Below are 57,406 nucleotides of genomic sequence, written 5' to 3'. Positions count from 1 at the left end.
ACGTTAAAAGATTTATACCCATAAAGTTGCACTTTTAAGTATAAATATATTCACTTGTAGACGTAAAGTCTTTTATATCACTTTATCGTTTGATAACAACATGATACCTTGTTTAGTGCAACTCACATTTTTAGTGAATTTAATCATTTTTATCGTAACTAGCATAATGTCCCTGTGTTGCAAGGATAAATAAAATTCACATTTACAAAGTTGAAATAGACAATACTCACATTTTTGTTGTCGACATCATCATTATCGTTTTCATCGCCTTCATCATTTTTTTCGTCGACAATATCTATGGTTTGAACATGAGGGGCTTCAATGGTTGGGACAATCTAGTGGTCGTCTTACTTCTCTCATTCAACGTTGTTTTTGTTATTTATCAAAAAAAGATAAACATGATAAAAATTTGATAAGGAGACATTTATTTAACTTTTTTCCCATTAGTTCATTGATTTTATCCTCATTTTTCGGTCAACCAAAAGTATCATTTCTTACATAATAGACATGTCATATTACTAATCTCGTAACCTCATTTTCTACACCAAACTATCTCAACATTACCAACATCTTTTAATTTCTCTTTTGACAAACCAACAATCTCATCATATCATTAACATCTTTACCTTAACTTCTTCGGTAGACCAACAATCTCATTCATATATTTAACCACCAATATTTTTGTTGTTTTCCAGTTAGTCTCTCATATTACTAATATCTCGTCTTATCATTGAAAAAACAACAACAAATCTTTTATCATTGACAAACCAATGTTAACGGCATTTTATCCTTTAGTAAACCAACCCCAAATTTTAATCACACTTTCATACCTCTTATCCGTCGGCAAATCAACCACCAACTCAATCAAACTTTCACACGCCTCTTATCCCTTGATAAACCACATCTCAATTACACAATTTCACAAGTCTATTATTCTTGGCAAACCAATATTATTGGTATGTTATCCCTCTTAGCAAACCAACCACAAAATCTCAATCTATCTCTTATCCATCAGCAATCCAACCACCAATCTCAATCGACCTTTAATCTCATGATTTCATGATCCCTTGTTACAGACCTCTTGTCCCTTGGAAAACCAATCACAAATCTCAAACACACTTTCACAAATCTCTTATCCCTCGGTAAATCAACCATCACCTCACGATAGGTTATTATTCAATTTATTAGTTGCACTTGCCTTGATAGATCAGTGCTAAAGCGTCAGTCTCGTAAATTGTAGGTATGTAATTCAATCTTTCATTAAGGCAATTTATTATGTTTCACATTATAATTGAATTGGAGTTAGTTTCTTCTTAACATTTTATGACTTGTCAAGTCGTGCTAGTTTCATAAATTCTAAAAAACATACATAGAAAGAGATGTTTCTTATTATTATTATTATTTTTTTAGGAGTGATAGGGAATTTGGGGATGGAATGGGAGAGAGAATGATGTGGCATCACTTCATTGGTTGCAAAAAAAAATAAAAAGTGTGAGGAAATATAGAAGAGAGATAAATTATTTTATTTTTTCAGCCATTCAGATTACTCAACACCGTTTCCTTTCCCATTCCTCTCCCAAATCCTCTCTCCACTCATTTCTCATTTTTTTCCCATTATTTTATACAAAAATATTTTTTTCAAAATAAATTGTGGGTTTAAAATAAAAATAGGACACATCTTTACAAGTACGTAAACAATTATTAATTACACCTGCCCGTAAACTGATGTCATCTAAGTAGATATATGGAATCTCCTACACAATTAAATTTTTGGGAGCTAATTAAGAGAACTAAGAAAATTTATGTGTATAAAAATATAAACAAAATAAATTATAATAATATGTATTCAATGTTTAAATTTTTTAATAAATCACGAATAATATATTAAAATAAAAAATAAAACGTTCTTATTCCATATTTTATTCACTTAGTTAAACAACTTATTTTCTCACATGTTTCATCACATATTTTTTTCGAATGAATCTCTCATCTCGTGACTTTACACTTTCACTTTGTCAATCAAATATTTAATTCATATTTTTTAATATTTAGCATTGTGACCTCACACTGTAGTCAATTAAATATTTAATTCATATTTGTTTAACCACTTTAAATTGATATCGGCCTATTATCCTTCGGCAAACCACATTTCAATCACACTTGGTTAAAGGGTTGTACTTGTTTTGTTAGGTTGCAAGTTTGAAACATACAAATAACATTTTTAAATTTATTTTTAACCGTTTTAAGTTTATGGGCGAGTCAACACACAATTCGACTCAAATATTCATTTACTCTCACATATATATCCAAATTAACCACAACTTTCGACCGGCAATCTGGACACTTTAACCCGGCAATCCGGTCACTTTAAAAATTAAACATCATTATATATATAGATTAGTTAGTTAAATTTTTGAATTTTTATTGTTAAAATATTTCGCGTTCATCAAATTTGGTGTTGAATTTAAAATATAAAGTTGTTAGCTTAGTTGGTTAAAGGGTTGTACATGTTTTGTTATGTTGCAGGTTCGAAACATACCAATAACATTTTTAATTTTATTTTTAACTGTTTTAAGTTTATGGGCGGGTCAACCCACAATCCGACTTCAAATATCCATTTACTCTCACATATATATCCAAATTAATCACATCTCTCGACCGATAATTCAGACACTTTAAAAATTAAGCATCATTATATATATATATATTCTCAAAATTAGTCTGTTTTTAAATTTGGTTATTCTCTATAACAATGACAAATTGAATGAATTAGTTGGATACATAGATATCGACTATACTAATCGAAATAGTACATCGGGTATCTTTCTTTTTCTTTTCTTTTTTTTTTTTTTTTGTTGTTGTTGTAAGGAGGAGGAGTTAAACAGCATATATATATATATATATATATATATATATATATATATATATATATATATATATATATATATATATATATATATATATTATCACATAATAACACATCCCATTTATTTTGGGAATGGTGAAAAACCTTTAGAATTCTTTTCATTCATAAAGTTTGACATGTTCCAGCATTAATTGGAAGCCACTAACTCTTCTTCAATGGTAGAAAGAGTAACTATATATATATATATATATATATATATATATTATTCGATAGTCTAAAAATGTTGGTATGCATGGGAGAAGCAAGAATATAGATGTTCAATATAATTTCATAGATATATGTCTATTGATAAATTAATATATTTATACATTGTATGATTGATGATCAGGTATCTGACATTATGACAAACCACTAAAGATTGAAAGTTTTAAAAAGTTAACAAACACTATGGAAATTGTAGAAGATGAACTAGATGAAAATACAGTCTAGTTCAAGGGAAAGTTTTTGTAGGATTTAATTATGTTTTAAATAAATTTAGACTAAGTCTTAGTCTTTGCTTAGTGTGCACTTGTTTTGTACGTGTTTTTCTCTTTAATTTAGTAATATCAGTTTGTTATTTGATTAATTCTTAGTTAGTGATATTAGTTTATTAGTGAGTAATTATATTTTTATATTTTTAAGTTAAGAAAACTATTTAAATTTACCTTTTGCTAATAAGATTTAGTTATTTATAATAACAAGTTAATGACTTTCTAGTAATTGGGCAAGATCCCCATCTGAATTTGTGTATATTTCTAATTTAATTTCATTGTTATATGAATAAAAAAAATAGCAAGAGAAATCGGCATTTTAAGCATTTCACAACCTGAAGTGTTGCTTCTAATGACATGATGGTTCATTTATAAACTGAGATGATTGTGTACATCATATCATATGCAATGTAAAACCTACTCTGTTATTTTTTAAACTCACTAGAATTGAAAGCGTTGTAATCAGATAATTCATTTACGTTTTTAGCTTTTTAGCTTTTACTCAGAATGTTACGAATTCAAAATCATTCTAGACCTGTCTAGAATGATCTCTTAAACTCGTGGTTTTTTCCCATTTTTGGGAATTTTTAATGAAATGACGTTAAGTCGTTTTTCCCCAAAAAAAAAAACCTACTCGGTTAGGCTTAAATTTTTGAAAATTTTCAATGTAGTTTAATGCCCCTAATCATAAGGGTTCTAGCATGTTTAGAACATATTTTTCCAACATCATCGATTAGATCCAAAATATATTTGATTTGATTTACATAAATGTCACTAGTCCCTTCAACGGGTTGATGATCGGGTCGGATTTCAAAACTATGGTTTGGAATTATAGTAAAACATATAATTGTATTAGTTATTAATTTAAATTCAAACATAATAAAATACTTATCTCAATATGGTAGGTAGTGATGGTAATGTGTACTCGTATACCCGATACTCGTGGGTACCCGATGATCAGATTTGGATATTTTAAATCGGGTTCAGAGTCAGGGTTGGGGTGGGGAGTAAAAAATGTTACCCGATCGGAGTCGGGGACGAGGAGTGTTGAAAACTTCCGATAGCCGATACCTTAATATATTAATATATATATATATATTTTTTGTTAAAATATAAATGTCTTATAAAATTCCACATTTATTAATTATTTTATCATTACTCACACATTATGTTAACATCATTTCATAAGTGTTTCTCCCTCATAAATAAATACTCTTAATCTTCGTTTTCATATGTCATTCTTCATTCAACCTTACATTCAACTTCTATCTTCATATTTACCTTTCAACTTCTATCTTCATATTCTCTCTAAGTTTTTGTTAAACTTCAAGTCTTCGATAACAAAACAAATTGCAAGTAATGTTTTTAATTCTATTTTAAAATTAGATATTATTTGTTTTAATATTATTTAATAAAATTATGATTGTTCTTCAATTTTTACAATATTTTTACAATATTATACTTATTTATTAACTTAATCTTCAATCTTTATTTTGTAGCTTCTTCTTCCGTTTTAACAACAAAATATTTATTTTGTAGTTTCTTCTTCCGTTTTAACATATGTGTAAGTAATACTTATATTATATATATTTTTTATTTCAATATTGCTGTTCTTAAAGTTATTTATTATTTAATAAGTTTATATTATTTCCATTTGAGATAAACTAATTCTTAAAGAGGTAATGGATTTAAGGCAAAAATAAAGGGTTCAGTTTTTTAAAACAAAAATAAAGGGTCAATTTTTTAAAGCAAAAATAAAAGGTTAGTTTTTTAAAGAAAAATTAAAAGGTTAGTTTTTTAAAGAAAAATTAAAAGGTCAGTTTTTTCGAGGCACCTAATTCATTTGAAGAGTTTTTTAAATTATAAGTCATTATTAATTCTAAATCAGCTTCATAAATCAATAAACTTATTAGAAATATATATTAAATATTTAATATTTTATTATTTTTAATTATGTTTAGAAAATAAAAGTCCAGACGAAGAATTTACTTTTTATGTAATGAAATGTTTGTTGATTAATTATTTTAATCTTAATTCTATTTTTTTATTTGTTAATGTCAATTTTTTTAATTAATTTTGTAGGTTGTAATTTAGATGTGTTGTAGTCTTGAAGAAGTGTATTTAAAAAGGATTTTTTTTTTTTTGTGAAAAAAATAATTTAATGATTTTTTATGTTTGTGTTAGTTAAGAATGATGTACTATCAGTTTTAATATTTCTATATTTGTAATAGGAATGAATTTATTTTAGGTAGAATGGATGAATTTATATTATATAGTGTGGATGATTAATCGTTAATGTTTATTAATAGTTTTAGGTCAATAATATATTATATTTAGTTTATATAACTTTATATAATTTTAGTTTAAATGGGTTAATTAAAATATAATATTTTTTAATATTTAGTATCGGATAATGAGATACCCGTTGGGGATCGGGTACCCGACGAATCGGAGATGAGGATATAAATAGAGATACCCGTCAGGTTCGGGATCGAGTAGTAAATTGAAAATTGGGTTCGAGGATGGGTACTTCACTAGATGAGTATGGTACTCGTTGTCAAGTGGGGTTTGAACCCACGCCCACGTTAGTGGACCAGAACTTGAGTCTGACGCCTTAGGCCATTCGACCATCTTGACATTTGAAATTCTTCCCGAGTTTAATTCATCTCGATGAGAAATATACTAATTTTTTTTATTAAAATTCACATATTTTAACTTATTTAGTTTAATCATTTTAATAAATATTATACCAACTCAATTTATATAACTATAAAAGTGTAAAATAGCCTAGTATCAAACAAATTTCAAGAGCTAATGTGAGTTTTTCTTTTTAATTATCAAAAACTCAACCATTTAATTCTATATCTTTTCAATCATTAAATTACTTATTATTAACCAAAATACTCTTATTTTATTTATATAAAATTTAAACATTGAATTAAACAAAACTTTATAAAAATTCAACCATAACCTACTTTTTCATAAAAACTAGATTTTTGATAAAAACTTTCAAATATTAACCAACATCATACGAGAAAGGGATGGTTCAGCAGGTGAATGAAAAGTATTGAATAATCTCTAATTTTTAAAAAATCTCCAAACATCATATAAAATATGATGAACTAATTGTTTGTTTTGGAACCAATGTTTATTTGAAAAGCTCAACAGAGAGTCCATCACTTCTTCAAAGCTATAGTACAACAACAATAACAAGTCACTAAGGAAACTTGCTAAACCATTGTTCTATGTCAGTCTGTCAGTTATAAGCACTATTTATTAATCAATGCTGCATTGGGTTTATTAAGATTTAAGAGCATTCATCTCCTCTTCAATTTATTTTCAAATTTCTCAAGAATTTGCAACATTTATTCAGCATCTGCTTTGACTGTGTACGTTTCTAAAAGAGGAAGTAGTTGCGAGAAAGTGGAAGTGTTGATGCTGGGGGACAGGTGAGGGGGACACCATCTGCTTTGACTGTGTATGTTTCTGGATCAACAGTGATATTTGGAAGTGCATCATTTAGTTTCATGTCAAGCTTGTTCACCTTCCTAACATTCCCTACTGCTTCCACCCTCTTCTCCAGTTGGTATACCTTTTTTACACCACTTTCTTTAGCCACCTGTTTCTTAGTTTTCAGTAACAAAAGTTACAGGCAAGTTTGGAAGTTGTTACAAAATAAAGACCAAGATTGAGTGACATGCCTTACTGACGAAAGCAATTGAATTGGCACTTCCAGCCTTACCAAATGCTCCAAACATAGGCCTCATCATCACCTGAAATAATTAATTGCCATCAACAATCATATCATCATTTGATGTTTACTCAATATGAGTAAGAGTAGGTGCAATTTAACAAATAAATATTTCACTTTGTTAATGGCCATCAACAATCATATAATAATAATTTTTATGATTACATATATTATTTTTGTTTTATTTTTGAAAAAGGTTAATTTTATTTAAAAAAAAGAGCAAAAATACGTTCAAACGTTAGAAAAGAAGAAAAAAACAATAAATAAGAAAATAACGTAAAAATTTTAAATGTCATCAATAAGATCGAAAAATTCTCATCCCGTACAAGCCTTTTTTTCAGATTGAAGCGAACACATATAATATGAATCCTCTAAGACGCGTATCCATAATTTTTCCCTTCGAAAATTTTTCTATTTCTTTCTTTCCAGATCGTCCACCACATGATGAGGGAAATTGGTTTTTAGTCATCCGCGATGTTGTTGCTAGAACTTCATTCAATCCATTTGAACCAGAAGTTGGCGAGTTTTGTTGGTGTATCCCATTAAAAATAAAAAAAGTTCTGCAGAAGAGCCCACATGCTCTTGGCAATGTCAAGATGCAGAAAAATATGATAAATGGATTTTTCACTCCGTTATCAACACCATTTATAGAGGAGCAAAGTGTTAAAAAGGACAAGTCCTTGATTCTGAGTCCGTTGTCAACAACGTCAAGCTTCGTTGTGACATATCTCGCAAAATGAGTGATTTTAAAAGAGTTAGAGTTGCCCCAAAGGAAATTTCTAATGATTGTGTACATTCTGCACCAATATAGGGATAGGGAAGAGTAACATAGTGAATGTTGAGATTGTAGCAAGGGAAAACCTTAAAGAGGACCAACCTACCGCCTTTAGAGAGAAATTTGCTCTTTTAAAGAGTCAACCTTATTCCCATTTTCTCGATGATAGGATTCCAATTTTCTTGCAACTGAATTTGGCGCCGAGATATTTGATGAGAGAGAACCGATTCTAAACCCCAGAGTGTCGGCCGATGACTAGGTGTTAATCTGTTAGAAACATTACCAATGAAAAAAGTTCAAACTTTTCTCTATTAATCTTCAATCCTAAGCATTCCTCAAAAATAATAAGAATCTTCTGAAGAGAATGAATATTTATGTTGTAGACTTAGTAAAAGACAAAGTGTGTCATCAGCAAAAAAAAAAAATAAGTGAGATATGTAGTTGAGTCTTATGGTCATTCCATATTAATTCCCGTGAAAAGACTAACATTGATGGCTCTCTCGAATAGTTTTGACATATCTTCCATAACCACCATGAAAAGAAGGGTGGTAAATGATTCCATTGTCTAAGCTCCTCGAGCTTTTGAAAAACTCAGACATCGTGTCGTTGATAAGAATTGAAAATTTAGGTTCAGTAACACAAGTTTTGATTCACCTCTTCTATTTCACTCCAAACACATCTTCTCTAGAAGAGAAAAGAGAAAATCTCAACTAACGTGATCAAAATCTTTTTCAATATCAAGTTTACAAAGACATTTTGTCACTTTCTTTTATTAATAGAGTCAATGCACTCATTTGCAATGAGAGAAGCATAAGTGATCTGTCTATCTTGTACGAACCTCATCTAGTTAGGAGAAATGAGTTATGGAAAAAGAACTTTGAACCTAATAGCTAAAATTTTCGTCAAGATTTTATAAAAACTCGTCATAAGGCTAATAGGTCTGAAGTATTTGAGTTCCTTAGCCCCATGAATCTTCCTAACAAGGACAATAAAACTATAATCCAACATTTCTCAAAAGAGTCGTAGCATGAAAATGTTTAAACGAGCTCAAATATTCCTTTTTAATAAATTCTCAAGATTCCTTAATGAAATCGATTTTGTATCTATCCAGATCAGGTGCTTTGTTTCCATCACAGCTTGTGATACATCTTGTAATAGCTTCCTAAATTTCTACAATTGTGAATTCACAATTCCTACTCAATAGATGACTTTGGTTGCTCGCTAATTTTGTTAAAATCGTTTTCTCCCAAAATCGAACTCTAGCAAACAGACTCTGTGAGAAGACTCACATAGAAAGAGAGAATAGAATCCCGAATGGAGTTCGACTCGATGATCTCAATCTCGTTCACCTTAAGGATAAATATTTGATTATATTTTCTTCGAAAGTTTGCAAAGTTGTGGGAAAATCTGGTATTGGAATCGTCTTCCTCCTTAAGCTATTTACACCGTGATTTTTGTCTTGTGTTATCTTCTTTTCATTTATAAAGAAAATCGATTTTTTCCATGAGGATGGATCTACTAGAGATTTTAGCTTCAGTCAGATCTTCATCTTCTTTCAATCTGTCAATGATATCAATATCTTTAAAAATGTTAGTAATGTTAAAACGAAGGAAGCTAAAGTTGACTCGCCTCTATTCTTTAATGAAATTTTTGTAATTTTTAAGTTTAAAGGAAATGATAGACGATGGTCTCCTCACAACTGGTGAGTGATCCATCCACCACTTCCCCACATTCGACACAAAATTATGATCCGAGAGAAGAACATTTTTTAATCTAAAAGATGGTTTAGGTTGGGAGGTTTGGCCACAGTTTTGAAAAAGGGGTTTGAAGTCGAAAAGACGTCTCGTTCTAACATATTGGCTTGTTTGGTGGTAAAGGTTCTCCCATACGAAGTTGTAAAGAAATCTATCGATGCGAGACATACTTCCATTGCTGCTATCGTTTTTCCTTGTAAACTTGGCACCCTTGAGAATATGTTCAATCAGAAACGAGTCTTAGTGAACGTGTTGAACAAGTCCATCTCGATTGTGAAACTACTTGAGTTTTTTCTTTTTTTCTTTTGCTTGGCGCTTTAACCAGGTTGAAATCGCCACAAAAACACCAAGGTATAAGAGATTGATTTTGTAAATCATATAGATCCTGTATAAAAGTAGGCTTCTTGTTATAGTCGATTGGGTCATAAACAACACTGAATGCTCAAATGTTTCCTTTGGTGAAGCACTTACTTAATGAATAAAATAGTTTTTTCCTTGCTTGAAAGAGATCTGTGTTCCAAACAACAAGGATTCCGCCCAAATGTCCATTAGCGTTTATATTCACTCATTTAAAAAATGTGTTCTAGTTAAACCGGCAAGGAGACTTTCCTCGAGATTAAAGACCATTGTTTATTGGAGGGAAATAATGTCGCAATTACAAGAGTTAATGGAAGAGAAAACAAAATTTCTTTTCCAAGGGTGGTTCAAACCCCTAAAATTCCATGGGGAAATTTGACAAAATGACCCTACAAATGAACTAAAATGAGCGGGTGACCAACGCATAATTTTTAATGCGCTGGTGACCACTTCATATTTTTTGACAAAATTGTCCCCGTTGCGAGACACAACCGCCGGTTGCGAGACGCAACCGGATGCCCCGTGAAAAGTTCACAATCGCGAGACGCAACTCTAGTTGCGAGAAGCAACCAGCAGGCGCGAGACGCAACCGGCAATCGCGAGATGCAAATTTTTTTTCCAGTTGCGTCTCACGAATGCCAATTGATTCTTACAACCGGGGTTGCGTCTCGCGATTGTGGACTTTTCACATTGCATCCGGTTGCATCTCGCAACCGGCGGTTGCGTCTTGCGACAGGGACAATTTCGTCAAAAAAATATGAAGTGGTCACCAGGGTATTTAAAATTATGCGCTGGTAACCAACTCATTTACCCCTATTATGAGGGTCATTTCGTCAAATTTCCCAATTCCATGAGATTATCTTGTTTAACATAAGGAACCTTGGGTTGATTGAGATTCTAATATCTCCATTTCAGGTGATGATTGTGCGGTAACGATCGTGTCAGTTGCCTCTATAAGGATCGCAGTTTTCCTATCGTAATCGGAGTTACAAATCCATTCCTTAGACATTTATTTTAGGGTATTTGATGTCTTTTATCCTCTATCTACGACTTCAATGTTAACGGTATTTGCAAAATTCATCATATCTTCAAATTTCCCTTCGAATTCGTCGACGGTGCTTTTCTGAGAATTGTTAACATCGAGTGTTGTCACCTTCACTAGACTAGTTACTTTTGGGGGATTCGATACTAGAAATAAATAATCAACCTTCCAACATTTACATTTTTGTCATTCTCAATAACCTATTTACCTTATCAACTCGCTAGTAAGTAGTATTATCAGTGTTCTAAATGGCGCTCAAGGCGGCCGGCCGCCTAGGCGATAGGTGGGTCCTACACCGCCCCGCCTATACATGAGGCGGTCTGTTAATTATTTAATTATTTATTATTTTTAATTAATTAATTTCTAATATTAATATATACATATAAATTTAATAAATAAAAAACTCTTACCTTCCCCTTATTCACTGTTTATTTAAAATGACTCTTTAACTATCATTTATTCACTATTTATTTAAAAATTATTTAGTATGTGGGAAAATATATCAATAAAATTGGACCTCAACACTATGTTCAAAACAAAAGCCCTAACAATATTTATATAGGCACATCATAGAACTTTGACAATTATGAGGAAATATATTAAGAGAAGAGATATTGTGAGGCTGGGGTGACTAGATTATATTTAAATTTAAATTTATTTATACTTGTATAGTGAAAATATTTCAACCGCCTAGGCACCCGAGGCTATAGGCAGTCATTTACCACCTCGTCACCGCCTACCGCCATTTAGAACATTGAGTATTATGTCTTTCATACCTCCTTTTTGCCTCATATAATATTATTTCATGTCGACACTACCCCACTCCATCCAAACTAATGCTACTACTAACTAAAGATGTTTTATGACTTTTCACCAAACAATTTAAATCAATACTACAATTTCTCACCGGTTCAGGAGTTGGGATGCTCGCATTTGGATCGCCTATATTGGCCCATGCTATATCCCCACCTTTAATCACCATTTCAGGTTTCGCACCAAAGAAGGATGGTTTCCACATTACAAGGTCAGCCAACTTGCCCACCTATAATAAAAAAATATAAATAAAAAACCTAAAACACACAATGTAGTTTCTCCTCCCTTGCATTCTTTAATTATACATGGAGTTGTGTGATCTAAGTGCTTTTGACATGATATATAAAATTCAATTTGAAAAACAAGTGTATCACTTGAGTGACCAAAAAATTATTAGCTCACTTTCTTTGTATGCTCCTTCTCAGTCAATAGATAATCTACTACATACCCCGCAACATAAACAATATCTACACTTTTAGACTTATTAAATATCATCATTATCTCTGAAATTGGTTACCTCAACAGAGCCAACAAATTCAGAAAATCCATTAGCTATAGCAGGGTTTATTGTGTACTTAGCAATATATCGTCTGATCCTGAGGTTATCATTCTCTGATCCTCCTCCTGGGGATAGTGACCCCCTAATTAACTTCATCTTGTGAGCAGTTTGCCATGTTCTGGTTATAACCTGGAAAGCACGATACTCACTAGTATAATAAATATAGCAGTAACTAAGGAGTGATAGAAGTGTAAAGGAAGAAAGGAAATAAAGAGGAACCTCTCCGATGCGTCCCATGGCTTGGGAATCAGAAGATATAATACTAATTGCTCCCATGTCATGCAAAATGTCTTCGGCAGCAATTGTTTCAGCCCGGATACGTGATTCAGCAAAAGCTACATCCTCTGGAATGTCCTTATCTAGATGATGGCATACCATCTGCAACAACATTCAGAATAAATTTCAGGAAGACGCTCAATTTGAAGGCATGCCATCATTTGCATTTTCAAGGTATTTTTTCCATACTAGCATATCGAGGTGCTCATCAATGGTATTGGAAGTGAAGGGCCGCGTTGGGTTTGTCGATGAAGGAAGAACATTTTTTAACCCACAAACTCTGATTATATCCGGTGCATGACCACCGCCTGCCCCCTCACTTCCACAAAAATAAAAGATAAGAAGAGTTATCAACTAACTTAATGTCAATATGCTTTCTCGATCATATTAACTTGTATAGAAGGACCCACAGTCCCACAGGTTTGCAAAACTAAAATTTCCATCAATGCAGTTCTCATACCTGTGATATGTATGGATTGTTCTATTTTTAAATGATGCAATTGTATGCTCCACAAATCCAGATTCATTCAATGTGTCCGTGTGGATATTAACCTGGCCCAATGAAGCAGGAGTTAGATTTCAGGAAATATATCTACACAACCCTTTAACCTCATCATATCATCTCTACAATGTAGAGAAGAAACAAAATCACCTGAACATCATATAATTCTGCAACACTTAAACAGTTGTCTATGGCAGCAGGAGTTGTTCCCCAATCTTCATGAAGTTTAAGTCCCATTGCTCCGGCATGGATAATTTCATGAATCCCATCTGGTTTTGCACTATTACCCTACAAGAGTAAGTGCTACACAATTAATGATCACAAAGAAAAGACACGTGCAAGCTGCTAGGTTTGCTAAAGAAAAATACCTTGCCCGTGAATCCAAAATTTAGTGGCAAATCATCAGTTGATTGCAGCATTAACTTCATATGGTGGGGTGCTGGTGTGCATGTAGTAGCACGTGTTCCATCAGCAGGTCCTGTTCCCCCTCCCACTAGTGTTGTGATGCCTGCTTAGGATAACAATCAAGAAATCTTCTATTATAAGTGTCCCCTTCTCCCCGTTAACTTTTTTCTTGTTTCTCTTGATCGCAACAAAACCTATTTCCTGTTAATTAGGGTTGCTTATATCACTCATATTTCTCCATTGTGCTAGGTCATGGAGAAATACATGCAGGAATCAAAAAGTTCATTGGATTCACATTACACCATCACATAAAATTATTTCCATTTTACAACCTGTTATAATTCTGTCATTTATGTGATTATTTTTGTCCATGTGAGCAACTTTCTAGTGCTTGTTAATAATGGTGAGAAACCATCCAAAAATATCATATATGCCTTCTATCTTAGGTTGGATTTTGGAGCTTACCGCCTGATATCGCTTCATGAGCTAACTGAGGGCATATGAAGTGCACATGACAGTCTATAGCCCCTGCTGTCACGATCATACCTTCTCCAGCAATAACCTCCGTGCTAACCTGAGTGGGGAATAGGTTATCAATAATATTAGTATTACCTGCTGTCACGGTCATTTTGTAAGTAATTGAGCATTTACCCCAATAATCATATTCGGTGTAACACCATCCATGATATCTGGGTTTCCCGCTTTGCCAAGAGACACAATGATCCCCCTTTTAATACCAATATCTGCCTTGAAAATTCCTGTATAGTCAATTATCACTGCATTTGTCACAACAGTATCCAAACACTCAGTTGGTGGATATCCAGAAGCCTGTCCCATCCCATCTCTAATAACTTTTCCACCTCCAAATATACATTCATCGCCGTAGATAGCAAAATCATTCTCAATTTCTGCAAACAACTCAGTGTCACCAAGGCGAATCTTATCACCAACTGTTGGACCATACATATTAGCATAGGCTTCACGAGATATTCGATAGGAGAATGCAGAGTTCTCTGCAATAATGCCTTCACTGCAGAAGAAATTTGTCATCATTTGTTTATTACTACTATGGCAACTAGAGATATATGCAATCAGTAAAGAAGTGCTCCTCAACCTGGCATTTGGTTCAACTTTGTTCCGGAATTCTTTTGTAAGTGCAGCTTCAGTCACTGCTGCTACAGACGCATCATCAATAGGGCCATCAACTAGATTGTTTCCACCTCTAATTACTTTCAGTCCCCCAATACTTACCAGAACAACACTCTTAGTATCTCCTGGCTGCAGATTTCATATCAACATGTTAAAGTCACTCCTAATAAGATGGAACTGAAAAAGAATATAAATATACTTACAATACCAATTCAACATGGCTTGATTATTGAGTTGTTAACAACGTTTATGTCATGTGTTCAAGACTAGGTGTAGACATTGTTTGTATTATTAGAAGTCGCATTCCCTACTACTTTATTAATACAAACTTACATTTACAAATATATATACATATGTATATATATTAAGTTTACTTACTTCCATGAAAAATCTCTCAAAAACTGTTGGACAGTAAGGATTTGCAAAAATATTGAGGTTTGACCATGCATATCCATAAGGAATAACAAGATAGGAGTTTTTCTCAGTTTCCAAACTGACTGTCTTTCAACATAATCTATTCAAGTTTTCTTATCCTCGTTATTGCAAAAATGAGTGACCTGTTCAGTTGAGATAAGGACACAATTTTATTATAAATGTGGAATAATCTTTTTTTTCAGTAATGCAGTTCTGAGGAATATGAAGGCTTCTCAATTTGGATGGAGCCACAAATAAAGTGTTTCACTGAATTGGAAATAACTTATGCATTTGAAACTAAGGCTGATATTTCCGAATAAACTATTTATCAAGAAATTTGTTTCCTCTTATTAATCTTTTTAACATTAAAAGTAAAATATTTTGGAATATGTTCATGTTTTGCTATGCAAGTTTACAAGTTATCAACTATCATATTTAGGCATTTAGCTTGTATGCAAATTTCTCAAAAAAGGTAATGAGCATGAAATGTCGTCAAAACCAGAAAACTGGAAGTCAATTTCACGTTTATCTTCCACATACCATGATCAATTTGAAGAAATAAAACATGACGAACCAAAGTATCAATTGAAAAGAAAGGGAAAAGGAAACCCGAAGGTGCAGGCAGGTTAACTATCATGGGATAGTCCTACCTCGAATCTTGTTGCTGTTCCTGCTGGGATATTCAATCTCATACCATATGATTTCCTTCGGTCAAACACTAGACAAGGGTTCACCTCAATAAAATGATAATGGCTACCTACCTGAATAATTACAAAAGAATTATCATCCAACCACCACTTATCTGCGTGATACAAACATAAATTCACTGTTATATAACAATTCACTTACCCTTTCAAAAATAGATAACAATTCACTGGCCTAAACATGACAAGTGAACAGTATATATTCATTACCTTTAGGAGGCAAAATATGACACTTATCTAACTACAGCAAAGAGAAGAAAAGGGAACACCTATGGGATGGGAAGGTGCGGATAAAGGTATTTAACTGCAAGAACTAATATTTTAAATGTTAGAACATTTAAATTTAGTCTGTCATTATTACCTTGCAAAAACTAAAGAGAGAAACATATGGCAAATTTTCAAACAAATGTTGATAGAAGCCTATTTATTTACAAACAATAAAAACATAAATTACATTAATCCCCTTTAACCTAACACACTCACAAAATAAGTGAACTTGTTTTTAAAAATTGTCCAATTTCTAATTACTTCAAGGGTTAACTTTATTTTACCACACACAAGAGTCATTATTATGTTAGTACTCAACAGGCTACAACTTCGATCTGGAAGAAATCTATGAAAAAGATAGTTAATAAAATAAAAATAAAAAACGTCCAAAAAAAGGTTCCTCATAAGCAACACACTAGTACATAATTTGTCACCTGAATCGGCCTATCTCCAGCATTTGTAACAAGCAAGATCACTGCTTTCCGACCAAGATTGAGCGTAATAGATCCACATCTGAAATTTAGTTCACCCGGAATTTTATCCTCTTCCACTGGCAGAAACTTGTCCAAGGAAGGAACTGCAGGTTGAAAATTTACATGATATAGAAGGATTTTTGCAATATACAATTATATTAGCGTTGAAATGATCAGTTATATTAATGACATTCAGCATGGTGACAGATCTTAAACGAGAAGGGTAAAGTACCTGGAAGAAAAGAACCATGCAAAGCTAGTGCCAAATTTCCATTTTCACTTGCTATAGCGTCATGGATGGTGACTAACTTTGTTCCATCAGGAAATGTTCCCTCAACCTAAAAAAAACAACAATCAAAATAATTGAGTACATATACAAGCAAAAGAATAACATAAGATCTAAAATGTTATATGATGTGAATATATGATAAGAATCCACACAAGAGTTGCATGAAGTTCTCAGAGATGAAAAAGAAGAAATAGAGGACAAAGATCACAATCACATAGACCAAAATATGATGCCAAAAATTGTCTTAACAGTTGTATCACGCAGATAAAGACCACCTGTAATCAACAAATAAGTAGAGAACAAACAAGTAAATCAAACAATAACCAGGATTTCTATTTCCAAGTTTATTTTGCTACAAGGGTAAGGACAACAGTACTAAAAAAAAAACAGTACCTGCACCATATGCAAAAGGTGAGGAACCACTGGAAGAACTTGCCTCCTGTTAACAAGATAGCATTTTGAGTGCTGTAATGATCAGCAGCAATGATACATAGTGCTTGTTTCTTGTAAAAGATGTTAACAACTCTCTTTTCCCAAACCAGCGGAAAGCATTTCCAATTGCAATATCATTGCGGGAATTTAATAGATGACTGCTATAATAATGTAGAAAGTTATTTTACTAGTTTAATAAACTCAACATGGTAAAAAAGTCCAGTGCACTCAAGGTGACAAAAAGATAAATTATCCCTTGTCCCTTCCTATCTCTTGCAGAACTATTTGCATTATCATCTGGGACTTGCAAAGAATTGCTTGTAGTTATGAAATAGGATTAAAAAATTAGTGTGAGATCATAGAATTAGTTGAATTTCAAGCAAAGCTTCCTATGGTAAAATTATCTTTTTGTGGAAGGAATCGACCTCCTCACCGTTGCATTGGGACCAATTAAAAATAAGTATATATATAGCATTCAAAGAAGTAATCACATTTACCTTCCTAGCAACTGTCTTCCGAGGTCCATCAATTCTGCCACACTCTTATTACCATCACGGATGAACTCCAAAATCTACAAGAGTACCAAAAACACGTAATCATAAGAACAGCAAAATAATAATATCTATAATCATAAGTAACATGAATATTCAAAATAATCACCAATATTTGCTACACTAGCATAGAACATTCAAAATAATTATAAGAACTACATATAGATATCAATTTTTTTCAAGGGAACAAAACAAAGTACCTGACTTGCTATAAGTGCTACAGCTTCAGTATAGTTTAGCCTCTGGCCACGAGCAAGACGCTTCTGAGCTAGGTACCCAGCATTATGCAGCATAAGCTTCTCAATCTCTCTTGGAACCAACTTCATTTCTTCTCCCTTTGTTTGAGGTCAGTCCACCTACTCGTTTAACATATGCAATTAGGATTCTAGAAGAATCAAACTAGCACCTAAACTTAACAATGATTTCAAAAATTTCGATAATGAGACGTCAGAGAATAAAAACTTATCTCAATTACTTACTTAGATCCCTCTTCTAGTCTAGCGGCAACAACCCTTCCGCGGCAAGTTCAAGTTCTGCGTATGTATAACCAGTTATCCATTTTTGGAGTTAAAAGTCTGGACTCTGGACTGAGGTAGGAGAAGATCACGGTTGGAATGAAACGACCGATTTAATAGCGGGGAGGGATAGAGAGAGTTGACATGAAAATAGAAACAATGTAAACAAACCTTTATCATTTATTTAGCAAATATCGAATTTATAAAAAAAAAAAAATAATCAAAAATTCCTATTTTAGGATTGGAAAATTTGATGAAATGCTCTAATAATTGTTAAGTAGGGAAATGATCGCCGCAAAAAAAAAAATTGTGCAAATCACTGCTTCATATTTTTCGGACGGAAAATATTTTGCCAGATGTGACGGAACCCTAATTCGTCGAGTGTGTCGTCGCGTGACGAGCGTGTCTTCGCGAGACACGACTGTGATCGTGAGACTCCAACGAATTAGGATTCTGTATTCGTCGAGTGTCGTCGCGTGACAAGCGTGCCGACGCGAGACGCGACAGCCATCGTGAGACTCCAACGAATTAGAGTTCCGTCGCGTCACGCCACAGGGTATTTTCGTCACACAGGTGAAGTGGTCATTTTCGCAAGTTTTATTGGGCAATAGACATTTTTCTAAATAAAGACTTTATTATGGTCATTGATTAAATTTTCTTTAGGATTAGGTTTGGGTTGAATCCAATTGAATTCAAGTTAAAATTGATTAAGAATTATACCCAATCAAATGTAACTGCTTATAAAGTGTTCATTTTCTTTTGGTTTATTTACCTAAATAAACAATAATAAATTCTAAGTGTTCATCTTCTTTTGGTTTATTGACCTAAACAAACAATATTAAATTGAGTGACTCTCCGGATCTTATGTCACCAAAACTGTACGTGACTCTGTTCCAGCCAATCAAAATTTAAGTTGAGTGAATTTAAAATAAATAATAAAAATTCAACCCGGTTATTATTAATAAAATTGATTGAGACATAAAACTCTTAGAGCCTTGTTTGATCTTCAGGTTATTAGGATAAAACCCAAAACTCAACCATCACGTTTTAAATTAAATCAATTATTTTATTAATTAAAATCCAAAATTATCCTTTAATTAAATATTTTATTTTATATTATTAAAAAATAATATTAATATATATATTTATTTTATTACATTATAAAATTTATTTTCATATAATTTAAATTAAAAAAATTATTTCATTTTAAAAAATTATTTTAATTATATTAAATAAAAATAAATTCAAAATATAAATAAAATTCTAACAATTATATTATCTAATATACCATTTAAAATTTAAATTTATTTTAATAAATAATTATACTAAAAAATAAAATTAAATATATTTAAATAAAAAATATTAATTAATTTATAAATATATCTTATATAAATTAAATATTTATAAAAAAAAATTATTTTTTATAAACTAACTTTAAACTAACCTTCTAAATAAATACTATAATAGATTTGTTTGATTTTTGATTATTATATTAAAAAAAATATTTCATTTAAAATTTTATATTAATTATATTAAATAAAAATAAATACACAATATAAATAAAATTCTAATATATTATATTATCTTATATAATATTTAAATTTTAATTATAAAATTTATATTTATTTAAATTTTAATTAATGTATTAATAAAAGTTAATATTAATATATTTATAATTTTTAATATTTATTTTATAAAATTTTATTTAAAATTTTATTTGAATATAAATTAAATTAATATATTTTAAAAATGTATTGAGAGAGAAGAGGAGAAAGGGATATTATTGGTAATAAAAAATAAAAAAATTAATTTTTTTCTAATTTTATCAAAACAAGATTACTTGGGATGAAGTTTCACTCTAAATTTGTTTATTCTCAAACTTCACCTAAGAATTTTTTTCTATATAATAATAATTATAACAACTAGGAAGATAAAATATATGGTTACAAAATATAATGTGTTATTAGTCTAGTTGGTTAAATAGTTGTAATTATTTTATTAGGCTGTGAATTCGAAACATATCTATAGCATTTTAATTTTATTTTTAACCGTTTTAAGTTTATGGACGGATCAACACAGAATTCGATCCAAATATCCATTTACTCTCACATATATATCAAATTAACCACAGCTCTCGACCCGGCAATCCGGACACTTTCAAAATTAAGCATCATTATATATATATATATAGATTAGTTAGTTAAAAATGTCCCGCGTTTATCAAATTTGGTGTTGAATTTAAAATATAAAGTATTATTAGCCTAGTTTGTTAAAGAGTTGTATTTGTTTTGATAGGTTGCGAGTTCGAAACATACGTATAGAATTTTTAATTTTATTTTTAACCGTTTTAAGTTTATTGGCGGGTCAACCCAGAATCCGACACAAGTATCCATTTACTCTCACATATATATCCAAATTAACCACAACTCTGGCAATCCAGACACTTTCAAAATTAAGTATCATTATATATATATATATATATATATTTATATATATATATATATATATATATATATATTAGTTAGTTAAAAAAGTCTCACATTCATCAAATTTGGTGTTGAATTTAAAATATAAAAGGTTATTAGCCTAGTTGGTTAAAGAGTTATACGTGTTTTGTTAGGTTGCGAGTTCGAAACATACCTATAGCATTTTTAAATTTATTTTTAACCGTTTTAAGTTTATGGGCGGGTCAACCCAGAATCCGACCCAAGTATTCATTTACTCTTATATATATATTCAAATTAACCAAACTCTCGACCCGGCAATCCGAACACTTTCAAAATTAAGCATCATTATATATACAAATTAGTTAGTTAAAAATGTCTCGCGTTCATCAAATTTGGTGTTAAATTTAAAATATAAAGTGTTATTAGCCTAGTTGGTTAAAGAGTTGTACTTGTTTTGTTACGTTGCGAGTTTGAAACATTTCTATAGCATTTTTAATTATATTTTTAACCGTTTTAAATTTATGGGCGGGTCAACCCAGAATTCGACTCAAGTATCCATTTACTCTTACATATATATCCTAATTAACCACAGCTCTCGACCCGGAAATTCGAACACTTTCAAAATTAAGCATCATTATATATATAAATTAGTTAGTTAAAAATGTCTCGCGTTCATCAAATTTGGTGTTGAATTTAAAATATAAATTGTTATTAGTATAGTTGGTTAAAGAGTTGTATTTGTTTTGTTAGGTTGCGTGTTCGAAACATACCTATAATATTTTTAATTTTATTTTTAACCGTTTTAAGTTTATAGCGGGTCAACCCACAATTCGACCCAAGTATCCATTTGCTCTCACATATATATCTAAATTAACTACAACTTACAACTCGACAATTCAAACACTTTTCAAATTAAGCATTATTATTATTATTATTATTATTATTATTATTATATATATAATATATACAATTAGAAGAGTGTTTGTGTTAGACATAGGCCTTCCAATAATGTTCCAAGTCATGCAACTACTCATCCCTGTTTGGAAACTCTTTTAGTTAGGTATATATTAATAAATTTAATAATATTTGTTTGTTTAATTTCAAAAAACAAGTGAATATATGTCCTGATACTTTATCAAAAGAGTGAGATCAATAATATGAAATATATATTAAAAAAATAACTCAATTATACATATTCATAACTAACTTTATTTTAAAACGGATAGATTAATTCAAATATAAATTCGATTAGTTGATTAATTTGAATATTTATAATTAAAAAATAAATAAATAATAAGTTTAGTAACATTTCTCAAGTTCATACATCAAACCTTTTAATTTATTATAACTTTTTGTTTTTCAAGTATATAAAATAATTAAATTTAATATTATCAATTAATAACGAATAATTTATAAAAACTATTTGGTTAATAATTATAAAAACTATGTAAATGTGTTATTTTTTTATTATTTGAAATGGACAAAAATATGTTTAACATTTTTCACATTCAAATCTAGAAAATAAATTATTTAATATTTTTTATTCATCTCTCAATAATGGTCTAATCAAATTTTAAAAAATATAGACCATAGTTTAAATCATTATCCTTTTTTTTTGTTTAAATTGTAAAAGGTTAGCTCAATTCTTCCAGAATTACATTATTACATTATACCTTAACTTAAGTCATTATTAATATTAATATAAAATTAGACGCAATTTTTTTATATATTAAATAAAACAAAAAATTATACTTTAATACAAATTATAAAATGATAATGTTACGGATAATATAGTGAAATATTTTGACTAGTTTCTAAAAATATATATATTAAGTTGGAAATATTATATTTGGGGGCAATAGGTGTAATATTTTTTTATATATTTAACTAAGTTTTATATATTTCCTTATTATAATTTTATTTGAAATGGTTCTTTATACATGTATTTTTGTTTGAAATTATTCTTTTTACATTTAATTTTTGTTTGAAATTGCTTGTTGTCAGAACGGATTTAAGAATTCTTATTGGGATGGGCTTGAATTTAAATAATAAATTATATATTCTATATATATATATATAAGATGCTATATTATAATTTTTAAATAATTAAGTTGAGGTTTACGATTTTTTAAGACATAACTCATATAAAATAAAATATATATATATATAGTCTTAGCTAAGTCTCATTAAATATAGAGAGTCAAGTAGTCGTCCATAAAATCATCCTATATTTTATTGCGAAGTTTTGTATTCTCCTCTTTATTGTTGAAGATGTTCGTTCAATAGTAGCGGTAAAAACATATAAGGTTAAAAAACATGAATCAATCTAGTTAATATAACATAAAATTTTCATCAGTCAAACAAAACAAATGTAAAAACCTTCAAATTCTGTTCGTTGTTAAAACTTAAAAGAAAAAAATTGAAGGACTTTCACTTAATTAATTTTGAGTTTTAGAGCATGTGGGAAAAGTTTTCACTAGTTTAATGATTTTTTAAAAATAAAGATATTAATGTTTTTTTTCAAGCATATTGATGTTCAATATTTTATATACCTATATATAATTCATTATAAAATATCATTTAAATAAATAACTGTGTTAAACTCTCAAACTATATTTATATTTAATTTTAAGATAAAGTCATTATTCAAATTAATTGAGTATTTTATTGAACAATTGATGTAAAAATTACAAAATTAAAGAAAAAAAAAACTAAATAAATATTTGTATCAAATCATCAGAGAGCACCAATAATTTAAAATATAATAAAAATTAATGATTTGTTAACTTATACATTCTCAAGTTACACGTTCAATAAAAATTCAAATATACATAAAATTAGTTATAAATATTATATATATAATTAAGTTAATGATAATATTAATTAAAAATATTAAATTAAGAAAGAAAATTTGAAAAATTAAATATTAAGAAAGGAATAGATTTTATAATGAAATAAAATTATATATATATATATATATATATTATAAATTAACTATAGAAAATTAAGAATTAGGAAATATGAATTTGAATTAGTAGAAGCAACTATTGATGTGGAACTAATACACAAAATTATGGTACATGGAAGAACTAGAATTAGAGGAAGTGATTGATACAGTCAACATTTCTGAATTTATTTGATTATATATATATAATACATATATAATATAAAAAAAATTAAGAAAATTAGGGATAGGCTTAAGCCCACCTCAGCTCTTACCTCCATTCGTCTCTGCTCCTTGTAATTATAAATTTAATTTTTATTTGAAATAGTTATAGTTAGGCTCAAACAGTACTAAATAAAGAACATAACACCAAGTTTGAATAATTCTTATTATATTATTATATGGTCAAAATTTGAACCTTCTTGATTTAAAATCATAGTTTAAAATTATAACTATGTTGTGTTTTTAAGCTAAATAATTTCTAAACTAACTAATTAAAAGCAAGAAGACCTAGTCAACCATCAGTTTATAAAATCAATTTTCGTTAAACTAACTTCTAAACTAATTATTTATCGTATTTTTAAAAAAAACAAAGACCCCTAATCAATTATAATTTTCTGAATAATCTAAATTGACTAGCAATTAACTCTTAAAATAAATTATTTAATGATAAAGACCTACTCAAAAATTATTATAAGTCAATTTATTAAAATTAACTTAAAACTAACAAATTATATATTTTTTTAAACTCAACTAAAAAATGTCTTAAATACATTAAATATAAAAACCCAAACTGTTTTAGTTTAAACTATTATATATCCCCTTAATTAAAAATCTGAAATCAATTATTCTTATAATTGAATTGACACCTAAATTGTTTTAAAAAATAATTGATCATTTAATAATATGTGCAATGAGGCTGTATATAGATATCCTATGACAATAGGATCGCAATTTATTAAAAAAATTATATAATTGGGGAGTAAAAAATGAGTGTCTATCAGATGGTAGTATATTTCACAATTAGGTTGAAATGTTTCAAGACAGTTAATACCTCCTTGTTGATGAAAGCCCTTTGCATCTAAACGAGCCTTGTGACGTTCAATGGAACTATCAACTTTTTTTATTTTGAAAAAACATTTACAAGTCACAATATTCTGTGAGGATCGAGGAACAAGAGACCATATCTTGTTTTTAATTAGAGAATTAAACTCATTTTCCATGGTGGAACACCATTTAGTATCTTTATGTTGAAATTTTTAAACTAATTCTATAAATTCCATTAATGAATGGAAATTAGAATGTGATTAATAAAATTAAATCAAATTCACATTAAATTCAAACGTGAATTAAATGGTGAAATTTGATCCAAATGTTTGAATTAATTCATTTAATTTAATTAATTAAAATGCATTGATGACCAATTAACAAAATGTTGTTAATTTGTAGCGTGCCTTACATGAGTTTGTTATTATTATTAATTGTTATGATAATTTAATATTATTATTAACAGATTACAAAAATCATGTAACGTGAGTATTTTAAAATAAATGTCTTTCATTAATTTTGGCAAACAATTACACTTCATTAAGAAGAAATATTAAGGCAAATGAAGAGGCAAACAATGTCAACCGTTGGATCAATTGATGATTTAATTAACTATTTATTATTTCAACAATTTAAATAGCCATTATATCCCACACCATCCAATGGACAAAAATACACAACACTTCATCCTTAATTTTTCTCACTCTAGAATTTCAAAAGCCCTCTTCTTATTTTGTGAGTGTTCTTCGAGTTCTTCGCTCGATATTTTCCGTTGAAACCCGGTGATAGTTTAGGTACGCTGATCAAGTTCGACGAGTAGTGATTTCAGTGCAGAATCACTACTGGATTCGTTGTACCCTGGGAGACAGTCATCTACGATAAAGCTCTAGCACAAACGGGAAACGATGTAACTGTTTTAAGAGAAATGTGTCAAACACATGCCTCGAATCAACATTTTATCTAGTGATTTCGTTCTTTGTAATATTGTATTTATTTAATTTATTTGTAACATCATTTATATATATATATTTCTGTTATTTTTCAAGACAAGATTTCTAACAATCTTAAAACAGTCTCATGTGCTAAGTTATTTAGTAGTTTGTGCCATCGAAATTTTTGTCTTTGATGTTTCAGGAATACGATTTATGATATTATAAACCAGATGATTGATTATTTCGACAAGATAAAGTTGTTAATCTAAAGGAATAGAAGAATCTACAAATAAAAATAAGTCTTTATTGTATATATATATATATAATGTTAATTATTATTAATATTATTTGTATGAAAGCTTACATTTATAAGCTAATATTCTAAAGAAAAATGATGTATATTTATTATACAAACGTCTTCTAGAAAATAAATTAGAAAACAATAATTTATTTTATTTTTAAATAAATGTTTGTTGGTTATTAAAATTATTAATAATAATGAATAAAAATAAGAAAGTAACTAATATGTTGGGAAATTTGATGGAATAACCCTCATAAGAGGGGAATTTCCACTTTTAACAGGTGATTAATAAATTTTTCATTTTTGACCTTTTGCCAAGGCAAAAGGTCAGTTTTACCCTTTATTAAAAAAAAAAAAAATTTTGAATTTCATTCTCCCCCGTCTTCCTTTCCCTCGAACCCAGTTCTCCTTTCACTCCCCCGTCTTCCTTTCCCAGTTCTCCTTTCACTCCCTCTCTCTCGTTTCCAACTTCGACGACGTCCTCTCCCTCGAACCCTCCAGCGAACCCCGACGAGCTCCGACGACAAACAAGAGCCCCCGACAAATACGTCGAATGTGAGTTTATCTTCCCCGTTTCTATCCTAGTTCTCCGTTTTATTGTTTAGGTTTAGTTTTGGGTTTAAAATGCTTCTGTCGAAGGCTGTTGCAGGGTTTTGGGTTTATTGTCGATGGCGACGATGCATTTTCGCAGGCGACAGTGCATATGTCGCAGACGACAGATGCATATGTCGCAGACGACAGATGCATCTGTCGCAGGAAGAATACACTATTCGCCTGCGACAGATGCATCTGTCGTCTGCGACAGATGCACTGTCGTCTGCGACAGATGCACTGTCGCCTGCGACAGATGCACTGTCGTCTTCGAAAAATGTCATATTTCCTTTAAATTAGTGGTATTTACTTTCATTATTCTGACTTATTGATTTTTTGTAGATGGCACCAACCAAATGCAAAAACAAAACTGTAATTGAGAACTTTCCTGGACGTGTTTCATGGAAATCTACTTGCACCTGCTTGAAGGGCTATGAAGAGTCAAGTTTAATTATGGAAAGGGCTATGAAGAGTCAAGTTTAATTATTCTGACTTGAATGTAAACCTTATGTATTTATTTTTGAATGTAAACCTTATGTATTTATTTTTGAATGTAATGTAGTTTGCTATTTTGAATTCAAATATAATATAGTATATATATATATATATAATTAAGCACAAAACATAAATGAAATGCATTTGTCGCATGCGACGGTGCATCTGTCGCAGGCGACGGTGCATCTGTCGCAGGCGGGAAATGCATCCCTGCTACTTCTATTTGTCCTGCTACTTCTATTTGTCCTGCGACAGATTCATTCCTGCATTCCTGAAATCAATCCTGCTATTTCTCTTTGACAACACAACAGATGACAACACTTAAACAGATGATCAAAAACAGATGATCAACACCCAAAAAACAGTTTGATCAACACCCTACCCCAAAAACAGATGATCAAAACCCTACCCAAAAAACAGTTTGATCAACACCCTACCCCAAAAACAGATGATCAAAACCCTACCCCAAAAACAGATGTTCAAAACTCTACCCCAAAAACAGTTTGATCAAAACCCTAAAACAGTTTGATGTACATACAAAAACGGTTTGATCAAAACTCTAAAACAGTTTCATGCCAAAGATTGGGCACTTGATTGTGAAGGTTGTGTAGATTGGGCACTTGATTGTGAAGGTCTTGCAGTAGATGGTGCAGGCATCACTGCTGAGCATGTTGCTCTGTTATGACCTAGACCGCCACATGAGCCGCACCATCTCCGTTCTTTACGAACCTCACCTTGTGATGATCTACGTTTTGTTGTTGGTCATCCTTTCTTAATCTTCACGGGGGGTTTTAGGCAGACTCGTTTCTTGATATGTTCGGGAATGTCCCAAGCTTCATTATGTTGAAAAACTGGATAACATGTCTCCGCATAAGCCATGCACCACGATTCAGTTGAGTAAAACCTGCAAAATTATACAGTGATAACATAAATTCAACATAACATATATTCAACACAACATAAATTGAACATAACTTATGGAACAAAAATTCTCTAACCTTGCGCACAACTCATATGGAACCGATTTCCGGAAACGGGCAGCAGCTAGGGCATGCGTATAAGGAAGACCGGATACATCAAATACCCTACAAGTACATGTTCGACCCTTGAAGTCAACTTGAAAATCAAATTCACCGTCATGCACATGGAACTGAAATCGATTAAGTGGATAAACACTGTAGAATCTAGCATTTTCACCTTCCTCACGTAATAACTTTTCATAATATGGAGATAAATGTTCGTTGTGGTTGGATGATTTTTCTCTTCTATGATAAAACCAATCTTGTATTGTGAATCTTAAATAGTCAGCTAATGTTGTTATGAGATATTTCCTAGCTTCTCTGCACTGACTATTAAAACTCTCAGCGTAATTACTTGTCATTTGATTGTATCGCGAACCGGGGAAAAAAGCACGACTCCATCTCTCCACTCCAATTTGTTCCAAATATTGAGCAATCCTAGGGTCTTTAGTTCTGATCTTGTCAAAATGCTTCTGAAACGTGGTCTCGGTGTATGCACGAGAAGCCAAATCAAACTCAACATGACAGTTATCAGTTTTAAATTTGGCCATTATATTCATTTTGATGTGGTATGTGCATGCCCCGTGATGTGCTTCTGGAAAAACCGCGGACAAGGCGTTGGCAATACTTGGGTGTCTATCGGATATGAAGACGAGATCCGGGACTGATCCAATTGCCAACCTTAGTTGTTGCATGAAATATGTCCAAGAGTTATTATTCTCTGAATCAACGACACCAAAAGCAACGGGATATAGTTGCTCGTTCGCATCCAATGCTATCGCAACCAGTAGTTGACCTCCAACTTTATGCTTAAGGAAGCTGGCATCGATGCACAATACAGGACGACAACATCCTATGAAACCCCTAATTGAAACCCCTAAAGACATGAACATATACCTGAAGTGTCCTTCCTCATCCGTCTGGATGTCAGTTATGGTACCTGGGTTCTTCTTCTGCAACATGAACAGGTAGGATGACAATTCACCATAGGAATCCTCCACAGTTCCTCGCACCGCCATTAAGGCCTTTTCCCTTGACCTCCAAGCCTTATTATATGTCAAAGTTAACCCATAACTTGTATGCATGTCTTCCATTATTTTTTTAGGCATGTGGTCATGGTGATGGTCCATGTATTTACGTTTGATACACTCCGCAATTACCCATGATGGTGCTTGCCTCACATTGTCTTGTCTCGTCAAAATTGAGCATGTGTGTTCTTTTACAAATTTTCTGATCTCAAACATCTCCGAGAATTTTCCTTTCATAGCACGCAATTTCCACTTGCAGTTCTCAGCCATGCATTTTACAAACCAAAGATTTTTTGTTGACTTCACCACTTTAAGGACAAAGTGATTAGACATCGCATGTCTATGCAACCTCAATTGTATTTCTTTTTTGTTATCAAAGAACGTACCCACTTCCAATGAATTTTCAATTAATGGAGCAGGAGTTTCGATCTCGAGTGGTTCATATGAGAAGTAGTGCTTGGTTCCCTCAGTATGGCTGAATGTATTCCTAACATGGGAAGTGCTTGGTTGACTTGGGAAGACATTTTCCGGCTCAAAAACATTTTGCTCCTCACATACATCTCTCTGCTCAAAAACATCTTGCTGCTCAAATATATCTCGCTGCTCAAACACATCCTGCTGCTCAAACACATGCTCAGATACATCTTGTTGCCTTAGGAATACATCTTGTTGACTTGGGAATACATCTTGCTGCTCAAACACATCCTGCTGCTCAGATACATCTTGTTGTCTTAGGAATACATCTTGTTGACTTGGGAATACATCTTGCTGCTCAAACACATCTCGATGCCTTGGTAAGATATCTTGCTGCTCAAATATGTCATTTTCTGGTCTTTCACTTTGTTGAGTTGAAGGTATTGACTTCTCTACTAAGGAGACACATAGCGGGGCGCGATGATTGGGCAGTGAAGACGAGAGTTCTTGTAAATAGAACGCCACATCGCTATCTCCAATGATTGTTGCAGGAGGAGAATTGATCATTAGCATATTATACTTTACCTTGAACACTAAGTCATATCTTAGTTTGTCCACACCAATAGAATTATAGACAATTGAAGCTAACTCTTCATATGTAGCATTTCGGGGTACATTCACACCACGACACGAACTTGAGACAAAAGAACTAACCCCACAATCATCAGTTTTCCAGTCTCCATCAAAGAGTAGAAAAACACCAACATTCATGTGATCTGCAATTGAAAAAAATTCAAAGAAGTCAGTGACAGTGACCAGTCAGTGTTAATTGCAAGGAGGAAAATGCAAGGAGGAAAATGCATCTGTCGCAGGCGACAGTGCATCTGTCGTCTGCGACAGATGCACTGTCGTCTGCGACAGATGCACTGTCGTCTGCGACAGATGCACTGTCGTCTGCGACAGATGCACTGTCGTCTGCGACAGATGCACTGTCGCCTTCGTCACCTTCTTCGGATGTATATTTCACTGTAAAACATATCAGCCAAGCTCTAAAACCATTATTCCATGACCTAACCTACATCCTAGACTCTAAACAACAAAACCCTAAAAGGACGAACGTCTAACCTGAATGTTGAAGACGATCGTCGATGTTGAAGGAAGGATCCGTTGATGATGAAGGAAGCTTGATGATGAAGGAAGCTTGATGATGAAGAACCTTGATGAAGGAAGCTTGATGATGAAGAACCTTGATGAAGGAAGGACGGGGAAAGGACGGTTGGTGGAGAGGAGGGAAATGGAGAAGAAAGTGACATTTCATAACTGAAATGCGCACTCACTTACTGATTTTTTTTTTTTTTTTTTTTTTAATAAAGGGTAAAACTGACCTTTTGCCTTGGCAAAAGGTCAAAAATGAAAAATTTATTAAACACATGTTAAAAGTGGAAATTCCACTCTTATGAGGGTTATTCCATCAAACTTCCCAATATGTTAGCTTTCAATTTTCAGAAAATTAATGGTGTTAAAATTAATTATAATTGAAACATATGCTTTCAATTTTAAAATAATTAATTATTATATATATACATTCTTAAATTAATTAAGTTGGATAATTAAAAGAATGTGATATTAAGATTAATAACTAAGAAGAGATAATATATTTATTTATATAAGTATATATATTGTCTTATATTATATTTTGATTATGATGTTAAGTTAAATGTGTAATATATTTATTTGTCGACACAGTTTAGTCAAATATAAAATATAATTTGTCTCCGAAAAGAAGACAAATTGTTGTAAAAGTGCTAGAATGACGAAAGGGCGCATTGGCGTAGTGGTTCAAAGTTCAGACGCAATTGTGCGTGAGATTAAATAAGTTGTTTCTGTTAGAACTTATTTTAATCATGTATTTAAAGAGACTCGGCTATGTTAGTCAAAATTGTCTTCGCCAAAATTTGTCTCGGTGAGAACAATTTTCCCAAATTTATTTTGAGCATGCATAGTCGCTTCACGCCGATTATTGTTCAAAACATGGCAATATAAGTGCTTCGATTAAGACATAAAATATATTTGTAGTTATATTTAATTTGATTATGTTGCTGAGTGATTATTAATATAAATAATGCATATTAGCTAATAATATGATGATTCATGTTCATTCATAATAAGTATGATCATCTAGAAATTTATATATATATATATATATATATATATATATAAATAAAAATTTATTTTCTATCTATTTTATTTTAATAGATAATTTTGAAATTTGTCACAAATTATGTGTTTTTTGATGGACAAAGATTTCTTATGAAATGTTAAAGGTCATCTAATTAATTAAGAAACGAATAATTGATGACATGAATACTTATTTATATAATTAGTTAGTTTTGTATTTGATTAAAGATAAATGGTCAATATTCTAATTAAGTGTAATAATTAATATTCTAATTAATTATCATGTATTTTTTTAACTTATTTTTAATGATAAATGAAATTGTATATATATTTGTTTAATAATATATGACATATTATTTATTTGATTACGTTTCTATGTTATTGACTATATATATTATAGTTGTTTTGTTGTGGTGACTAAAATTAATGAAGCAATAATATACAATATCATATATATGGATATATTAATTTTGGTTTAATATAATATATTTGATATACATTGTTCAACCATCATTAAGACTTACTTAATTTGATAATTTTGAAATCAAATAATTACAAGGAAGTCTTGTTTAATTTGAGAATAATGTGGCAAACGTGCCGATATTACAGGACGCAAACGTGCAACCGAAAATAAATGTTTAAGCGGCTTCGGCCAAAGATTCTTGAAACATTATGATTTCTTTTGTAGAAATCATGTGATACGGTGAATATTTATTTGATTAAATATTTTAATTTTTTATTATAGAAATGAAGTGTTAAAATAAATATTTTAATTGATTAAATAATTTTAATTTCTTATGTAGAGATTATGTGAAGAATGATTTATAAATGAATAAACATTATAATCTCTTGTATAGAAATTATGATTTATTCAATTAAATATTTATAATATAGTTATCTTATTCAATGTATGATAAGTATAACAAAAAAAATTGTAAAAGAATTGTGTGACAATTTCTTGATTAGAAAATCATTGATTTAAATCATACAAATGTGTGTGATTTAAAAAGGATACCAACACGAATGTGGGGGCAAATATTTTTATTGATTATAACACAAAAATAATTGTGTATATTATGATAAATAAAAAGATAATTTATTGTTAGAGAAATATGTTCTTTATAAAAGATAAAGTTGCGCAACTTTACAAAAAAAAGAAAATAACAAGAAAATGTCTTGTTTATATTTGTTGAGTTGGTGCTCAAATTGATATTATAAATTTGAGGATTTTGAAATCAAGAAAAGTGACATATTTTGACATTACTTTCATAAATATTTGAAGAACCAATGTCTTCAAAAAGATTTATGAAATAAATGAAAAGGAAAGTTTATAAAGTCTTGATATGACTTATAATAAATTTTATAATAATGATATGAAAATTTGATCATACTTTTATTAGAAAGTGGATGTGACAATTATATATATCATGAAGACAATGAAAATTGTTTCATTACGTGTCTTTTGTACGATATTTTATCGTTTAAAATTGCAATAAAAATGATTAAATTCATTAAGAATGTGAATTGCACTACACGAAATATCATATTGTTATCAAATAATATATTGATATTATTAATTAAAAGACTTTACGTCTACAAGTGAATATGTTTACACTTGAAAGTGCAATCTACGTATGGAAATCTTCTAAAAAAATTATGATAGATAGATTAAACGTTATAATCTATGTTTCTGACTTATGTCGAAAAATAAAATATTTTTATGCAAAATATATAATTGTTTACACGAAGGCAGAATAGTTCAAAGACATTTTGTCTACTAGTTAGCCAAGTAAACAATATTTTCATAAAAAAAATGTTTAAATGGTAAGCATGTACGAATGACTATGCTTCTTATTAGAAGATGTTCCAAAGTTAACTAAGAATGTACCAACATAAATTTCTAATTATTGTGATAGTAATTTGAAATTGGACAAGCTTAGAGTCAATGACAAGTCTAGACATACACGTCTTAGACATAATGTCATTAGACTATACTCTCTAATGGAGTTATCAAATTTTACTATGTAAGTCAAAGATAACATTGTGGATACACTAATCAGATTATTGAATAGAGAGATAGTTTGAAGTCTTTTGAGACATTAGCCTACTATAAGTTGGTATGAAGGAAAACTCAACCTATGCAGACTGGAGATCCCAAGAACTAGGTTTAATGGGACAACCTAATTGTACTGACTTGGAAAGTTATTGTTGAGGATTAATCCTATAACGAAACAATATATATTTTGACGAGGATAAGCATATCACTTTTAATGATTCTTTGTGAGCAAAGAGATCACCTATGTGAGGGAGAAGTGGGGCCGCTTCGAAAGAATTATACGACTCAATTCTAGACCCTCTCATAGAACCAGACGCGTGTTCCATGGCCAAAATGGACACAACCATGAGAGCTTGACATGTATCAGGGAGAATTCTATGTGAAAGTGTGTAATTGTTTACACAAATGGCAGAAAAGTTTAAGGACATCAAGTCTACTAATCGGCTAGTAAAGTTATAGTTTCATAAGGGAAGGTTCAAAGGGTTACACATACCTATCTTATGTATAATTCAACTGTTGAACCTTTCACCGGGTTAATCTTTCAATTTCCATTAATGTAAGGGATTGTTGGAGTTTTTAAACTAATTCTATAAATTCCATTAATGAATGGAAATTAGAATGTGGGTAATAAAATTAAATCAAATTCACATGAAATTCAAACGTGAATTAAAATGTAAAATTTGATCCAAATGTTTGAATTAATTAATTTAATTTAATTAATTAAAATACCTTGATGACCAATTAACAAAATGTTGTTAATTTGTAGCGTGACTTACATGAGTTTGTCATTATTATTAATTGTTATGATAATTTAATATTATTATTAACAGATTAAAAAAACTATGTAACGTGAGTATTGCAAAATAAATGTCTTCATTAATTTTGGCAAACAATTACCCTTCATTAAAAATAAATATTAAGGCAAATGAAGAGGCAAGCAATGTCAACCGTTGGATCAATTGATGATTTAATTAACTATTTATTATTTCAACAATCTAAATAGTCATTCTATCCCACACCATCCAATGGACAAGAATACACAACACTTCATCCTTAATTTTTCTCACTCTAGAATTCCAAAAGCCCTCTTCTTATTTTGTGAGTGTTCTTCGAGTTCTTCGCTCGATATTTTCCGTTGAAACCCGGTGATAGTTCAGGTACGCTGATCAAGTTCGACGAGTAGTGATTTCAGTGCACAATCACTACTGGATTCGTTGTACCCTGGGAGACAGTCATCTACGATAAAGCTCCAACACAAACGGGAAACGATGTAACTGTTTTAAGGGAAATGTGTCAAACACATGCCTCGAATCAACATTTTATCTGGTGATTTCGTTCTTTGTAATATTGTATTTATTTAATTTATTTGTAACATCATTTTTATATATATATATATATATATATTTCTATTATTTTTCAAGACAAGATTTCTAACACTTTATTGGTAGTAGAGAAACATGTGTGTGGAGAGGTGGAGATGGTGGCAAGGTTGGCATTGTGAAGAGCACGAGTTTTGGCACAAGTGATCATGATGATGAGAGGAATATTTAGTATAACGGTGGAAAGTTCACATATGGGAGTAGAAGGATTGATTGAAGATGAGTTGGTTATTGAGGATGGATGATATGAATTTGACGTTGGTGAGTTATTTGGTAAAGATGGAGGGTCGGAGTTTGATGATAATGATGAGTTATTCAAGTGTTGGAGAAGATGGTGGATATGGGGTTTGTGATGTTAAAGTTGGAGAGATTTGTGGTCATAAATGTTAAAAAAAGGAAAATGCGGTGTTTGAGAGACAGATGATGTAGAGGGATTAGCGTATGTTGGTGTTGTATTTTTAAATGGAGATGTTTGTTCATTAAAAGTGACTTGACGACATATATATATTATTCTGGAAGGAAGGTGTAGAGAATGGTAACCTTTGTCATTTGGATTATAGCAAAAATAAATACATTTTAGAGTTCGAATATCCATTTTGTAAGAGTTATATAATCGAGTGAGAGGGAAGTAAAAGTATCCAAAAGTTTTGAGGAATAGATAGTTAGGAGGACGATTAATAAGAATTTCAAAAGGGATTGGTGAGCCTTACCATTTATTAGAAGATGGTTAATGAGATACGTGTTTATGAAAAAAGTATCATCCCACCATGATAAGGGAATAGAGGCATGAATAAGAAGAGTATTCAATAACACCATTTTGTTCGCTTGTATGTGGGAATTATAGACGGTGTTGGATATCATGAGTTTCATGATAAGATTGAAACTCTTATATTCACCTCCTCTCCGATCAGATTGTAGAGCTTTGATAAATGTGTTGAATTGATTTTAACAAGTTTCTTAAATTTGATAAAAAGTTGGTAAGAAATCATATTTTCGTTAGATGGGATATAGCCAAGTGAAGCAATTGCCGTCATCGTTAAAATTGAAAAAATATTGAAAACTGTTAGTAGGAAAAGAGAAGGACCCAAAACGTCATAATATAATAACTCTAATGGAGAATTACAACGAGATTTAGAAATAAAAAAAAATTAATTTGTATGTTTTTCCATATTAAAAAGAGTCACAAAAACATATATTATTGTGGCCAATAATATGTAAATGAAAAGAAGACATAATAAATGTTATGTTAATGATGAATGATATTCAAGACGATGATGACAAGAGTTTGCAGATGAACGAGTTCCTACAAGAGCTTGATAAGTGGGTGGAGGGTTGACAATTGAGTGTAGACGATATAGCCCATTTTTAAGTGTGTCGTGAAGGAGTTCCCTCTTTGTGACATGATCTTTGACAGTGCAATAATTTGGATGAAAATTCAAAAAAAAAATATTATTGTCGACATAAAATTTGGAAACACTAGATGAAGATTTTTATTAGAATATGGATTGAATGATTGTCCAATATTATAAATATGATGTGGGTTATCGTTGCTCATTTTAATAGTTTATGTACCATGATAGGGAGTTGAAATGATAATGTTGTCAAGTTTTCACCGTGAGATTGTTTGTAGCACATAATCGAAATAATAGAGTTGTCTAAGTTATATAATAATTGTTGAATTTAATTATGTTTGAAATCAATTTAGACTAAGTCTTAGTTTTAGTTTAATGTGCACTTATTTTTCACGTGTGTATGATATATATATATATATATATATATATATATATATATATATATATATATATATATATATATATATATATATATATATATATATATATATATATATATATATATATATATATATATATATAAATATATAAATATATACATATATACACCTAAATATATATATATCATACAGACTTCACATTGTTTATGAGTGCCATCTAATTTGACTCCTTAAAAATTTTGAAAGAATTTATGATTAAGCTTTTTTTTTTTTTAGCTTTTTTTTTTACTTTTGTTAGTTTTTGAGCTTTTTAGACTTTTGGCTTTTTATCTTTTCTCTATGTTTTTTCAAATATTTTTCTTGGGTTTGATGCTTAGTTATGTACGGGAAAGAGTCTCGGCGATATGGCTCGTACACATATCTGAATGGACAGTCTTTACTCCGAAATTGCTAATTTTATACCTGACCACTTTTTATACCATTTTATTTGAAAAAAACATTTATGAAGTATACTTTGAAATAAAATCAACTCCTACTCTAGCTCAAAAGGACAGCCTAATTTCAATCCTAAATCATATTTCTACATTTTATAATATATAACAAAAAAAAGAAGACTAAAAAATCGTTTAGAAGAACTTATTAATGAGAGGATTGAAAATTATCAAAATTTAAAAATATTTCAAAAATTATGGTTAGTGCATCAAATTATTGGAAAATAATTTAACAATCATCCCTAAATTATTATTTTAATTTTTGGACATATGTATCAAAAGTTATAGACACATCAAAGTAGGCCAAATGATAAAAAAAAAATTGTTAGAAGTAATGTTTTGAAATAACAGAAAAATATATATACATACGATGTTACAAATAAATAAAAATAAAATAAGATATACGAAGAACAATATCACCGTATTTGATGGTTGATTCGAGGCATGTGTTAGACACATTTCCCTTAAAACAGTTTCACCGTCTCCCCATGTGCTAGAGCTTATCACAGATGACTGTCTCCCAGGGTACAACGAATCTAGTAGTAATTCAGCACCGAAATCACTACACAACGAGCTTGATAAAGTACATAAACTATCATCGGGTTTCAACGGAAAAATCGAACAAAGAACTCGAAGAACACTCACAAAATAAGAAGAAGACTCTTGAAATTCTAGAGTGTGAAAGAATGAAAATGAAGAAGTTGTTTTTGATTAGAGATGAGAGGTCTTATATTGTTGAAAGTTAAACCATTAAATAAAATCATCATTTGATCCAACGGTTGGCATTGTCTACCTCTTCATTACCTTAACGTTTTTCTCTTCATTATAGAGTAATTGTTTGCCAAAACAATTAAGGCATTTACAATTCAATACTAACATTTAGGGCTGCAAATGAGTCAAGCCGCTCGTGAGCTGCTCGCGAGCCGCTCGATCAAAGTTCGGCTTGAGCTTGACTTTGATCGAGTTCGAGCCGGCTCGTTTAATATTCGAGCCGAACTCGAGCTCATATAATGCTTGCTTGACGGCTTGTCGAGCTTTTTCGAGCCTGATAATTTATAATATATTTATTTATTTATTTAATATAAAAAAATTTAAAATTTAAAACAATTTTTTTTCTCTATTTTCAAAGCCCATATAGAAAGCCCGTAATCCACATTATTATATTATATTGTCATAAAACAAAACCCTAATTTCTAATGTATGACTCTTTATCTCTTTTTCTTCTTTCTGTCTTTATCGTTTCTTCTTCTTCCTCATCTTCACCGTTTCTTCTTTCTTCTTGTTCTTCCTCTATCTTCACAATTTCTTCTTCTTCCTTTTTCACTATTTCTTCTTCTTTCGTCTTCATCGTTACTTTCACTCATTCATAATAGATTAATACATTTTTTTTATGTTATCTCTCATCTACACTATTTCTATCATTCATTCACAAGAAACATACAGGTAAATTAAAATATATTTTCATTTCTACTATAGTTATTGCTCATACTTTTAAATAACTTTGATTTTTTTATATTATGAGTAAATTTGTGCTTATACAGATTGTTCATAGATCTATATGGAAAAACACTATTATATATATTAATTATTCATAGATCTATATGAATAAACACTATTATATATATATTAATAGTGTTCATAGATCTATATAGAAAAATATTTTTAATATATATTGATCATAGATTTATATAGAAAAACACTATTATGGTAAACACTATTATATTATATATAATATTGAAATATTAATATATTATATATAATAAAAGATAAAAAAAATGTTAATATATATTTTGTATATATTATGAAGAGATAAAATAGTTTGTATATATTATATATAATATGTTGAGAGAAAAAATAAATTTATAATATTAATAATATATTGTAATATATAAATAAATTAATAGATTCTTTCTATAAATAAGTCAATAAATTCTTGTTATATTTGTACCCAAATAATTTAATTATATATAATAATATTTGATAAAAAATATGTTGAATTTTTTTTTGTCCGTATCTCCCTTAAACCTTAAAGTAAGTTAAATTTTAGTTATTTGTTTTAACATGTATTTTTTATATTAATTATTTTTAAGCTTAAATGCAGGTAGATGTACTTGTGATATGCTTAAAGAACGTGACTAAAAAAATATTAATATATTGAATGTTCAAACAATTTATATAGTATTGTACTTTAATTTTAGAATTTTATATTTTAGAATTTTGACTAGTAATTGTGGTTGAATGCTTTTTGGATTATTATGATTTTGGAATTTTAAATAGTTATAATTTTTTAATATTTTCAATTTTAAATATTATGTATTAAATGTTGAATATGTATGAAAGTTTGATATTTCATTTTGAAAATAAATTTTAGTTTGAGTTCGAGCTTGAATTCGAGCTCGAGCTTGAGTTTGAGCTCGAACTCGATCTTGAATTCGAGCTTGAGTTCGAGCTTTTTGAGTCGAGTCGAGCTTATAGGTAAATAGTCGAGTCAAGTTCGAGCTTAAATTTATAAACTCGTTCGAACTCGAGTTCGAGTCGAGCTAATAAATACTAAATCGAGTCGAGTTCGAGCTCAAGCAAATTCGAGCTCGACTCGGCTCATTTGCAGCCCTACTAACATTACATGGTTTTCCAATTTGTTAATAATAATATAAATTATCATAACAAATAATAATAATAATAATAATAATAATAACAAACTCATGTAAATTACATTACAAATTAACAATATTTTGTTAATTGGTCAGTAAGGCATTTTAGATCAATTAATTTAAATTAATTGATTTAAATTATACATTTGGATCAAATTTCACCCTTTAATTCACGTTTGAATTTCATGTGAATTTGATTTGATTTTATTATCTATATTCTAATTTTCATTCATTAATGGAATTTATAGAACTAGTTTAAAAATTCCAACAAAAATATATATATCCAAACAGCTTCAATCCAGAATATTTTCATTTTATAAAATGTAGAAAAATAATTCTAATCATTTTATACTTTTCTTGAATTTTTTCAATAATTATCAGAGACATTCTAGATTCAAAATAATTCAGAAGCCACTTTAAGTTATAAATACTTCAATTTTAGGGAGTTTTATAGGACTTTTTTTAACGTGATTATAAGTAGCTTAGAAGTCGAACTTGTGAACTTGAAACAAGATACCAATATGAAATTTGTAGATAAATGGACTAATCTAATTCCTGTTAAAGAATCAATCCATTTGAAGTAGTATTCAAATTGTTATAGCATGTCACCAAATATTTTATGCATATATACTGTGTAAAAAAATAGTTTATAACAGTATCAAATGCACAATATTAGACCATCTATCCAGATCAGATATAACATAAAATATCAAAATATTCTTAATTAAAGAACCTTACTATCTTAGATCTATATGACCTGTTTAGATTTAGACTTGACAATAATATGCCTAAAAAAAGTTATAAATATAAATGTCATCTAGGCCATCTCAAAATTTGAGAACAATTGACATTAAAATGAATTTTTAGTTGACTCTACAAGAAGGCATGTCAAATAACCAAAATCAGTTGTTATCATAAATTTTGTTTTTTTTTCTTCCATAACAAAATTGAAAACATTTTTTTATAATATTTTTGGATCGTCATTCTCAAGTAAAAGTTTGAAAACGATGATCAAGTTTTACTTTTTTTTAATTTGAAAATAAATTTAGACGAATTTTATTTACAATGTATGGATAAAGTGCAATACAATAGAAAGTTTTCAAATCATCAAAAAAAAACATATCTAAATCATCAAATTGAATAACTATATAATTTTTAAGAAGTTTGAAACTCAAATATGCAAAAATTGAAACTCATTTATATTATAATTACAAGTAAAATAGAGACTTACAAATAGTATGAAAATACTTCATAATCTCTCTTCCTCCCTACAAAAACTCTTTCTTAAATCCTAAACATGATTCTAACTCATTCTATCACATCTATTGCAAAACTTAAACATAGTGAATATTGGGTGATCCAAGTTATCCTGTCTCTCAATGAAAAATCTAGAGGTGCTCTTTTGGCAGCCTCACTTTATAATTGTTTTACTAAACTAAAGAGGGTTAAAAACTTAAAAACATATAACTTCTAATTTATCTCTCCCAAAGAGATTTTGGGGGCCTCCTTTTGAAGAATTTCTTCTTTATTTATAGATGCAAGAGAAAGAGAAGTTGGAGATTTATTCTTTTTCCAATCTCAAACAAAAGCATTTGTCATCTCTATTTATAGATGTAAAATAGGTTGAAGATTCATTCTCTTTTCAATGTGGATTAAATGCATTTGTCTCTCTATTTATCTTTCATTCACTCCTTTTGCTTGCATAAGTAAATTCCAAAACAATGCCATATGTGTCCTCTATATATAGGTCATGTCACATTTGTTGACTTTTGATGTCGTGGACTTTTTTCATGTTAATACTGGTTTTTTTTTGTCTCTTAAAAAAAATATAATATTAGTATTAAACACTATATCGACTTAGGCAGTTAGTATTCAAAATTTGGTCAATATAATTCTGTTTTTTCGAATTAGTTACTTATTTTTAATTCCGTACAATGAACTCGTTTATAAATTTTCAAAAAATATAAAATAGGCTCGAGATTTTTTGAAATTTATAAATTTGAAGAGAGTAAAAAATGAGTGTCTACATCGTACTCTTCCTTTAATTTAATATAGTAGTTTATTATTTGATTAGTTCTTAGTTATTGATATTAGTTTATTAATAATTAGTTTATATTTTGAGTTTTTTAAATATTTTACTAATAAGTTATGAGTTTTAACGTGAGATAATCAAAAAATTGAAGAAGGGTCTTTTGGTAGACTCATGCATTTTAGATTATGAAAATTTGATAGTTTAAAGTAAATTATTATTACTTATAAAATTATTTTTATATTTTTGTTAATAAAAAATTATTTGATAATCATAATATTATCAAACCAGTAGCATTTTCATCCCAAACCTTTTTGAAATTAGAACTTCTTTTTTTATTTTGTGAAAGTTTTGAACCACTGATTATTGTACTGTTCTGCCTTCTTCTTAATTAGGATCTTTATCAACTCTAAGTGCTAATACCATGTAAAAATTGAGTGTAAAAAGTCAAATCTTTTAACAAGATCAACAAAATTAATTGTATTTAAGATCAAGAAATATGAATAAATACTAGAAAGTGAAATATTTATTGATCAAGCGTGTGGGATTAAGAACAGTATGTGTGTTTTACAAGTGATATATTGCTGATGTCCGTAACTGAATAAAATTTGTATTATATACAAATTATTCCTTATTATTTATAGAGTTATCTAAATGAGAAACACAAATTTAATAAACTAAATAGTGTCTTGTTTGAACTACAGTAAAACATATAAATGTATTAGTTATTAATTTAAATTCAAACATAATCAAATACTTATCTCAATTTGGTTGATTGATGCATTTTTTTCAATAAATGATCGAGAGATATGAATGTTTTAACAATGTGTTATGAGATTTTTCCAGTAAAAAATCAAAATTTCATCTTATACCTTTTTGAAACAAAATTATTTAGTCAGAAGCGGGTTTGAACCCACGCCCACGTTAGTGGACCAGAACTTGAGTCTGGCGCCTTAGACTACTCGATCATCCTGACTTTAAAATGGTCGATATATGAATGTTTTAACAACAAAATTATTTTGTCAGAAGTGGGGTTTTTTAAAATGGTCGATATATGAATGTTTTAACAACAAAATTATTTTGTCAGAAGTGGGGTTTGAACCCACGCCCACGTTAGTGGACCAGAACTTGAGTCTGGCGCCTTAGACCACTCGGCCATCCTGACTTTTGATGTTATTTTTTAGTTTCTTTTGATAAGTATGCTAACTTTTTATTAAAATTCAAATATTATAACTTATTTAGTTTTTATCATTTAATAAATATTATACGAATTCAATTCATATAACTATAAAAGTTTAAATTAACCTAATATCAAACAAATTTCTAGAGCTCATTTAATTTGAATTTTTTTTAAAACAATTATCAAAACTTAACAATCTCATTCTATATCTTTTGAATCATTAAATAACTTATTATAATTAATCAAAATACTCTTACATTATTTAGATAAAATTTAAACATTGAATTAAAAAAGCATTATAAAAATTCAACCATAACCTACTTTTTCATAAAAACTAGATTTTGGATAAAACTTTCAAATATTAAACCAACATCAGAGGAGAAAGGGATGGTTCAGTAGGTGAATGAAAAGTATTAAATAATCTCTCATTTTTAAAAAGTCTCCAAACATCATATAAAATGTGATGAATTAAATAAACCAAGGGGTGGTGGTGCAGTCTTATACTTTTTGGCCCAACTAAAAAGTAACTTAGTAATTGTTTGTTTTGGAACCAATGTTTCTTTGATAAGCTCAACAGAGAGGTTGATGCAAAAATACAAGAGGGAATATTCTTAAGAATGAGTTAGAACATCTCATTGGCAATGACGTCTCTACTATCTTTGTCGAATTGAAGATTGAATTCGGTACACAACTCAATTGATATAAACAATTTCAAATGGCAACTCTATGTTCGGGATTGATAAGAGTTAGAATCAAACTCAATTGAGATCATTCAATTCATTTGTGCAAAGGGATATTTGGAATAAAATTGGAACAAACTATCATCTCCAATAAAGTGTCTACAAAATGGGGATGGTGAGGCACCATCAGAGTAAGTAAAATGCAAAATATTTCAAAAGTAAAATCCTAGAATAAACAATACACCTTTTTTTATATGTAAATTTCAAACAAATAGGAAATGACAACTTGGGAGGGATTTTTTCTTTCCCAACAATTTATTCTCGTTTAGCCGCTCATCTTCCTCGTGATTTCTTTCTTTTAAATTTGTGTCCATTCTAGAATAATGTTTTGGAATACACTTTATATTTATATTTATATTTATATATATTAACAAATTTAATATATTTATTTGTTCAACTATCATCTAGTTTCAACTTCAGGCGTTTCCAAAAGGCCTACTGTAATTCTTTTGAGTTTGAGTTAAAGTGTAATTGTCCCAATTTAAGTATAGGTGGGAGATGATCTTAATGTTAATATAAAATTGGCCATTTATATTTTTAGACAAAATACTTAACACTTGCCTTAATATGCAATTTTTATATATTAAATAAATCACTAAATTATACTTTAATAAACATTATAAAATGATAATGTTACAATGATAATAGTTAAATATTTTGACTAGTCTCCAAAAATATAATAGATTAGGTTGGGAAATTTTTATACATTGAGTTAATATTTATAATGTTCCTCCAACATTTAAATAAGTTTTAAATATATTTTAAACATGATTTTGTTTGAAAATTTTCATATACATGTATTATTTTTGTTTGAAATTAAAATTACTCCTTGTACAATTTTTTTTAAATAGTTAAGTTTTTTAAAAATGAAGAACATATTCCAAGTATAAATAATTCTTATCCTATGATTGAAATTTGAGCTATCTTAATCACTAATTTAAAATCATTCCATCGCCTATAGTTTTATGTTGTGTTTCTTAAATTTGAATTATAACTTGTTTTAACTAATAACACATTTCATTTTCAATTTAAATTCATTCTCACTTTCAATTCATTCTCACCAAAAGATAACCACCATTTATTCCCACTTTCAATTCATTCTCACCAAAAGATAACCACAATTTTGGTATAAAACATGTATAGCCGATCAATTGAAATTTATTACAATATTTTTTTATTATTTAGAGATAATTTTTAAGGTACGACACAACCACACAATATCTAAATATGGAGGAGATGAATAAATAACGTGTCTTTGTTATGAACATTTTCTTTATAATGGTATGCAACATTTTCTTTATAAATATATTTCTAAAAAAAACAGTGACAATGTCATTATTGTAAAATACATGTGTATAGTTTTGTTCACATGTGATTATCCCTCGCTAATGTCTCCTCCAAAGGCAATTTCATCATCTCCCTTTCCCTATCAACAAGACTTCACCTTTCTCTATCTCTCTACTATTCCTACTTCTTCTACAACATTCTCTGTTTTCGTCAAAAACAAGTCCTCAAATCCGTACACTATACATGAAGATCCATTCTCATCCCTGTTGAATCACATTCAGAAGATATACAGATCCTCGATCCTTCTCCGATGTGTTGCGGTTGAACTTTTCCGACCTCTCTCCATCTATTTCTCTGATTAAGCTCCTTCAATGGCGAATTCTATGAAACTGAAAGGCAAGTACTACTTCTCTTTCATTTTCCTTTCCGCAATTCTTTTTTCTCGCTCATCTAGGGTTTTAGTAGCCGGTTTGGAGTCTGATCCGATTAGAAATGTTCCTTCCACGTCTGAGCTTGATTCCGTTGATGAATTGAATCGGCAACAAGTTCAGATTGATAAACTAGAGGAGTTAGTGAGAAATCTTAGTCAGTTAGTGTCTAGGTTACAGTCGAAATTCGAAGAATCTCCGGAAATCAGAGTATTAGATGATTCAGAAATTGTTAATCGATTGTATAATCACGAGAATGAAGAAGGTGCTGTTTCGGTTACTAAGCATAATCCATTTTGGTCAGAGAGGTTTCAATTTGTGTCAGCTGTTAAGTTAAATTCAAATGCTACATCTATTAACATACTTCCGTTTAGGGATTTTGATGGTTTGAGTAAGTATATTGCTGTTGGTAATGAACATGGTAGGGTTTATTTGATTTTACGAAACGGCCAGGTTTTGATTGATTTCGATACGAAATCAGATTCGGCTGTAACTTCTATGTTATCTTACATGTCTGTTGGTAAGAACGAGAGTGTTTTGATTACTGGACATAAGAATGGAATGATTCTCGTTCATAGGGTTTGGGAGGCTTCGAATTCCGATGAGTGGAGTTCGTCGCTCTCGATTAATAATGTTGGGAAATTCGATCCTTCGCCGGAGATAAACATGTTGGAGTTGCATTATGTGGGGAGAATGAGATACATTGTAAGTACTGATACTAATGGGACTATTAGGGTTTTTCGTGAGAATGGAACGGTTTATGGATTGGCTTTTCCGAAAAGTAAGCCACTTGCATTCTTGAAACAAAGGCTTATGTTCTTGACGAAAACCGGTGCGGGCTCTTTGGATTTAAGGAGTATGAGGATAAGGGAGAGCGAATGCGAAGGATTGAACCATTCTTCGGCGTTATCTTACACGTTTGATCCAACTGATAGGGCAAAGGCTTATGGTGTGACGAAAGATGGAGATTTGATTCATGTTATGTTATTGGGAGATGCAATGAATTTCAAATGTAGGGCTAGGGTTTCCAAGAGGAAATTCGATATAAGTTATTCTCGGATTGCCTTACAGGCAATCCGAGGATATCTTCTCATTATCAACCCTGATAACGTGTCGGTCTACAACGTATCCTCTCATCACTACGTTAGGACCGGTGGACCCCGGCTCCTATTCGTCGCGAGTATGAACGAGATTCGTCACTCGTTCCCCCACTCCGAGTTGAAACCGACGACGACGTATTCGATACCTTTAATAACGAGCGATCGCGAGAAGCTCGTTGTTTTAAGTCTCGGAGGCGGTTACGTCGGGACTTTTAAGTCGAACCTCCCGGTTTATAAACCGGAGTCGAATACCATTCTATGGACAAGTCCGGTTTTATTCTTTGTTCTATTCCTATTTGGCGCGTGGCATTTTTTCGCGAAGAAGAAGGATGCATTGACTTCGTGGGGACCGGATGATCCTTTTACCTCGAGCCCGGTAAATGGAGATTCGTCGTCAACTCCTTCTAGGGTTCTTGATGGTGGTGGAGGATTAAGAGGTTCGTCAAGAAGGTATAACTCTCCGCCGCCTAGATATTCGAGTGGGAATGGGGCGGCAAGTTCATTTAGCAGCAGTTCGAGAGGAGGCGGCGCCACCACCACCGCGATGGATCCTAGGGCATCGGAAATAAAATACAGGGGGACGAATATAGAACAAGTGGGATTGTTGCAGAAGAGAAGAGAAAGCTTATTTGGACATAGTTTAGTTGTAGAGAATAATAATGATAGGATTAATTAGTTACATTATTCTCTTGAATGGAGTTGCTATGGTAAGGTTTTATATAGTTATATTTTGTTGTAACTTTAGTTAATAGTAATTATACATCATGCCTTTGATTTGGTTTTGGAACTTTGTTCCATATATATTGTATACATGTGTACTTTTCATTTTTAAAATTTGGGTATTTCATATTTGTTGTAAATTTTGTGTATCTTGATGTTGGATTTTGTTTTCCATATTAGGAAATTTAATAGTGTTTTAAAAAGTTCAAATACTTGGCAAAGTGGGTTGCCATTAGACTTAGAGGCAATAGAGAGAGTGCTAAATTTGAATAAATATTGTCAATTTAGTTGCATCTTTTATATAAAAAAATACAATAAAATTCACATATACTGATACTCTACAGAATCCCTATTATACTAATAATATTTTCTTATCTAGAAAAAAAAATTATATTTCTCCCCAAAATTATTTAACTATTTAAATTCTTATTAAATTTATAATTATTCATTTTCTTAGTTTCACCCGGCAGTCATTTAGTTTATTTGAGATAACAATGATATATGATGAATACTTTAAACTAGGAAGGTCAAAACAATCCATTTCAGATTTCTAATTTGGATCGATTGCACAAATATCTGTTTGTAGAATGTTTAAGGTACCATTTATATTACTAGATAGAAAAAATGTTATTTTATCTATATATCAAATTATTTTAATTAAAATAATTTATAATCTAACTAATTAAGTTTTTTTTAATATATTTATTTCAATATATAAAATAATAATAAAAAGTTCAAATATAAATCTAAAAAAAAAGATTGGAACAATAGAATACATTTATGCCTCAATGTTAAGGTTTATAGAAATCTCAAACTTCGTCGACTACAGAATCGTCTTTCGGATTTTTCTCTCAACATTCGTCTTTGTCTTTGTCTGCTCAACATTTGTCTCCGTCTGTCAGTCGCTTGTCTACCTCCTGAGTCCTGATTTAGATTATGTTCTCTTGCGACTTGAAAGACTATAGACCACTTTTATATATTTCTAAATAACGTGACTTGATTACCCATCCTTTTTTGAAGAGATTTATTTTTATTCAAGTTCAGAATAACAGTTTCGACAACAACATGTTCTAATTCAATAAGTTTGGAAAGAAATTAAGTTATTTCAGTGTATTTTAATTTAATCAATAATTACGTTCAATATTTTTTATTTATCTATTTTGGGGTTAAATAAGTTCATAATTAAACCTACTGTGAATTGCAATATTGACAGTAAGTGACTAAGTGAATATATTTATGAATTGTTGTTCATAATTTTTTATACATAGTTGTTTTAGCAAGAAAAATGTAAATTAATGATTTGGAGGCTGTTTGCTATTATAAATTCTAATAATTGATTTAACTAATAAATATTTTACTTTAAACTTATTATCACAATTTAAATGATTTAATATTGAAAAAAAATCTTGAATAAGACATAAAAATATGAATTGCTACGAAACTATTAATCATGCCAACCGAATTCAGAATATATCTTATATATATATATGTGTGATAGTAAAAGCATATTGATATGTTCTGTTTAAGTGTTTGTATATCCATGTTTCTTGCTATTTATAAGTATTTATATTTTTAATTAAATATTTTATCTACACTAACAATATGTTCTATCATTTTGTGCTGTAGTGTCTAGCTAAAATATATTTAATTTAATTGGCAATGAAATATTTAATTTAATTAACCAAGATAGTTGAAATTTGATTACCTATTTAAACAATTATATAAAATATAAAAATAATATTATAGTTTTATTTAATTATGAAAACAATATATATGCTTATTTGAAAAATGAGTTATTAGGGTTTTATTAGAGTTTTATCTCAAATAATCTCGTTTGATGAAACTAATTTTTTTTTTTTATTACTAATAATATCCCTCTCTCTTTCTGAATACATTTTTAAAATATATTAATTTAATTTATATTCAAATAAAATTTAAAATATAATATAATAAATATTAAAAAATTATAGATATATTAATTAATATTAACTTTTATTACTACATAAATAAAAATTTAAATGAATACTAATTTTATAATTATAATTTAAATATTATATATATGATAATATAGTATATTATAATTTTATTTAATATAAAAAATTTACAAGAAATAAATTTTATAAGATAATAAACAAAAAAATCAAAAAAAAATTATTATAATATTTATTTTGAAGGATAGTTTAAAGTTAGTTTATATATAAAAAAAAGAATAAATTTCTTTATAAATATTTAATTTAAATGAGATATTTATAAATTAATTAATATTAATTATTTAAATATATTTGACTTTATTTTCTAGTATAGTTATTTATCTAAATTAATTTAAAATTTAAATGGTATATTAGATAATATAGTAGGTTAGAATTTTATTTATATTTTGAATTTATTTATATTTAATATAATTAATATAAAATTTTAAAATAAAATAATTTATTAATTTAATTTATATGAAAATAAATTTTATAATGTAATAAAATAAATATAAGATATATATATATATATTATTTTTTAATAGTATAAAATAAAATATTTAATTAAAGGATAATTTTGATATTTTAATTAATAAAATAATTGATTTGATTTAAAATGTGATTGTTAGGTTTTAGAATAAAACTTGAGTTTTATTCCAATAACCCAAAGATTAAACAAGCCACAATGTTATTAATTCCTTGACTTCATAAAAAAGATTGATAGAGTATCTCATTTAAGATTTTTAAATATTGAACTATTTAAGTTGTGATAATAAACTTCAAATAAATATTTATTTACTGAAGTGCGCTGTCGTCTTTACTAAATTTGCGAAAACTAAGACAAATTTGTTGGATTTGATCTAGGGTTTTCGGCTTAAATTCTAGGCGGTGGAGTGATTGGAGCATCGATGACAAGAGCTTGGGGAGAAATTGAAGAGAAGAGTAACATATATTAAAGTAGTTTTTGGATGAAACGGATTGAAATCCATTATTTGATCTTCCTCCTCCGAGAACCTATTGCGGGATTAGAAATATCTTCCGATTAGAGAGAAAAGGCAAGAGTCTCGTCGTTTTAAGAGTTGGGGAGAAGTAATGATGATTAAAAACTTAGCTAGAAAATTTTAAGACATGAGCGAACAGTAATGGTGTAAAATCCATGGATGGACGATGGAGGAATAAGTCATCTGTCTCTCCGGTGACTGAAGTAGTTTGAAGTACAGAGAGACGATCGAATGTTGTTAAGTGTGATGAAGAGAAGAGGAGTCCAATGTAAATCTTTTCCAGTTCTCCCTCCTCTTAACAAATTAGCTAAATATTCTGATTAAAACCCTAATCGAGCATCTACTGATCAGAGTGGAATCAAGGTTGTCAATGGTGAAATTGAAATATCTTATTTTTATTATTTTTATTAATTTATTTATTAGAGCAGAGCTCTCTTTGGAACTATAAAATTAGGTTAAAAATGTATTTATTTATCCTATTTGAATATGACGTGGAAATGCCATGTGGATAAAAATTTAACTTCGTTTCATAATTCTATTAAGTTAAATAATTTTGACACTTTTTGACAAGTTTATATACATAAATAGAATTTTACAACTTTATAAATAAATTTGACACCTCCCTCAAACTTTATAAATAAAATTGACATTCACTTGTCAATTTTCTTACTAATAAATATATTTACTCAAGTCATTTTACTGAAACAAAAAGTTAATTGCAATTCACAGGAACAATTCTTTAATTCTGAACTTATTTAATTCCAACAATATGAATAAAAATGTTGAAAGTAAGTATTAATTGAATTAAGAACATGTCTTCCAAATTACTATTTTTAATTTGAATCTAAACAAATGTTTTTCAGAGATATATCGGTATAATTAAGTCACATTATTTAGAGAAATGTGATCAGTATTTCAAGTCGCAAGAGAGCATAAGTTATAATCGCGGTGGGCAATCAATTTGTCGACGAAAACGAATGTTGATCCGATTAAGAAGAATGTTAGCCGATTAAGACGAATGTTGAGAAAGTATAAACATATAGAAGACAAATTTGTAGATGAAAACTACAATAATTGAGATTTCTCAAAACCCTAACTTGTGGAGCCTCTCTATTCTAAGCACATTTAGGGATTGTTTTAGACATTGAGGAGAGTGAGAGATTGGATAGTAGTAATTTTTATATAATTAAGTTTATTAAACAATGTCATCGTTTTAAAGTGACCAATTTTGGGTACATTTAATAAAACCCATGAGATATATCTCGACCAATGGAGAGAATATGAATCAATTACAAATTTTTTTTATCTAATACCTTAACATACTAACATTTTATTTGTATTTATTATTTCTGTCTCATTTATATATAGATTCTAAATTATTATATATATTATTTGTTAACATTCAATACATTTTAAAGGTGTAAATGATTAGTTTAATATATAAAAAATTACAAATTAGAAATGGCCATTCAAAATAGTTCCTTAATCAATTTCAATTAAAAATTCTTTACCTAGGATTGCAAATAGTTCGAGTTAGGATCTAGGTCGCGGCTGGGGGACCGGGATTGGCCAGTTATCGCGTCTCACTCAAAGGGTGGTGATTAATCCGGTTAGAGATTAATACCGGGGTTTCAATACTACACAAACTGTCACAAACCCTTGAACAAGGTTCAAGCGCGGAAGTGGTTTGTTTCAGGTTGAAGCAGCACACACACGAGATAGGCAGGGCCGAATTTGAATAAGACAGGTTTGGAGATTGCTGGGTCGGTTTTGAAACTTAGTAATTCGGTTTTGGTGATGTTGAATCGGTTGGGGCAGTATTAGTAGGTAAGTACAGATCGGTTATAAAGTAAATCAGGCAGAAAGTAAATAACAAGACAGGTTTTTATGGATGTTCGGAGATAAAACTCTTACGTCACCCCTTCCTCTCGAAACCGTGAGAAGGATATTCACTAAGGAATACAAACAATCCGATCGAGACTTATTTCCTGCTCGATAACACCCGTACAATTTTAACCGAAATTGTAGAATACACTTTCAAATAAGCGCTTAAGCTTTCTAGAGATAGAACAAATTACTTTACTTAGGCGGTAGAAAATTCAGAACTTGTAACCCACATTTATTCCTCTTCAGCTCTTTCTTTTATAGGTGAAATGTGCCAACGATCACATTTCATTTCCTTGAATCTGATTGGTTGAGCAGAGGTTCAGTGATTCAGACCTGACGGTCTAGTCTTTAGACCTGGCGGTCTAGTCTTCCAGTATGTAGGTCAAACCGGCTAGGTTTGTCTTTTACTCAATATGGCAACTGTCGGTTGGACAGTTGTCTGTACTTGGAAGATTGCCTTTCTGATTTATCCTGAAGTGGAAAGATCTTGTAGGACGGTCTTCTGCAGCCTGCAGACTTTCCTCAGACTTGTATGAATATGGCAATATTCAGTCTGTTCCTTCGGTATCATTCTCAACAGATACCCGAAGTGTCTTTTCATGCTGGTCGGTTATTTATGTTAACCGGATGACTTCCGGTTTTTCCATGGCTTCTGAATGACCGACTGTTTAATTGATTCTGGCCTTCTGATTTGACCGATCTTTTCTTCTTGTTCGGTCAGGTTTCTTGGTCGGTTTGATTGCTTGACCGGTTGAGTTTCTTAACCGGTTGAGTAATTTGACCTGTTGAGTTCCTTGCCTGTTCCTGCACAAGAGTTTTGTTTTTGTTAAGTTTTATTTAACCGATCTAATTTTATCTAACAATTTCTCCCCTTTTGATTATTTTATTTAAAATATTCAAAATCATGTAAGAATGCAAATGTAGGCCGGTTTTGTTTTTAAGAATTTTATTTGGCCGGATTTTTGGAAACTGACTTGGGAGAATTTTTCGAAAAATTTAGGAAAAGTTTATCCTTTATCTTATCAATTTCTCCCTTTTTGATTATTTTATGTAAAATATTCAAAATCATGTAAGAATGCAAATGTATGCCGGTTTCCAAAAATCACTTTATATTTATAAGAAATATGCTAAGGCAAAATACTATATATATGATAACCAAAATAAACATAAGTAAAGATAGTAAATAAAGCCCCTATTTCTTCGATCTGGACGGCAGGAAAAGGTCCAACAGTTCATCGTCTAAATTTCCCTTGTCCGCTTGATCCGGCCTTAAAGAGGGACCTTGACCGCCTGAGGTGCCGGTGTGAGGAGAGAACGGTTGACCGGTCGTTCTGATTGGAACCGCATTTAAAATCCGCTGTCTTCTGAGTTGCGGCTGGACATCTTCTTCGAAATCATCCTCGGCTTGCAAAACCGGGTTGAGTGGAGGGTCAACAACTGTCTCGGTGACACTGTCCAATAGTCCGGTCATTTGCGCCTTTTTCAAAGCCCCTTTCCTTTTACGTGTGACCGGAACAGAAGAGGAAGCAACTGCCTGGGACTTCTTGTGAGCCTTTGCGAAATTGTTGTACGTTTCTTGTTTAGCCTTTAACCGGTTAGCATCTTCGGCTTTTTGAGCCGCTATGGACTTTGCGATGGCCGGTGCGTTGGCCGCTAAGTTTCGCATATGTTCGGCTATGTTCGCATCAGTCCATGCTGCTTCCTTCTGTATCCGGGTCTGCTCGTCCAGGTCATCCTAGAGCTTCTTAGCCGCCAGAGCATTTGCCTCCTCAAGTGCCTTATCGGCAGCCAGCTTAGCCTTTATCAATTCTGCCACCTGTTCGGTGACCGCCTTGAGATCGGCTTCAAGCTTTGCGTTCTTTTCTTCAAGATTTGTATTCTTTTCCTCAAGGTTGATTATCCTGTCAAGTGTTGAGCCGGCTTGGGCACTTGACCGAGCCAGGTCCTCATCGACCTTTGTCAACCTTTGAGCGGTCGTTTCTTCAAGGGTTATTACCCTTTGACTGACCGAAGTGAGGTTGGTCACCAGTTTTGGAGTAATGGCCTCCAATGCCTTGGTTCGATCTAGATGACCGCCGTACAGTTGATCCGTATTGCCGTAGTTTGTCTCAACTGACGTGATCCGCTTGACCGCCTCGCCAAGATCATCCTTTGTTGTCTCGACTATCTTGACTGCTTGAACCGCGGTTTTCTTTAATTTCTTCTTTCATAGCCGAACCGCATCGTTGACAAATTCTTCAATGAGAGTTTTGACCCTCTCTTCCGTAATGGCCGGTTCCGAATCCCCGGCTTGAGCAGATGCTCGATTGTCGGTGAGAGGTATCTCTGTCCTGACGTCGGTCATGTTGATAGTCTGATCCGGTGGAGGAGAGGCTATCTCTTTATCGATCGGGTTCTGACCGCCATCATCCCTAGGAGAGGATTTGGATGAATTTGACGTTTCTTGATGAACGGGCTCTGTTTCGATCCGCGCCACCTCCTCGGCCATCTCCCTTTCCTTGACCGTAAGCAGTTCGATCACCAATAGTTGAAGCTGAGCGTTCGGTGTCCCCGGAGTATACTTTTCTTGGAGACGTTGAATGTGCTCGGTGAGCCATTGTAACCGAGCACGCGGTTCTACTATTGCGTATCGGTCTAAGGCGGTGTTGACATCTTGAGCCTTTGTGAGGTTTATGACCTCCTCTTCTATCTCCATCATTTTTTCGAATTTTTGGCCAACGGTTAGACCCGGTAGCATGTGTTTGTAGAATACTTTATGCCGGTGCCGGATCCATTGACAGAATACTTCGGATGTCGCGCGAGCCTGCTGATGTACCTCGTCCATGATTCTGCTCACGAGATTCTCGGCCATCTCTTGGGTGTTGTCGTTAGCGTGAACATCTTCTTCCCCAATGCCGTCTGCACCGGTATCAGCATTGTCAAGACTGACCGATTGTTCCTCGACTATCGGTCCTTTCCCTTTACCGGACTGATCTTCTCCGGTATTCTGTGAAAAGGTTCGGTCAGAACTGGATGCCGAATCTTCATCATTGGGGGTTTCGGACCGCGGATCAGCCAATCCAGTTGATTGTCTAACTTTCTTGCTTCCGGATTTATCTTTGACCGGAGCCGCTCTCTTAGTGGTTGCCTTCTTCCTTCGGCCACCTGTAGAACCGGAGGCCTTCCTTTTGTTGTTCCTCTCCTTGAATTGCTTAGACTTTATTATTTTGCTGGATGAGAGGTGGACGCCAGGACCGGTGTTGATGTTGAGATGGCGCATAATTTTCCCAAGGGGAATGGCGTATCCCCATGACCGGGTGGAAGCCGGATCCACCATTTCACATAGGTTGTTGAAAACAACCTTGGCCCAGTTTATTCTAATGCCGTTGACTAAACCGTCAAGCATCTCGATCTTCGCTCGGGTGAGACTGTCATAGTTTCCCCCCCTCTTGCTTGGACCGATTTTGTGAAAATATCACATAGCGGTCGATACTCCGGTCGAAGAGATGATTTCTTTCCGGAGATTTCAATAGGTACCGCGGTTTCCGAGAGAACCTGGCAAGCTGCCTCGAAGGACTATCCATCTAAAGCCGCCGAGAAGTTGCTCCCTTCTGATGGTAGTTGTAGGATTTCAGCAACCGACTCCTCTATTAGTTCGAGCTGCTGACCGCCGATTTCTGCAACTATTGATCTTCCGGTGAGAGATGCGGTTTGGAAGAATTCGTTAACTACTTCCTGGTATAGAATAAATGGACCGCCTAGAAAGTATTCGAGGTCGGACTCGGAGATCCGGGATAAGACTTGCTTTGCCGGAGCCGAACCGTTTGCCCGGATTTCCTCAAAGTCGACTTGAATGATGTGTTTGAATAGTACGGAATCGCAACCCATTTTGAGATAATCGAACCGAGAGAGCAAGAAGATAAGAATTTGAGAGAGTTTGAGGAAGCTGAGAGCTAGAGAGAGAAAGCCGATTCGCGTAAGAATGAAATAAAATGACTAAGGACCCTATTTATAGTTGCGGTTTGGAATTCCAACCGTCGCGAACCGTCCCATCACTTTTAGGCGGGAATTTTCCCTCCAAAAGTAGTGAGCGGGAAACCATTGGCGGCAAACCTAAGGCGGGAGACCAAAGGCGGGAAAGCCATAGGCGGGAAAAGATCGGCGGGAAACTATGGGCGGGAAATTTCCCTCCGAAGACTTTGAGCGGTCTTTTGATTTCGGTTATTTTAACCTTTGATGAAGCGGTACTTCTTGAAACTGTTTATTCAATAGGCGGATTATTAGCTGTTGTGATGCGGTTTTTTGATTTTGACCGTATTTTTCAACGAAGCAGTTTAATGATTTTAACCGGTTAGATAGAAGGAATGAATGTTTGTCATTATTGACCCGATTTATCAAACTGAAATAGATATTCATTGAAATGAAAAATACAAGATAAAAACCGATTCATTGATCGGTTTAGAATACATAGGAAATGACATTACAACCTATGTAATGACTACTTTGGAGAGCTTGTCCTCCACCCCATCCACATCAAGAATGTTTGATGGGGATGCCGGTGTACCCGGTCCAAATTCTGGACGGTACTTAAGAAAGATCCGGCTTAGGTGAGGAGCGTAACCGAGACCTCTCTTGGTCTCCACCATAGTCCTCAGATTTTGGAAAATGACCGATGACCAATTGATAGGCGTATTGCTAACAATGTAGATCATCATGTCAAACATTCTCTTAGAGTAGTGTTGGTTCGGAGATTGGCAAATGATGGATCGATTGACAATCTTGTGGAGGAGTTGGATGTGGTGGGCAAGGCGGGTTTTCAGCCCGTAGTTCTCCACCGGTACATCGGTTCCGGAGAACATTTCTGAATAATCGGTTGCTGCACTTCCCACCCGGGTTGGAAAGTCAAAAAACCCTTCTGTGGGCAGATTGAACGTTTGAGCAAATTCGTTTTCATCC

At 31.1% G+C, this 57,406-nt stretch overlaps 2 protein-coding genes and 1 non-coding gene across 4 annotated transcripts; 1 reads left to right on the top strand and 2 right to left on the bottom strand.

The window, feature by feature from the left end:
• Nucleotides 1–6,511: 6,511 nt before the first annotated feature.
• On the bottom strand, nucleotides 6,512–18,562 carry LOC124926085 (urease-like). 2 transcript variants are annotated; one of them, XR_007098331.1, is made up of 19 exons: nucleotides 18,110–18,562; nucleotides 17,856–17,929; nucleotides 17,320–17,365; nucleotides 16,870–16,975; nucleotides 16,599–16,741; nucleotides 15,844–15,954; nucleotides 14,745–14,908; nucleotides 14,282–14,660; nucleotides 14,096–14,204; nucleotides 13,594–13,733; nucleotides 13,376–13,513; nucleotides 13,184–13,275; nucleotides 12,913–13,042; nucleotides 12,667–12,825; nucleotides 12,406–12,576; nucleotides 11,983–12,117; nucleotides 7,098–7,169; nucleotides 6,717–7,015; nucleotides 6,512–6,655 (listed from the first exon to the last, which is right to left on the bottom strand). XR_007098331.1 is itself a non-coding variant. In XM_047466250.1 (18 exons), exons 1-18 carry the CDS (start codon nucleotides 18,233–18,235, stop codon nucleotides 6,794–6,796), a joined length of 2,517 nt encoding a protein of 838 aa, XP_047322206.1. In that variant the 5' UTR covers nucleotides 18,236–18,562; the 3' UTR covers nucleotides 6,566–6,793. The 2 variants fall into 2 exon arrangements, 1 of the variants encoding a protein (XP_047322206.1); XM_047466250.1 differs by having other exon boundaries at nucleotides 6,566–7,015.
• Nucleotides 18,563–43,239: 24,677 nt separating this feature from the next.
• Nucleotides 43,240–43,323, bottom strand: TRNAL-CAA. Its single transcript has one exon. It is a non-coding gene; the product is annotated as a tRNA-Leu (tRNA).
• Nucleotides 43,324–45,498: 2,175 nt separating this feature from the next.
• LOC124927330 (uncharacterized membrane protein At1g75140-like) lies at nucleotides 45,499–47,750 on the top strand. Its single transcript, XM_047467727.1, has one exon. It carries the CDS (start codon nucleotides 45,737–45,739, stop codon nucleotides 47,567–47,569), a length of 1,833 nt encoding a protein of 610 aa, XP_047323683.1. The 5' UTR covers nucleotides 45,499–45,736; the 3' UTR covers nucleotides 47,570–47,750.
• Nucleotides 47,751–57,406: the final 9,656 nt, after the last annotated feature.

Source organism: Impatiens glandulifera, chromosome 2 (genome assembly GCF_907164915.1).
Source record: "Impatiens glandulifera chromosome 2, dImpGla2.1, whole genome shotgun sequence".
Lineage (NCBI taxonomy): Eukaryota > Viridiplantae > Streptophyta > Magnoliopsida > Ericales > Balsaminaceae > Impatiens > Impatiens glandulifera.
Note: the sequence above shows the minus strand (reverse complement) of the source record. Positions and strands in the feature narration are given on the sequence as shown.

Coding starts and splice junctions, on each gene's coding strand:
- LOC124926085 (XM_047466250.1), bottom strand. CDS start 18,235: ATGAAGTTGGTTCCAAGAGAGATTGAGAAGCTTATGCTGCATAATGCT. Junction 17,366..17,855: donor GGAAGACAGTTGCTAGGAAG/GTAAATGTGATT, acceptor TCTTGTTAACAG/GAGGCAAGTTCTTCCAGTGG. Junction 13,734..14,095: donor TCATGAAGCGATATCAGGCG/GTAAGCTCCAAA, acceptor TATCCTAAGCAG/GCATCACAACACTAGTGGGA.
- LOC124927330 (XM_047467727.1), top strand. CDS start 45,737: ATGGCGAATTCTATGAAACTGAAAGGCAAGTACTACTTCTCTTTCATT.